Source organism: Henckelia pumila, chromosome 4 (assembly GCF_033568475.1).
Source record: "Henckelia pumila isolate YLH828 chromosome 4, ASM3356847v2, whole genome shotgun sequence".
Taxonomy (NCBI): Eukaryota; Viridiplantae; Streptophyta; class Magnoliopsida; order Lamiales; family Gesneriaceae; genus Henckelia; species Henckelia pumila.
The window spans coordinates 79,523,413-79,594,273 of record NC_133123.1 but is presented as its reverse complement, the minus strand read 5'-3'; the positions used below and the strand labels follow the sequence as shown (position 1 = coordinate 79,594,273).

The 70,861-nt window shown below is 36.2% G+C and overlaps 7 protein-coding genes across 14 annotated transcripts; 2 read left to right on the top strand and 5 right to left on the bottom strand.

Annotated features, from left to right (window-relative positions):
• Positions 1–11,318: 11,318 nt before the first annotated feature.
• LOC140861320 (uncharacterized) lies at positions 11,319–11,753 on the bottom strand. The gene has a single exon (XM_073264330.1). It carries the CDS (start codon positions 11,751–11,753, stop codon positions 11,319–11,321), a length of 435 nt encoding a protein of 144 aa, XP_073120431.1.
• Positions 11,754–15,402: 3,649 nt separating this feature from the next.
• Positions 15,403–16,449, bottom strand: LOC140861319 (uncharacterized). Its single transcript, XM_073264328.1, has one exon. The coding sequence runs from the start codon at positions 16,447–16,449 to the stop codon at positions 15,403–15,405; it is 1,047 nt and encodes a 348-aa protein (XP_073120429.1).
• A 3,107-nt stretch (positions 16,450–19,556) lies between these two features.
• Positions 19,557–21,031, top strand: LOC140860196 (histidine-containing phosphotransfer protein 4-like). The gene is made up of 6 exons (XM_073263056.1): positions 19,557–19,647; positions 19,764–19,894; positions 19,976–20,044; positions 20,122–20,193; positions 20,615–20,687; positions 20,825–21,031. Exons 1-6 carry the CDS (start codon positions 19,588–19,590, stop codon positions 20,843–20,845), a joined length of 426 nt encoding a protein of 141 aa, XP_073119157.1. The 5' UTR covers positions 19,557–19,587; the 3' UTR covers positions 20,846–21,031.
• Positions 21,032–21,215: 184 nt separating this feature from the next.
• Positions 21,216–25,020, bottom strand: LOC140860195 (pentatricopeptide repeat-containing protein At2g34400-like). 4 transcript variants are annotated; one of them, XR_012143619.1, is made up of 4 exons: positions 23,999–25,020; positions 22,897–23,877; positions 21,702–22,127; positions 21,216–21,621 (listed from the first exon to the last, which is right to left on the bottom strand). XR_012143619.1 is itself a non-coding variant. In XM_073263054.1 (3 exons), exons 1-2 carry the CDS (start codon positions 24,874–24,876, stop codon positions 22,899–22,901), a joined length of 1,857 nt encoding a protein of 618 aa, XP_073119155.1. In that variant the 5' UTR covers positions 24,877–25,020; the 3' UTR covers positions 21,216–22,127; positions 22,897–22,898. The 4 variants fall into 4 exon arrangements, 1 of the variants encoding a protein (XP_073119155.1); XR_012143620.1 differs by having other exon boundaries at positions 21,216–21,420; XR_012143621.1 differs by having other exon boundaries at positions 21,216–21,828; positions 22,003–22,127.
• A 5,590-nt stretch (positions 25,021–30,610) lies between these two features.
• LOC140863242 (uncharacterized) lies at positions 30,611–44,199 on the bottom strand. Of its 3 annotated transcripts, none has more exons than XM_073266528.1 (22): positions 43,357–44,199; positions 43,174–43,289; positions 42,128–42,333; positions 41,873–41,992; positions 41,557–41,685; positions 41,352–41,477; positions 39,226–39,284; positions 39,039–39,138; positions 38,789–38,906; positions 38,364–38,570; positions 37,125–37,458; positions 35,158–35,251; positions 34,632–34,740; positions 34,114–34,385; positions 33,838–33,965; positions 33,449–33,683; positions 32,727–32,915; positions 32,310–32,596; positions 31,789–31,978; positions 31,249–31,491; positions 31,047–31,123; positions 30,611–30,966 (listed from the first exon to the last, which is right to left on the bottom strand). In XM_073266528.1, the coding sequence occupies exons 1-22, from the start codon at positions 44,106–44,108 to the stop codon at positions 30,819–30,821; spliced, it is 4,239 nt and encodes a 1,412-aa protein (XP_073122629.1). In that variant the 5' UTR covers positions 44,109–44,199; the 3' UTR covers positions 30,611–30,818. The 3 variants fall into 3 exon arrangements, 2 of the variants coding, with proteins under 2 accessions (XP_073122629.1, XP_073122630.1); XR_012143865.1 differs by having other exon boundaries at positions 30,905–30,966; positions 31,249–31,364; XM_073266529.1 differs by lacking the exons at positions 30,611–30,966; positions 31,047–31,123; positions 31,249–31,491; positions 31,789–31,978 and having other exon boundaries at positions 32,348–32,528.
• Positions 44,200–57,753: 13,554 nt separating this feature from the next.
• Positions 57,754–61,097, bottom strand: LOC140864952 (RNA polymerase sigma factor sigC-like). Of its 2 annotated transcripts, none has more exons than XM_073269401.1 (7): positions 60,940–61,097; positions 60,406–60,545; positions 59,798–60,283; positions 59,481–59,711; positions 58,883–59,023; positions 58,574–58,774; positions 57,754–58,232 (listed from the first exon to the last, which is right to left on the bottom strand). In XM_073269401.1, exons 1-7 carry the CDS (start codon positions 61,004–61,006, stop codon positions 57,948–57,950), a joined length of 1,551 nt encoding a protein of 516 aa, XP_073125502.1. In that variant the 5' UTR covers positions 61,007–61,097; the 3' UTR covers positions 57,754–57,947. The 2 variants fall into 2 exon arrangements, with proteins under 2 accessions (XP_073125502.1, XP_073125503.1); XM_073269402.1 differs by having other exon boundaries at positions 60,406–60,523.
• Positions 61,098–62,491: 1,394 nt separating this feature from the next.
• Positions 62,492–66,884, top strand: LOC140863261 (clathrin interactor EPSIN 1). 2 transcript variants are annotated; one of them, XM_073266562.1, is made up of 12 exons: positions 62,492–62,629; positions 62,712–62,760; positions 62,849–62,900; positions 63,739–63,818; positions 63,926–64,004; positions 64,180–64,263; positions 64,390–64,535; positions 64,609–64,821; positions 65,063–65,229; positions 65,368–65,561; positions 65,903–66,281; positions 66,450–66,884. In XM_073266562.1, exons 2-12 carry the CDS (start codon positions 62,720–62,722, stop codon positions 66,671–66,673), a joined length of 1,659 nt encoding a protein of 552 aa, XP_073122663.1. In that variant the 5' UTR covers positions 62,492–62,629; positions 62,712–62,719; the 3' UTR covers positions 66,674–66,884. The 2 variants fall into 2 exon arrangements, with proteins under 2 accessions (XP_073122663.1, XP_073122664.1); XM_073266563.1 differs by lacking the exons at positions 62,492–62,629; positions 62,712–62,760 and having other exon boundaries at positions 64,196–64,263.
• The last annotated feature ends 3,977 nt before the right edge of the window (positions 66,885–70,861 follow it).

The following is a 70,861-nucleotide window of genomic DNA, read 5'->3' as shown; positions in this document are numbered from 1 at the left end:
ATATAACTTAAAATTAAAAGACGTTTCAATGAATTATGTCGATAAACCGGTAACAACAAATAAAAAGAAAAACGATAGTCAAAACCCGGCAAATCTTTGGCATGCTAGGCTAGGTCATATTTCCTCAAGGAGGATGAACAAGCTAGTGGGAGAGGGCATGTTTGATATGTCTGATATTAACTCTCTACCTACTTGTGAATCCTGCCTGAAAGGAAAAATGACTAAATCTCCATTCAAGGGGAAACCTGAGCGTAGTCAAAATCTGTTGGATTTGATCCATAAAGATGTTTGTGGTCCATTTAGAATTGGTACTCAATTTGGCCACACCTACTTCATTACCTTTACTGATGATTATTCAAGGTATGGGTATTTATATTTAATGAAATATAAGTCTGAAGCATTTGAAAAGTTCAAAGAATTCAAGGCTGAAGTAGAAAACAAACTAGGCAAAAGTATTAAGGCACTTCGATCGGATCGTGGTGGAGAATACTTAAGTGTCGAGTTTTTGGACTATCTAAAAGAGAATGGGATTCTCTCTCAGTGGACTCCTCCTATGACACCACAGCTGAATGGTGTTTCGGAGCGTCGTAATAGAACCTTGTTGGACATGGTTCGATCCATGATGAGCTTTACTGAGCTCCCACCATCGTTTTGGGGCTACGCGCTTGAAACGGCGGTTTTGTTGTTGAACAACGTTCACAATAAAGCAGTAGATAAAACACCATACGAGTTATGGAATGGCAAAGCTCCTAAGTATTCGTACTTGAGGATTTGGGGATGTCCTGCTTACGTGAAGCAGACAGTGGGAGATAAGTTGGATAGTCGATCCATCTTATGTTATTTTGTGGGGTATCCGAAGAATTCAATCGGATATTATTTCTATCATCCTGCTGAAACAAAGGTGTTTGTTTCAAGGAATGCCACCTTCTTGGAGAAGGAATTCTTATTGGATAAGAAAGGCAAGATGATGGAACTCGAAAAAATTCGAGAAAAACCCGAAATACAAATTAACGATCCTACACCTCAAGAATCATCACAAGACACGCCTATTGCTAGAATATCCGAGAGGACTTCTAGGCCTCCTGTTAGATATGGTCTTCTTCTTGAAGGGGATCAAAGTGAACCCGATATTGGATGTGATCCAAGAAACTTCAAGGAAGCAATTTCTGATGCGGATTCTAATTTATGGCTTAAAGCAATGCAGTCGGAAATAGACTCGATGCATTCAAACCAAGTTTGGTCTTTAGTAGATCCTCCTGATGGAATTGTTCCAATAGGATGTAAATGGATTTACAAAAGAAAACTTGGGCCTGATGGCAAGGTGTTGACCTATAAGCACTATTGGTTGCAAAAGGTTATACTCAAAGACAAAGAGTTGACTATGATGAAACTTTTCACCAGTCGCAATGTTCAAGTCCATAAGAATCCTAATTGCCATAGCAGCATGGTATGACTATGAGATATGGCAAATGTATGTGAAGACTGCATTTCTTAATGGAAACATTAAGGAAGAAATCTATATGATACAGCCTGAAGGATTCACCTCCATGGGAAGCGAGCATAAGGTATGCAAGCTTCAGAGATCAATTTATGGTCTAAAACAAGCATCAAGAAGTTGGAACCAGAAATTTGATGAAACAATAAAGGATTTTGGTTTCATCAAGAACCCGGAGGAACCATGCGTGTACAAGAAAGTAGTTAAGGATGCGGTGACATTCTTAATACTTTATGTTGATGACATCCTACTCATTGGGAATGACGTAGGGATGTTGCAGTCAACAAAGATATGGTTATCAGGTAGATTTTCGATGAAGGATTTGGGTGAGGCATCCTATATTCTAGGGATACAGATCTATAGAGATAGATCTAAGAGAATGATAGGACTCACTCAAGCAACCTACATCGATACTATATTGAAAAGGTTTTCAATGGATGAGCCAAGAGAGGACATCTACCTATGTGTCATGGAGTTTCTCTATCCAAGTCTATGTGTCCCAAGACTGACGAAGAGATAGAGAAAATGACACATATACCATATGCGTCAGCCATAGGTAGTATCATGTATGGGATGATATCTACTAGACCGGATGTGGCCTATGCTCTGAGCGTCACGAGCAGATATCAAGCCAATCCAGGTCAAATGCATTGAAAAGCCGTGAAGGATATTCTTAAGTACTTGAGAAGAACTAAGAATATATTCATGGTTTATGGTGGAAGAGAATTGAAGTTGGAAGGCTACACCGACTCTATCTTCCAAAGTGACGTGGATGACTCGAAATCAACCTCTGGATTTGTATTCGTGCTCAATGGCGGTGCTGTCTCTTGGAAGAGTTCCAAGCAAGACACCACAGCGGATTCCACCACTGAGGCAGAATACATTGCAGCATCAGCTGCTGCTAAAGAGGCGGTTTGGATGAGAAAATTAATCCAAGAGTTGGGTGTGATTCCAGAATCTGTTGGTCCAGTCCCGGTGTACTGCGACAACACTGGTGCCGTTGCTCAGGCAAAGGAACCAAGGTCTCATCAAAGATCCAAACACATACTGAGGAAATACCACATCATCCGGGAGATCGTGGAAAGAGGAGACATTACAGTCGAGAGAGTGGCCTCTGCAGACAATATCGCTGATCCGCTTACGAATCCCTTGCCAGGACCATTGTTTGACAAACATCGCGAAGCAATGGGATTACGTAATATGACTAGTTGGCTTTAGGGCAAGTGGGAGATTGAAAGAGTGGGTGCCCAAATAGCCAACTTGTGGCTAAGGGCTTTTATGACTCTTTGTGTAAACAATCTTTGTTTAATATAATTTACATTTTATTAATGGCAATGACTTTATCTTTCTTCATATTGTTATATTGTGATATATTATTGTTGTTTTTGATAAAGACCTTGAATATACCATAGTGTATGTAAGATGTGGTAGTACATGGGGATGACTATCATGAAACACATTTTATAGTCACTGTATATTCTAAACAGTTCCTAGTCGATTGAGCCGTCCGAAAATAAGGATAAGGATCGCTCGAGTTTGAGACTAGCATTTGCGATGCAGAGTACCACGTTTCATTGGTAGGGAACATAGAGATGTTCGAAGCATGCAAATGGATATTCATATGATGAATGATCGAACTACCCTATTCGGACTTTCCAAGTGGTTATCACTTATCGAGTGGATAAAGTCCGCGTTTTTGGTTGTACACCATTAGTCCTTATTACTTGAAACATCATTGAGACTTTATATGCTAGTACTGTGCTTTGACTCGTTTACCGACTCTATGGGGGTCATCAGGTGTCGGGATTGGGTACAGTTACGACGCATATAGGAGTCAATGCTTTGTTGTCAAGGATTCATCACATACTTGCGAGTGTGGATATCCTATGCGATCTGAGGAGATATTAGTGTGACGAATCTCTGGCCAGAGTACATGATGTGTTTTAGGTTAATGGTTATCCTAGTAACACATGCGATGTCACTAATAGATCTCCAAGATGTTGTGCATAGTTATTGAATCTCGAACGACTCTCGATGCACCAATGGTTGTTGATTCGATCGGGATATATGGTTGAAGGGACCGTACTGTACGCTAACCAAAATCTACTGGTTCTTGCAGGCACTATCAGTAATACCTAGGGAATCATGGGGCGATGTTGCTAGACGCTCTTACCATGATTCGTTGGGTAAGTCGGAAATTATTGTTCCGAGTCACAAGGAGTTGTGAGCCCACGGCTAGCTGTATTCCTGAACCATTGAGGATTACACAAGTAATGGATTACTAAAACCCCGTAGAGATAGTTAAATTTAAAGAGTTAAATTTAATGAAAGAGAAATTGGATTTCTCAACTAAAGGGAGTGGAATTTCCTAAAATGACATAGTGATGGGCATTTTTGGAAATCACTGAATTCGGATTCAGAAAAATTATCTTGACTCTAAAAGATGCAGAAATGGTTTCTGTGCACATTGGTGAAATCAGTTTATCAATCGGAGTCACGATGAATTTTATATTAATTTCTATAACAACGGGCTTGGCTTGTTGGGCTTAAGTTATGGATTGTGGGCTTTAAGGAGTTAGAGTTCTGATACAATTATAACTAGAAATTATCTATAAATAGAGGTGTTGGGTTCGAAAATCAAACACTTTGTGTCTTATAATTTTCGAAATTACACTCTAAATATTCTAAGGGTTTTTCGAAATCCTTGTCCTCCCGGAGAAAATTCAGACTTGTGATTTTTGTGAAAAATTACAATTCTGAATTAACAGATCATATCTGTTTATTCTCTACGCAAAACTTCTGATTGATTTCTAGTGCAGTCAATCAGAGGGTTTCTATTTTCTATTCGTGGACCTTATTCCGGTGATTGATCGTGACGCCATCGGTTCCCGGGATATACAAGAAGAGCAGATTAAATTCTGTTGGTGTCCATAATCTCGCTTCGAGATTGGAGGTAAAATATTTAATTAATTATTATTTATTTTACTTGTGTGATTTAATCGTTAAACATTTTGATACCCATGATATGAAATTGTTTCATATCAAAGAAAAATAAATTTTAAACTTCCGCTGCATCGGGTATCGATTCAATTGATCTGAACACGGTTTTCCAACAGCAGGTCCCGCTGAAGTCCCTCCCCATCTTCCTGCGACATCTGATCTTGTTCCACCCATTTCCAATGATCCAGTGCCCCTCCGCAGAAGCTCTAGACCTCACAAACCTCCTGATTGGTATGGTTTTTCCAACCCTGTTGCTATGACTACTAATTTGTCAGCTATTTCTATTCCTCGTTGCTATAGACAGGCTATAGAACATGAGTGTTGGCAGCAAGCAATGGCAGCAGAGCTTCAAGCACTTGAGGATAATCATACTTGGGACATTGTTTCTTGTCCTCCAAATGTTACGCCCATTGGTAGTAAGTGAATCTATACTGTGAAACTCAAGTCTGATGGCTCCTTGGATAGATACAAAGCTCGATTGGTTTCTCTTGGCAACAAACAGGAATATGGTCTCAATTATGACGAAACATTTGCACCAGTTGCTAAGATGACCACTGTGAGAACCATTCTTGCTATTGCCTCTTCTAATCTTGGCCTTTACATCAGCTAGATGTCAAAAATGCCTTCTTGCATGGGGACCTTAAAGAAGAGATTTACATGAAACTTCCAACCGGTATGTCAATCACAGCTCCTCATGAAGTTTGCAAGCTAAGACGTTCTTTGTACGGGTTGAAGCAGGCCCCTCGAGCCTGGTTTGAGAAGTTTCGCAGCACTCTTCTCCACTTCTCTTTCACACAGAGTCAATATGATATGTCTCTCTTCTTTCATCAGACAAAAAACAGTATGGTCTTTCTCTTGGTCTATGTCGATGATATTATCATCACTGGTAATGACAATGGGCTGATTACTAAGCTCCAAAATATGTTGCATAGTACTTTTCAAATGAAAGATCTTGGACATCTCACATATTTTCTCGGCCTCGAAGTTCACTCTCGGGCTCATGGTTTGTTCTTAAATTAGCATAAATATATTCAAGATCTCATTGAGTTAGCTGGTTTAAAGGATGCTACTGCTGTTGATACCCCAATGGAGGTGAATGTTAAATATCGAAAAGACGAAGGCAAGCTTTTATATGATCCTTTTTTATATAGGCAACTTGTTGGTAGTCTCATATACCTAACTATTACAAGGCCTGATATCTCTTATGTTGTCCATATTGTTAGCAAATTTATGCAGTCGCCTCGACATCTTCATATGGTTGCTGTTCGTCGCATTATTCGATACTTAAGTGGATCACCTACTCGTGGGTTGAGTTTTCCTACTGGCTCAGCTGTTCATTTGACTGCGTACACTGATACTGATTGGGCTGGATGCCCGGATACCAGGAAATCTACCACAGGCTGGTGCATTTTCCTTGGCGATGCCTTGATTTCTTGGAAGAGCAAGAAGCAAGATAGTGTTTCTAAATCTTCCACAGAGGCTGAATATAGAGCCATGTCTGCAGCTTGTTCTGAAATTGTGTGGTTACGTGGTCTTCTTTCCGAACTTGGATTTCCTCAACAAGCTCCTACTCCACTTCATGGTGATAATACCAGTGCTATTCAGATAGCTGCAAATCCAGTCTACCACGAACGCACCAAGCACATAGAGGTGGACTATCATTATATCAGGGAGGCCTTCACGCACGGTGTTATCGCTCTTCCTCATATCACTACCGATCTTCAGATAGCTGATGTCTTCACCAAAGCTTTGATGCGCCAACGACACAAGTTTCTCAGTGGCAAATTGATGCTGACAGATTTACCCGCATCAATTTGAGGGGGGATGTCAATATATTCTGTCAATATATTATTTCCTTACTATATTGTTGTATATATTCTTACTGTAATTATGTTATATTTCTTTCTAAAATAGGGGATTTGATTATTCTAGGATCAAGGGATTTGATTATTCTTTATGTCTATATATTGCAATTCCTTTTGTCAATAAAGCACACAGTTTTCCCAGAAATCTCTTGTTTAAATTGTCACATACTACCTTTATTTAAATTTTTGCCAATATATTTATTTATTGTATTTCTACTTGTTCAGACGACAGGATCAGATCTTCCACCATGCCTGCTAACTTCAGAGCTGCTTTGAAGAATTTAAAACGGAAGAAATCTGAAGATGTAGAGGCCAGCTCTCATCCCGAACCAGATACCACTGCTCCCTCCAAAAATAAATCTTCTAAATCCAAGGAGCAAGGGCATACTGTGGCTCCCGAGCTACGTCGCAGCCTTCCACTTTACCCATCCGAGCTCATGAAAAGGCTCGGTAGAGGAGTCTGAACCTCTATCGGACCCCGTGCCTCGGGGTATGGCTTTCCAGCCCAGGACTCCCGAGATGTCCTTCTTTTCACAGCCCGACCCTCAAAGGAGCCTGGGCATACTGCAAAACCTGATCTCCCGGTCTGACGTAAAAATCCTACAAGCTGTGCCCCATCTGGAAGCCGAACAGAACTTTGCTCTGGCTTTCCTGCAGGTATATTACTTTGTAACTTCATAACTTGTACACCGAGCTGGTATTTATCCTTGTATATTATCACAGGCTTTAGCTTGGGGAGGGGAGATCACTAGCCGAGCTTTCAAAACCCGAGAGGAGCATGCCATGAACCAGGAGGCTTTTGTGGCTCGGATCTCTGAACTCACGCGAAAGACCCGTGAGATGAAAAAAGAATATGAAGAAGAACAGGTCGGGATGAAGGCTGAGATTGAGTCATGTCGTATTGCCCTGGAAGCTGCCAATACTAAAATTGCCGAGCTGGAGGTGGAAAAAATCGAGTCAGAGAGCCAAGTGCGGGTCCTGTCCAAAGAACTGGAGGTTGCCAAAGAGGTCGGGAAAAAAGAGTTCCTGAATTCCGCGGACTTTGCTAACTCGGTGGCAGAGAAGGAGGCTACCTTCTTTGATGAGGGTTTTAAAGGGTGCCTAGCCCAGTTCAGGGCTAATGGATATTTCGAGGCCGAGCACCCCGCCACTTTCCTGGTAACGCCCCACTGTATCAAGACGGGTCTTTTCAGCGTGCTTATATCCTCACTCACACGTACCCTGGAAAACTTTCCAGGGGGTCACCCATTCTATAATTGCCCCAAGTCAAGCACGCTTAACTTTGGAGTTCTTATGTGATGAGTTTCCGAAAAGAAGATGCACCTTCTTGATATGAGCAGTACATATTGAATCTTTTAAGCCCTCCTCAACTATGTAGTCTCATACCTACACAGTCTCAGAATCCCCTCTCATTTCGGCACGGGATCGGTTCATTCATGTCTCCCTCCGCCTAGAAGCCTACCAGGAGCCGCTCATTGTCCGTGCAACCTCTTGGCACCGACGATCACTCCCTGCCTCTTCAGCCCCGGGCGTCACATGCCCACCAGCTTCCGCTTGGTTCGTCCCTGAACCATACCGTACTAAGAAAGGTCGGCTCTGATACCATTTGTAACGCCCCACTGTATCAAGACGGGTCTTTTCAGCGTGCTTATATTCTCACTCACACGTACCCTGGAAAACTTTCCAGGGGGTCACCCATCCTATAATTGCCCCAAGTCAAGCACGCTTAACTTTGGAGTTCTTATGTGATGAGCTTCCGAAAAGAAGATGCACCTTCTTGATATGAGCAGTACATATTAAATCTTTTAAGCCCTCCTCAACTATGTAGTCCCATACCTACACAGTCTCAGAATCCCTTCTTATTCCGGCACGGGATCGGTTCATTCATGTCTCCCTCCGCCTAGAAGCCTACTAGGAGCCGCTCATTGTCCGTGCAACCTCTTGGCACCGGCGATCACTCCCTGCCTCTTCAGCCCCGGGCGTCACATGCCCACCAGCTTCCGCTTGGTTCGTCCCCGAACCATACCGTACTAAGAAAGGTCGGCTCTGATACCATTTGTAACGCCCCACTGTATCAAGACGGGTCTTTTCAGCGTGCTTATGTCCTCACTCACACGTACCCTGGAAAACTTTCCAGGGGGTCACCCATCCTATAATTGCCCCAAGTCAAGCACGCTTAACTTTGGAGTTCTTATGTGATGAGCTTCCGAAAAGAAGATGCACCTTCTTGATATGAGCAGTACATATTAAATCTTTTAAGCCCTCCTCAACTATGTAGTCCCATACCTACACAGTCTCAGAATCCCCTCTTATTCCGGCACGGGATCGGTTCATTCATGTCTCCCTCCGCCTAGAAGCCTACCAGGAGCCGCTCATTGTCCGTGCAACCTCTTGGCACCGGCGATCACTCCCTGCCTCTTCAGTCCCGGGCGTCACACCTGGACTGTACCAAGGCTCTTGATGACATGCCTGATAAAGATTCGGAAGAGGCCGAGCCAGAGAAACCAGCAAATCCCGACCAGAGCTCAAAGCCACAAGATGCCTCCGCCCCTTGATTACTTTTGTATGAATACTGTTTGAAAACATGATCTAAATGGTAGACCCTGCGCGGTCATTCATTTTGGTTGTTGCCCAGGTCGGGTTGATACATTGTTTATTATTTTTCGTGCATGAATGTTTTTGCCCAGTTCGGGCTTCTTCAATGATTCTTATACTCTAACATGGTTTTACCATTATAAATGTGAATGAAAGTCAAGCCACAAAATTTATCAAGTACAAATCATTTAAGGGCCCGACCTATATGTACCTGGACTGGCTGAATTCTCGAATATTTATCGTGTAAGAATTTAAGGGCCCGACCTATACGTGCCCGGTCTGGCAAACTAATAAAAAGCCATAAAATTTATTGTAAATTTGTACGGGTCCCAACCTAGATGCACCCGGACTGGCCGAATAACAAAAGGCCATAAAATTTATTGTAAATTTGTAAGGGTCCCGACCTAGATGCACCCGGACTGGCCGAATAACAAAAGACCAAAAAATTTATTGTAAATTTGTAAGGGTCCCGACCTAGATGCACCCGGACTGGCCGAATAACAAAAGGCCATAAAATTTATTGTAAATTTGTAAGGGTCCGAGTGCAGTCCTGGAGATCGAACCCCCTTTGGATTTTTTACCACCCGAGGGTTGTATAACCAGTCCTGCCTGGTCATTTAATAAGACTGATGAATTTGAACAGACCTGCTTGGTCTTTGAATTCTACTGATGTGGGCCACTGAGGTGGACTTTGTGTGACAGCCCTACCTGGACTTTGAATTTCACTGATGTGGGCCACTGAGGTGGGCTTTGAGTACCAGACCTGCCTGGATTTTGAATTCCACTGATGTGGACAACTAAGGTGGGCTTTGAGTACCAGACCTGCCTGAATTTTGAATTCCACTGATGTGGGCCACTGAGGTGGGCTTTGAGTGCCAGACCTGCCTGGACTTTGAATTCCACTGATGTGGGACACTGAGGTGGACTTTGAGTGTCAGACCTGCCTGGACTTTGAATTCCACTTATGTGGGCCACTGAGGTGGGATTTTGAGTACCAGACCTGCCTGGATTTTGAATTCCACTGATGTGGCCATTGAGATGGACTTTGAGTGACAGCCCTGCCTGGACTTTGAATTCCACTGATGTGGGCTTTGAGTACCAGACCTGCCTGAATTTTGAATTCCACTGATGTGGGCCACTGAGGTGGGCTTTGAGTGCCAGACCTGCCTGGACTTTGAATTCCACTGATGTGGGCCACTGAGGTGGGCTTTGAGTATCAGACCTGCCTGGACTTTGAATTCCACTGATGTGGGCCACTGAGGTGGACTTTGAGTGCCAGACCTGCCTGGACTTTGAATTCCACTGATGTGGGCCACTGAGGTGGGCTTTTGAGTACCAGACCTGCCTGCATTTTGAATTCCACTGATATGGACCACTGAGGTGGGCTTTGAGTGCCAGACCTGCCTGGACTTTGAATTCCACTGATGTGGGCCACTGAGGTGGGCTTTGAGTGCCAGACATGCCTGGACTTTGAATTTTACTGATGTGATCCACTGAGGTGGACTTTGAGTGTCAGACCTGCCTGCACTTTGAATTCCACTGATGTGGGCCACTGAGGTGGGATTTTGAGTACCATACCTGCCTGAATTTTGAATTCCACTGATGTGAGCCACTGAGGTGGACTTTGAGTGCCAAACCTGCCTGGACTTTGAATTCCACTGATGTGGGCCACTGAGGTGGGCTTTGAGTACCAGACCTGCCTGGAATTTGAATTCCACTAATGTGGGCCACTGAGGTGGGCTTTGAGTGCCAGACCTGTCTGGACTTTGAATTCCACTGATGTGGGCCACTGAGATGGACTTTGAGTGCCAGATCTGCCTGGACTTTGAATTCCACTGATGTGGGCCATTGAGGTGGGCTTTTGAGTACCAGACCTGCCTGGATTTTGAATTCCACTGAGGTGGACTTTGAGTGCCAGACCTGCCTGGACTTTGAATTCCACTGATGTGGGCCAGTGAGATGGACTTTGAGTGCCAGACCTGCCTGGACTTTGAATTCCACTGATGTGGGCCACTGAGGTGGACTTTGAGTACCAGACCTGCCTGGGCTTTGAATTCCACTGATGTGGGCCAATAAGGTGGACTTTGAATGCCAGACCTACCTGAACTTTGAATTCCACTGATGTGGGCCACTGAGGTGGACTTTGAGTGCCAGACATGCCTGAGCTTTGAATTCCACTGATGTGGGCCACTGAGGTGGGCTTTGTAGGGTAAGTTCCATAAAACAAAATTGACTTTTCATTTAAATTGTTCCAAAAATCGACGCTAAACAGGACTGATCCTAAAGTAAACAAACCAGGACTGACCTTTGCAAAACATTGAGAAATAAATAGCGCAAAAAGAATGACGAACTGGTTGACCAGCTTAGTGGGCTATAACATGACCAGGCCCGAGCTGAGCTACTAGGGATAGTATTTTTTTCAAGTGCTGGGCATTCCATGACCTTTTACCCTTCTTGCCTTGGGCATCTTCTAAGTAATATGCAGCTATTCCAGCTTTTCCTATCACTTTGAATGGGCCCTCATACTTGGCCTCTAGCTTTCCTCTTTTCTCGGGATGTTGTATCTTTCGCATAACCAGGTCTCCCTCCTGGAAAACCTTAGGGTATACTCTCTTGTTGTAGGCCTGGGTCATTCGTTTGCGATAGGCTGCGAGCCTAATTGCAGCTTGGGACCTGTGCTCCTCAAGTAAGTCCAAATCCATTGCTCGCAGTTCTTGATTGTTTGCCCCATATGCCATTATCCTAGCACTTTCTTGTCCAATTTCTGCTGGGAGAACATCTTCGGTCCCATACACCATGCTGAAAGGAGTTTCACCTGTTCCGGATCGAGTTGTAGTTCGATAGGACCATAAGACAGAAGGGAGTTCGTCTGCCTACTTCCCCTTAGCTGCGTCCAGTCGTGTTTTAAGAGCTTGAACAATCGTCCTGTTGGTAAGTTCGACCTGTCCATCCCCTTGCGGGTATGCAACAGAGGTAAAAACTTGTTCGATCTTCATTTCTTGACATCATGCTCGAACTTTGGATCCACAGAACTGTCTCCCATTGTCTGATGCCAACCTGCGAGGGATCCCGAAGTGGCACACTATATTTTTTCACAGAAAATTGAGCACCTCATTCTCTGTAATTTTAGCTAAGGGCTCAGCTTCCACCCATTTGGAAAAATAATCGACCGCGACTAGCAAAAATTTTCTCTGCCCCGTGCTAACAGGAAAGGGTCCTACAATATCCATCCCCCACTGATCAAAAGGACAAGCGGCCACCAATGCCTTCATGTATTCTGCAGGTCTCCACTGTAGGTTAGCATGTCTCTGGCAATTATAACATGAATTAACCAGAGCTGATGAGTCTTTCCGCATGGTAGGCCAGAAGAATCCCGCCAGAAGTGCTTTTCGAGCTAGGGCAAGACTGCCCAGGTAACTGTTACAAGATCCCTCGTGAATTTCTCGTAACACATAATTGGCCTCATCATGACCCAAACATTTTAACAAAGGCTGAGAAAAGGATCGTTTGAACAGAATTTGATTGATCATAACAAAGCGGAGAGCCCTTCTTTTTACCTCCTTAGCTTTCTTATTATCTATTGGTAATTCTTTCTTGGTCAGATACTGATATATATCATATCTCCAATCTCTTTCTGGTACCTGGGCTATAATATCATCAAGAGTTTTCAGCTGAGAAACAAGTTCCCGACCTGGAACAATGGGATCAGGTTGGTTGCTGAGGGCACTGGCTAGGCGGGCTAAGTGGTCTGCTTTAATGTTTTCAGTTCGGGGTATGAGCTCCAAATTCAACTCGGTGAAACCTTCTTTGGCCTTGTCTAGTGCTTTGACATACCTCAGCATCTTCCCATCTTTACATTCAAATTTCCCGTTGCTCTATTGGATTGCTAATTGGGAATCGGAATACAGAATAGCTCGGGAGATACCCAAATTTCGTGCTGCTTTGAGCCCAAGTAATAATGCCTCACATTCTGCTTCATTGTTTGAGGCTTTGAAGTCTAACCTGATTGAAATATTAGTTTCTTCACCCCAAGGTGAGATGATCACAATTCCAGCTCCGCTCCCGGACTGACATGATGACCCATCTACGAAAATCTTCTATAGATCTTCTTGTTGTAGTTGTATTGTCTCTGCCAAGAAATCAGCTAGGGCTTGAGCTTTTATGGCTGTCCGAGGCTCAAATTTGATGTCATATTCACTTAGCTCTGTAATCCATCTGATAAGTCTCCCCGATGCGTCTGGATTGGTTGCAATTTTTCCTAGAACACTGTTGGTGAGCACGGTGATGGGATGTGACAAAAAGTAAGGACGCAATTTTCTTGTAGTGATGACTAAAGCTAAGGCAAGCTTTTCCTGGGTTAAGTAATTGAGTTCGGCTCCCTTCAAGGCATGACTCACAAAATAAACGGGCTGATGATTTGTGCCGTCCCTCCTGACCAGGACCGAACTGGCTGCTCGGGGTGTGACCGCCAAATATAAGAACAGTGCTTCCCCTTGGTAGGCTTATTCAGCACAGGCAATTGCTTTAAGTAAGCCTTCAAGTCCTGGAAGGCTTTCTCACTTTCTTCATTCCATTCAAAATTTATCGTCTTTCGTAGTACCTTGAAGAAAGGGAGGCTTTTATCTGCTGATCGGCTTATAAACCGGGCCAGTGCCATGATTCTTCCCGTTAATCTCTGTACTTCCTGTATATTCTTGGGAGAGCTCATAGAAATGATGGTTTGGACCTTCTCGGGATTAGCTTCGATTCCCCTTCTTGTAACCATGTAACCGAGAAACTTTCCAGCCCGGACTCCGAAAGTACACTTGCTGGGGTTTAACTTAAGCTGATAGTGCTTCAAAGTCTGAAAAGTTTGAGTTAGGTCGATAATGAACTGGTCCGCAGTTCGGGTCTTGACCAGGATATCATCTACATAAACCTCGATATTTTTGCCAATTTGCTGCTTGAATACTCTGTCCATAAACCTTTGGTATGTAGCCCCAGCATTTTTGAGCCCAAACGGCATGACCACATAGCAATAAGTTCCTGTTGATATGACAAAACTCACCTTGTTTTTGTCCTCTTTTGCTAAGGAAATTTGGTGATATCCCTGGTAAGCATCCAAAAAGCTGAGCAATTCATGCCCTGCGGTTGAATCAACAAGCTAATCGATTCTAGGTAAGGGGTAGCAATCTTTAGGGCATGCTTTATTTAAATCTCGAAAATCTACTCACATAAGCCATTTTCCCGTAGACTTTGGAACCAGGACTATATTAGACAACCAGGTCGGGAAATATATTTCCTCAATGTGTCCAGCCTTGAGTAACTCGTCCACTTGCTCCTTTATTACCGCATCTTTTTCGGGACCGAAGTGGCGTTTCTTTTGAATAACAGGGCGAAAATCCCTTGTTATATTGAGTTTATGCTCTGCTACCTCCCGACACACTCCTACCAAGTCTGAAACTGACCATGCAAAGACATCCTTATTTTCTTTCAGGTATTCTAGTAGTGATTGTTTCAACTGTGCTTCAAGGGTGCGAGCGATTTTTACCATCCCTGAAGGAGAGGAGATCATGATTTCCTCAATTTCTTCTTCAGCGGTGACAGATGTGTCTTCTATCAGGTTGACCTTTTCCATGCTAGAAAGTCCAGGTCTGTCAACTCTATCAGTCCTGGTCACCTTTTGCTCTATTCTGACCTCCTCCACATAGCATTTGCGAGCAATAACTTGATCATCTTGTACTTCACCGACCTCATTACCAAATGAGAACTTTATTTTCTGATGCAGAGCTGATGCGACAGCCATGAAAGTGGTCATGGCAGGTCTAGCCAGTATGGCGTTATAGGCAGACGGAGCGTCTACTATAATAAAGCTCACAATTCTGGTTTTGCGATAGTTGTTTCTTCCCAGAGTTAAGGGTAGGTGCACTAACCCAACAGGTCGGATGGCATGACCCGTGAAACCAAAGAGTGATGTCACAACGGGCTCCATCTTGTACTGTCCTAAGTCCATTTGATTTATTGTTTCCTGGAATAGAACGTTGATAGAACTGCCTGAATCCATAAATATCCGAGCTACATCATAGTTTGCGACCGTGGCCCTTATTACCAGTGCATCATTATGGTTGCTAGAGACCCCTTTAAATCTTCTGGCCCGAAAGAGAGGGTCGGGCCAGTGTGGACAGTCTGATTATCAATCCCCATATTTATTAATTTTCGGCTGCTAGTTTTCCTAGCTCGATTGGAATCTCCATCGGTAGGGCCTCCAGAGATCATGTTGATAATTCCTCGGGTAGGAGGAGCCGGTCTCTGATGAGCTCGGTCCTCTCTGGGCTGGTCCTGATTTGGGTGATTGAAATATTCTTGGGGGGGAGCAGTTCGGGATCTCTGTCTCGATCTTTCTCGTTGTCTCCTGTTCGAGCGATACCCCTCTTGACGGATCAATATATTTTTTATTTCAGAATGTTGTTATATTATCCTTTCAATCTCTTGGTCTAGTTGACGACAGTCTTCCGTAGTGTGCCCGTACTCATTATGAAAGTGACAATATTTATCTGATTCCCTATTCCGAGGTCCCTTCTCGGTCCATGGAGGCCTTTGTGTGAGTTTTTGATCGTCACAAATTTGAAGAGCTTGGACTTTGCTCATGCGCAAAGGAGTGAAAGAGGTGAATTCTCCCAATAGTGCGGGTCGGAATGGCTGTCCCATCCCGGAATTACTGCTCGAAACTCTATTGCTCTTTGGACTTTTTGGTCGTTCCCTCTTCACAGCAGCTCGCGAGACCTGTATTTCTTCCATGTTGACATATTTTTCAGCTCGGGCGAGTAACTCCTCGTATGTCTCCGGCGGCCTTTTTATTAAAGATTCGAGAAAATCTTTTGTGTCCAGCCCTTGCATGAAGGCACTGATAAACAGGTCTGGAGTCGCCATGGGTACCTCGAGAGCCAAGGCACTAAACCTGCGGATATAGGCTCTCAGATTTTCATGTTCCCGTTGCTTGATTGCAAAAAGGCAAAAAGTAGTGGTGGGATGCTTTTTGCTGCTAGCAAAGTGGTGCAAAAAGGATTTGCTAAAATCCTTGAATTCCTTGATCTCCCCAGGGCGTAGCATATTGAACCATTGCTGGGCTGGTCCTATGAGAGTAGTAAGGAAAGCCCTACACTTGATCTGATCAGAATATTTATGCAACAGAGCTGCATTCTCGAAGCGTGCTAAATGGTCTTCAGTACCTCCCTTGCCATTATACTCCCCGACATGAGGCAATTTGAATTGTTTGGGGAGGTCGGCGTCCAATATCTCCTGAGTAAAAGGAATGTTTCTTGTTGTGGTAGCTAGATACCCAGCCTGCTTTTTCCTTAGCTGCTCCATCTCTTCCTTCAACTTTTTGATCTCATCGAGGTGGGCATTATGATCGGGGTGCAGAGGATTGGCCTCACCCCTTTCTGCAAAAGCCCTCTGAACAGCTTGAGTTACTAGTTCCTCTAAATTTGGGTGATCTCCATTCTGATTAGCCATCGAAACTCTTTTTCTTCAAATTCCCACAGACGACGCCAATTGATAATGTCAGAATTTTACCTCGGGTTCGGTCTGGTAAAATGGATCCTCCAAATCCTCTATGAAGCAGGTCGGGTCGGGTACCACCAAGCTCTGCACAAACAACAACTAGGTCAGGGGGGCGCCGAATGTGTTTTCGGCGTGACCCCTCCGATGCCTAAGTCAGTGTCTTGAAGGCAGAGGGTATGATTAATGCGAAAACTGAGAGATGAATGTGTGATGAATAATGAGTGATGAATAATGAATAATTAATTAACACAACCATAACAGTACCTGTATTTATAGGGAAAAATAGAGTAAGTTTCCTAGTCGAATTATAACATGTCTTGGAGTAGGACTCTTCTCTCATTGGACCACCATCAAGTTTATCCCTACCTTGTTAATATCTAGAGATGGTCAAACTTATCCTTAATGCATATAAATCCCAGACTTTAGAAAAGCCTGTCCAGCCCATTGGGCCCCAGCTCGGGTAGGCCCATGAACACCAGCCCAGGTCAAGACAGGCCCTAAGAAGTAGAAAACTGGGCTGGACCTTTCATAATAATAATAATCCAATAATTGGGTCGACCCTCATAACCCCTAATGAACGGGATTGGGTTAAAATAATTTCATGGGGTATCATATTATATACTATGTTTTTAACATATTTTTTGTGCACTTATTTAAAATATTTTGCCTTATGATATATTGAGCCTATTATGTAACTTAATACATTAAATTCGTGGTGATGAATATTTATATAATAAAAATTTATATTTTCTATCTAGTTTGACGCACCCTAATACAAATTCTTGGCTTCGTTCCTGAATCCATTCCATATCAAGTTATATAATTTTAACAATAAATATTGTGAATTTTTCAATTAAACCCGGAACGAGTGTCGTTTCAAATACATCCATAATCAAGTATTTCACTCCAAATTAAAAATACATCAATCAAAGGTTTCACATCTATAATAAATTTATTAGTTTGTTCGGTAAAAATCCACTTAAGAATTGAATTAAAATCTCAATTAGTTATCTTTTGAATAATTTCGGTGGATTTCAAATAATTTCAAATACTTTATCAAATCTGAATCTTTTAATTCAAATGTAATATATATATCTCCCAATATATAAAAAAATCTCCCTTTAAACACCATCTTTTCATTTGCCGAAATTGCCCTTATATTACACATGCGTTGCGTGTGTGCGATTATGCTAATATATATATAAAAAAAAACATACATCTTAGACACCATCTTTTGTTTGCCAAAATTGCTCTTACTTGTTTTTTTGTTTTTTGAAATTTTGATATTTTGAATTATAGATTAGCCCTAGATAATTTTTATAACCATAATATTAATTTTATTTAAATATATACAAACACGCAACGTGTGCACAATATACTAATATATATAATATGTTCATTAGAGAAAAGAGGACACTATTTTTCCCCTAAATTACTTTTATATGTTATAGATATTATAATTTTCTACTTTCTTTTGTTTTTGTCTTTTGTCTTTTGCTTTTTTAAAAAATTATTTTTTTGACATTTCAAATAAGTATATTGATAATTTTTATAATTATGATATTACTATTATTTGAATATAAATCAAATTAATTAAAAAAGATTGTACAAGCATACAACACTTATGCCCATACACTATTATACTATAAAAAGTGAGGTATATGTATAAAGTTGGATTAAGAAAAAGAGAGAGATAAAGATGTTGATTTTGAGATTTTGTGGGATGGAAAACATTTAGGTGTAAGGAACCCAAATACAGCTAGCTCAAGATACGTAATAAATAAATAAATAAATAAATAATAAAAAAAAATTTGGGAGGGAATTTTTGGTTGAAGGGTAGTGATGCAAAGGAACATTTACCATGCCAAGTATTGGATCGACTTGTCTAAGTTGTCTCATCCTCCGTGGATTTCTTATCAACAACAGATACTTTTTTTTTTTAATAAAACAGAAAACGACCCCAATATGATTCTATTTCTTACACATAGATGTTTGGATACCCATGTTTTATATACTTGAAAGTTGAAAAAACATTCAAACGTTATTGCAAAGAATCCACTAATTTGACTAAAATTCCTATTAATTAAGCTGGTTAATGGAGATCCTACAATACTCAAATCATAAATCCAATGGTTTGTGTCTCTACATATAGGCGTGAATAATGATACATTGTTGACATGACAAATCATATGACATTATATCTATCATTGTGATAATACCCATACCAAACACTACCTAATTAACCTTCAAATTTCTTTAATAATATAAAGATTTTAAATCAATATACTTGGATTAGACAATGGTGAATGACACTAATCCTTGAAAGAACTTGAGTCAAACATTAGACAGAAAAAATGATTAATCAATCAATTTGTTATCCTTCGTACCAAACACTACCTAATTAACCTTCAAATTTCTTTTGGATTAGGCCTCACGTGTAAATACTGAACTAGCAGTACGTAAATATAATAATATATATACAGCTGTGGAGTGGAGTGGAGTGGAGTGGAGTGGAGCAAGGAATAAAGGTTGTCAATTTTGTTTGAAAAAAAGGGAATCACTTCGCTTGTATTGCTTAACTGGATGACAAGGTTGGTTGCTGTATGCTTATCTAAAAGGTGACAAATTACGCTTTCAATCGTCTGCGGTCTATTCATTCGACACCTTCGATTCTAGCTTTATTCTCTCTACGGTAACATTTTGGAATTTGCGGGGATTCCGATGATTGGCTTGGTGCCAACAAATATATTCTAGGACTCCTGTCTCTGTAAATTGATGTGCCTTCGACCGTATCATGCATCTTTCTAACTATTTGTGCACTTAAAAGACATCATAAACATTCACAAACAATCTAAAAATTACCACGACACCAACTGATATGGATACCAATGATTTTGTGGAGGGAAAAAATAAAATACAAAAGTAAAACTTTAACCGAAAAGGAAATATGGAACAATCTTTTGCCTCAATTATACATGGTTTCCTTCACTCACTCACTCACTCCTATAAATACCACACATATTTAGGACATCTATCTATATCTATATATTTTAAAAATTTTCTTTTTTTTACTATTTATTTATTTACACAATGGAGAGAAATCAACGGCAACGTCAAGCTGCCTACATGAGAAAAGCCCTATTTGATCAGGTCGAACCCACCCACCCAACCCCAGTCCCACCACATTAAAAACAAAACAAAACCATATTTTTTTAGTCACATTTGGAATAGGATAGAGATTTTCTTATGATTAATATTTTATTTAGGGATATCTGGATGACCAGTTCATTCAACTGGAAGATTTGCAAGATGAAGCAAATCCTACTTTTGTAGAGGAGGTGGTAAACCTATTCTACTCCGATTCGGCTCGATTTATAAAAAACATTGAACTGACAATGTGAGCACATCTCCAATGTGATTCTCAAATTCACATTATCGACAAGAATTAACGATACAATTTTGAAATATTTTTTGACAGGCATAATGGCCCATTTGACTTTGAAAAACTAGATAACATTATGCATCAATTCAAAGGTAGCAGCTCCAGGTAATTATGCATTAATCACATTCAGGAAAATGGGCAAAAAATTTTCTTGTTAGCATAATTATTCTTGTTTCTTGCAGCATAGGAGCAAAGAAGGTTAAAAAAGAATGCACACAATTTCAAGAATGCTGCAAGGCTGGAAACTTTGAAGGGTATGGTATTTTCTGTCAGCTTCATTACAATATTTCATCTAATTAAGTCTTACCTCAATCAGGTGAAACAAATCATATTTAGTAAAAACATTGGATATTTTGTTGTATGCATGTCACTTGACTATCAATTAAAACCCATACATATTAACTGTGATCTTGTGTTATACATATGGGATTTTGTGGAGCATATATTCCACCACTTCATCTATTTAAGATCATGGTTGTCTTTCAACACACACTAAAAACTCAACTTATATTTCAGATGGGGTTTTAGATTTGAAATGATGCTCAACATCATTTCACATATGATTCACAGTGGCTTGATGCTAATGTGACATCTTAAATTTTTTTTTTTTATAAAAATAATAATAATAACTGAAAAGCTTTTATGTTGGGCATGCAATTCATGTAACTACTGCAGGTGCATGAAGGCATTCCAAGAAGTAAAGCAGGAGCATGCGGCCCTCAGAAGAAAGCTCGAGAGCTATCTCCAGGTCTTTCAAATATACAAATTTTTCATGCATTAACATCACATACCAACACAATATAAGCTACCCGTCCATTAAAAATCCTGAGTCTGCCTTTATAGGACATTTTGGCAATCTAATATTTGTTTTTGTCACAATTTCAGATTGCAAGAGAAGCAAGTTAATTCGACCCAGCTTTGTACACAGATCATGATGCCAAAGAATGAATGTCATTCCAGAAAATCAAAGGCCATCGATTCAATGAAGAACGATTATCTAAGAACTGGAAATTATATGTTCGTTAATGCTGCATGTATGAATATCTTTAATTTTGTTCAATCATCAATCAAAAATCCAAATCTCAGACAAATATACAGCTTCAGTCTCCATTAAAAGTAATTATTAAATAAATAATGAAAAAGTGGAAAATGAACCCAAATTTTTTTTAGAACAAGGTCAAATTCTAAGAGTCCTAAAAAATTATCAAACATGATGTGAAGAAAAAGCTGAGAAGTGCTTCCTAGAAGCTCTCTCAAACACTACCTAGTATATGGAGAATCGAACGTCCCTTAATAAAGATAATACTAATACTAATGAAGAGAAATTAACTGAAGCTTGTAAGTTGTAAACATCCAGAAAAAGGAAAGAAAAAGAATAGCTAAGAAATTAAAAAAGATGTGCTGCTTATCAGGTACAAAGCTAGCTAGGCAGCATGTCAATGTGAGACATGACAACCAAAGGCGTACATCATGGATCGCACCTGTGAATCCTTTAGGTAGAAATATATAAGAGTAGATCTACGGATGCCGAAATAAATTCTTTTTGTCGTTTTACTTGCATTGATTCTATAAATAACGCTAAAACAAGACGATGCTTCAATGCAACGTCCTGGTCCAGATAAATTTAATAAACCTACGCCATGAACTCCCCGGTTCACATTTGAATGGATAAGGGATAAATTCTAAACAAGGAAAAAAGACAAGTGATTACCAACACACAAGAAAGTTTTCATATTTAGGTTACGAATAGCTGGTAGCTTACCTTGAGGACTATGAGATTGCTAGCCTCACGTCTCAACATTTTCATCTCCACCACCATTTATTATCATTCTAGAGTTCCACATCAGGAATATTTTCACAGTCACAGACATGCAAAGGGCCCTGAAAACCTAGAGGAAAACATGGAAACAAGAAAATCATGTGTTTCAACAGAATGTTAGTACAAGCAGAAGTACAAAGTTGGATACTATTGCATAAATCATAGACTGGTTAGTGTAAGTTGTAACAGAGCTCAGCAGCGCAAAAAACATGGCTTATTTTGTAGTTTAAAACTCAATTCTCACAGGTCGGGCCAGATGTCACTCTCTCTTGTTACAGAATCATTCATTAACAGCTCTTTTCAAACTCCGACAATGTGCAAGCCAAAGCTCAATACTCCACCAGATACAAGCCTTATTTCTCGCTGAACCTTTATGATGCATAGAAAAGGCTTGATTAGATTCCTACAGGCTACAACCGTGTATTAACAGTATAAAATGTGCCAACTAAGTTCAAAGGTTTAGAAAGATAATTGAACATGCAACCAACTGTAAAATCAATTCTAATGCCGAAGAAACTTAAGGCTGGAATATTATGCAGAATTGCATATGATTAAAGGCAACTTTTAAGTCTTTGCCATTGATTATTTTTAAGAGTTCCAGAAACCCATCATGGATCATCTAAGATCCAACCAATGGTAGAGGATTTTATAATTGAGGAGAGAGGAGGAGACACCTAGATATGTTTTTTCAAACCTCCATAAATCCTTTGTTCTTTACACTTGCATTTACTTTTATTTTCGCAACCATTTACTTGTTTATTTTGCTTGTTTGATAAGTCAAACGACCGTAATAATATTGTGTAAACTCAAAAACTTAGCAAAAACTATTTTCAAAAAAAAGCTAAAAAAGTCGTAGAACCTAAATCACCCCCTTTTAGCTTATAACACCACAATTAGCCTACATCAAAACTTGTAGCTAATAACACCGCGATTAGCTTACATTAAAACTGTGGTCACACAAATAAAGATTGTGATTAATCCAAACAGGCTAGTTAAATTTGAAGGAGATGAAATCAATACTTTGTAACTTAATACAGTGCTTAATGATACTACTTAATACTAAAGCTGGTTGGTCTATGGTTGTAGCCTTTAGAGCCATCTTACAAGCACCAAAACCGGCGTTAAATGCTTTTGATACCTTCAGAATGTATTTATGAGATTAGTATATTCAATTTGGAGTTCAGCATCCGCAGTATCAATTTCCATAAGCAGGTCCGCATATAGAATATTAAGAACTTGGTGAATTTTTTGTGCATCTTCAATTAACAAGTCACCAGCATGAAACTCGCGAAGATGACCATCCATCTCAGTCCAGCTACATCCTGGTGTTTTAGTAACACCCTTCTGTTTCATCAAAAATCTCATCCTGGCAGAATCGTCCCACCTCTTCATATCAGCATATATTTTCGATGAGATTAAATAATTACCAGAGTTTGACGGCTCTATCTCTAAAAGAAGCTGCATGACCTTCTCCCCAATATCAACGTTTTTGACCTTCTGGCATGCACCAAGTAATGCACCTAATAAAATCTCGTCTCGTTTCTGTGGCATTTTCTGTATAAAGTCCCAGGCCTCATAAACCCGTCCAGCACGAGATAGAAGGTCAACTATGCATGAGTAATGCTCAACTTTTGGAGTCAGACCAAATTTTGAGCTCATAAAATCAAATAATCGGTACCCTTCATCCACCATCTTAGAATGAACGCAAGCAGAAAGTACCCCCACAAATGTGATGTCATCTGGAACAGTTTTTCCCTCTTCCAACATGCGATGAAATAGCGAGAGGGCATCTTTCGCTCTTCCATGAAAAGCATGCGCAGAGATCATAGCATTCCAAGAGACCTCGTTTTTCTTGGGCATGCTTTCAAAAACTCGAGATGCATTGTCCAAATTCCCGCATTTTGCATACATGTCAACTAAAGCTGTGGCAACATAAATGCTACGCTGATATCCATTCTTTGACGCATATTCATCGACCTGTTTTCCAATTTCCAAAGCACCAATAGAAGCACAAGCAGTGAGAACGGCAATTAGAGTGATTTCATTAGGTTCTATTCCTGTCTCCTTCATCACAGTAAATAACAAAAGAGTGGCATCCGACAATCCATTTTGAGCATATCTGTTTTAAACCACAAGTAAAAAAGGAAAAGGAAAAGGAACAAAAAGACCATCAAGCTCGCAGCAATAGAGAAATGCTCATACGATAACAAAAACAAAAGGAAATAAGTTTGTAGACCGACCCAGTAAGCATCGCATTCCAAATGACCACTTCTTTCCTTTTTATGGAATCAAAAATCCTTCTGGCTGAACCCAAATCCCCACACTTCCCGTAGAAGTTAACTAAAGCAGACCCAATGAAGGAGTTGAGTTCCATTCTCCTACCCATAACGTATTCCTCAATCCACCTTCCCAAACTCAAGTTCCCCAAGTCTCCACAGGCCCCAAGAACACTCACTATAGTCATCTCATCAGGCTCGAATCCTCCCTTCCTCATTTCCTCAAACATCTCCATTGCCTCCGCAGCAAATCCTAACCTGGAGTACCCGGAGATAATGGAATTCCATGACACCAAATCCCTTTCTTCCATTTCATCAAACACAATCCGAGCGTAGCTCAGCTCACTACACCGCGAGTACATGGTGATCAAAGAATGAGCGACGTGGAAATCTGAAACCAGCCCACTTTTCACAACCTCGCAGTGGGCTGCTCGGCCCATTTTCAAGGCAAAAAGATTGCCACAAGAGATGAGCACAAATGGATACGTGAAATTGTCAGGCTTTATGCCGGAACATCTCATCCTGTCAAAAAATTCCAAGGCAAGATCGAATTTTTGCCACGTTGTGGTGAGGCCCCTGATCATGATGTTGAAAGCATACGAGTTGGGGACTGGGATTCGAGGAAAGAAAAGGGTTGAGTAGTCGAAATGTTTGAGGTCGATGATTTTAGACAGTAAAAAATTGGGCATGGGCATAGGAATGGAGTTAACAAGCACTTGGGAGTGTATTTGCTCCACTAATCTGATAGTTTTGCAGTTTTTAAGGAGGAATAAGAGTTGATGGATGAGACTTCTTCTGGCTGTACCAGGAAGAGAAAGAGAATGGCGGGTGGGACATATCATCCACGCTCTAGGGGCTGTCTTGTATGGGGATAATTCTTTTTTCAAGAATGAATCCCAATACTTTCATTCTAGCACTACTAATACTATACCGGAACTGGCTTCAACGAGATTCAAACATAATTTGGAATCTAAATGAATCCAACTGTTCATCTGCTTGCTATCCGTGACTTGGTTGGTTAAAAAAATTCGTTTAAGTTCGTTGGATATGCTTATTGAATCAAGTGCGGGCTTGATTTCAAGATGCAAAATTTTATCGACCTAAAGTAAAGCTTAAAGATATTCGGATTCAAACTCGTAATTGTACTGCAATTTATTTAATAATGAATTTCATACCTGTTTTATATTTATTTATTTTTACTATAAAAGTATGAATGGTGGACAAAATTTTTTATTATGAATTTATAACTTTGCCTCCAAATTGTGTAGGAATCAAAAAATATTTATGGGCAATTATGGAAAAATGAGATAAAAAACAAGGGCTGGAAGGGATTAAAAATTTAGTCAAACATTAAGATGTGATTTATTGCATAGTAATGAATATAGATTTAAATTTTTATTTATATCGAATTATTACCTCAAAATTAATTATTGATAAACTATGTATACTATATAATATAAAATTTCACACACAATATTTGGCTAATATTTTTATAATGTAAAATATTTTACTTTTGGAAGGTGAAAAAAATCCAAATATTTATTGACTATTAAATGACACAAACCGGATTTCTAACTATTACACACCATAAAAAAAATTGAGCAGCAATATTGTTAAAATTTAAATATAAATTATTTTTATTTAAATTAATAATGAGATTAATTAAGAGTTTTTTTTAATTAATTTGTTCATTAGCCTATTTTATTTTAATTTTTCCATTTTTAAATTTGTTTATTAGCTTATACCTTTCACTTTACTTCTTTTCTACTATTAATTGTGTCAAATTGTCAAAAAATTTGTTATATATAAATTGCATATGTTATTATATGAATTTTTTTCACTTCATCCATATATATTTTCAATATTTCAATATAAAAGTTTGTAATAATATTCGATCGAGGAATAAATTATTGTAACCGAAAATTATATTAAAAAGTCTTGCAAAATAAATAAATATTTATGGTAAAAATTATATAGCATTTTGAAGAATTCTGATAAAATATTTTAAATAAATATGAAAAAATTCAAAAATCCAATTTTGTTTCAAATAGTATATTAATAAAAAAATCTTGCAAAAATAAATTTTATAACTTTCACTTTACTTCTTTTCTACTATTAATTGTGTCAAATTGTCAAAAAATTTGTTATATATAAATTGCATATGTTATTATATGAATTTTTTTCACTTCATCCATATATATTTTCAATATTTCAATATAAAAGTTTGTAATAATATTCGATCGAGGAATAAATTATTGTAACCGAAAATTATATTAAAAAGTCTTGCAAAATAAATAAATATTTATGGTAAAAATTATATAGCATTTTGAAGAATTCTGATAAAATATTTTAAATAAATATGAAAAAATTCAAAAATCCAATTTTGTTTCAAATAGTATATTAATAAAAAAATCTTGCAAAATTAATAAATGATTATAGTAAAAATTATATAGTATTTTCAAAAAATTTATTTTACTATAAAAATATGAATGTAGGAGTAAGTTTTTTCATTGTCTATATACATATTTACATTTTTTTTCTATATAAATTAGATAATAATGAGTAAAGTGGAAGTTATAGGCTAATGAACAAATTTAAAATATGAAAAAAAAATTTAAAAGAAAATAGGCTAATGAAAAAATTAATTAAAAAACACTTAATTAATCTTAATATTAATTTAAATAAAAATAATTTATATTTAATTTTTAACAATATTGCTGCTCAAATTTTTTATGGTCTGTAACAGTTAGACTAAAATATTTTAAATAAATAAAAAAAATTCAAAAATCCAAATTTGTTTCAAATAGTATATTAATAAAAAGTCTTGCAAAATAAATAAATGATTATAGTAAAAATTATACAGTATTTTCAAAAAAATTATTTTACTATAAAAGTATGATTGTATGAGTAAAGTTTTTTTTATTGTATATATAAATGTTTACCCTTTTGTTCTATATAAATAAGAGAATAATGAGGGTTATAAAAGTAAAATGACAAAAAAAAAAGACAAAGATGGAAAAATACACAAAATAATTAGGTGTACTAATTTCTCACATATAATTTCCATTTAAATGAAGTCTATTTAATTCTATAATTTTTACTTTACTCTCTTTCTACTATTAATTGTGTCAAATTGTCAAAAAATTGTTATACATACATTTCATATGTTATTATATAAATTCGAGCAGCAATGCTGTTAAAAATTAAATATAAATTATTTTTATTTAAATTAATAATGAGATTAACTAAGAGTTTTTTTAAATTAATTTGTTCATTAGCCTATTTTCTTTTAATTTTTTTTTCATATTTTAAATTTATTCATTAGCATATAACTTCCTCTTTACTCTCTTTCTATTATTAATTGTGTCAAATTGTCACAAATTTGTTATAAATAAATTTCATATGTTATTATATGATTTTTTTTCATTTTATCTATGTATTTTCAATATTTTAATATAAAATTAATAATATTCGATCAAAAAATAGATTATTTTAACCGACAAATTATATTAAAAAGTCTTGCAAAATAAATAAATATTTATGGTAAAAATTATATTTACAAATTCTGATAAAATATTTTAAATAAATAGAAAAAAATCAAAAATCTAAATTTGTTTCAAATAGTATATTAATAAAAAATCTTGCAAAATAAATAAATGATTATAGTAAAAATTATATAGTATTTTCAAAAAATTTATTTATTTTACTATAAAAGTATGAATGTAAGAGTATAGTTTTTTCATTGTCTATATATATGTTTACCCTTTTGCTCTATATAAATTAGATAAATCATGTGACAAGAAAAAGAGACAAAGATGGAAAAATACACAAAACAATTAGGTGTAATAATTTTCTCATATATAACCTCCATTTAAATGAAGTCTATTTAATTCTATAATTTTTACTTTACTCTATTTCTGCTATTAATTGGGTCAAATTGTCAAAAAATTGTTAAAATATATTTCATATGTTATTATATGTTTTTTTTTTTCATTTCATCCATGTATTTTCAATATTCCAATATAAAATTTTGTAATAATATTCGATCAAATAATAGATTATTGTACAAAAAAATTATCTACCGAAAAAAGTATGAATGTGGGGGTAAAATTTTTCATTGTATATATATTTGTTTACCCTTTTGTTCTATATAAATGAGGGTTTAGTTCAACCTACCTTATGGGTATTATCCTAATATGATATCTAACAACATATGATTTGTCATGTCAACCCTATAATATTAATTATGCATATGTGTTGAAATGTGGATCCATGAATGAATGATTCGGGTATTTTCCATATAATAGGATATCATTAACCATGAATGAGATAATAATTAGGGTTATATAAGTAAAATTTTTACAAAAAAAAAAAAGAGACAAAGATGGAAAAATACACAAAACAATTACGTGTAATGATTTCTCATAACTTTCATTTAAATTGAATCTATATATTTAATTCTATAACTTCTACTTTATTCCCTTCCTACTATTGATTGTGTCAAATTGTCACAACATTTGTTATACATAAAATTTCATATGTTATTATATGATTTTTTTTAAAATTTCATCCATGTATTTTCATTATTTCAACATAAAATTTTGTAATAATATTCTATCAAGAAATAGATTATTATAATTGACAACTTATATAAAAAATCTTATAAAATAAATAAATACTTATGGTAAAAATTATATAGTATTTTGACAAATTCTCATAAAATATTTAAAATTAAATAGGAAAAAAGTTAAAAAAATCCAATATTTGTTTCAAATAATATATTAATAAAAAATATTGCAAAATAAATAAATGATTATAGTAAAAATTATATAGTATTTTCAAAAAAATTCAAAATATTTAAAGTAAATAGACAGAAATTAAAAAAAAAATCAAGATTTATTTCAATAATTTACATATATCAAAGTATTATTTGGTAAATAAGCGAATTTTACTCAAAATGTTTACTAAATATTATTTAATGATAATTAATAGTTTTATTTTCTACCATTTAAATTCTTTTACGCCGAGTAAATAAATATTTTTTTTATATTTTCTTCTAATATATCCACATATACTATATGCAAGTGATATGAGAATAAGAAATTGATCGGTATATTTGAATATAATGACATAATAATTAATATATTGTATTGAAATTAATTACTATTAAAATAAAAAATTTGTAGTGACGTAAATTAACATGCCATTAAGTTCCAAAAATATTAAAAATAAATGTTTATACAATAAAAATAAATGTAAAAATTTAAATTAATCATCAATATAAATAGTTCGAAGATAATTATTAAAAAGTAAAGTTTAAAATGTAATCTACATTTATAGAAAGAAACTGAAGTTCCAAAAATATAAGATATGTAGCTACTATTGGAAAAACAATACATCTCAAACAAATAAAATAAATAAATGATTTGATTGTTGCTTAGTTTATTTCATTTATAAATATGATTAAATTTAAAGTCATTTTAAATTTATATTATATTTAATATAAACTATTCCATGAGTTAGTTTGATGAAATTGATATCTTGCCTGATCTAACTCATAACAAATATGACTTTTTATGCCATTTTTTTTTTCAATCTACATAAGGATTAGATCGACTCATCTTACGAATAAATCTAATAGGAGACCTACACAAAATTTAAAAAGTCGAAATAAAAAACTAAAGTAATAAATAATGATAATAAAACTTAGTAGATTTAATATTTTTTTATTAATTTATTACCTTATCATGAAAGTCTTTTATTTCTTTTACATACAAGAACAACAACAACAATAATAATAATAATAGTGAGTTTAGTGATATTTGATATTATGTCATTACTTTTTTATCAAAAGTTCTTGTAGAAAAAAAAAGAACATTGTTTGTTATCATAGATTCATATATAGAGTCAATGTTTTAGAGTATCTTTTTTCACTTTTTTTTATACTTTCATCTATACATCATTTTGTGCACAAGATGTTAAATATTTTTCTAAAATATCTAATTTTTTGGCTTATGATATATTCATGTTCCTAAATTATACATAGACTAAAGTCAATAGTTTTTTTTTTAATTATTAAACAGTGAAATAGATGAATATTAAAAATACATAACATGTTTTACAATATATATATATATATATATATATATATATATATATATATATAATACATGTCACTATATATTTCAATAATAGTATCAAATTTAACACTATATATTTCAATATTGGTATCAAATTTAACTTAATCATATAACTAACTGATTTGTCACTATATATTTCAATATTAGTATCAAATTTAACTCAATCATATAACTAACTGATTATAAAATAAATGATCTTACTTTGCACGTGCTTTTTACTAATTTGATATTTGAAAGTTGGATGTAATATTTTAAGATGTTCAATAATATATTGATTATATGTTTTGTTATGTAACAAAACCCAAAAAAAAAATAAAAATCAACTTTATTTTTAAAAATAAAAAAGTTATGAAATTACAAACAAGGGCTAGGAAAGCTAATTGTGATGGCGGGAGTATCCCATTTGATGTATATACAAATTGCAATAACACGATGGTTCTAATAACCCCTTTTCCACTTTCTTTTTCACTGTAACATAAATTTAATTATTTTCCGCTAAATGACTACCTAAAATGTTCATATTATTTGACATTAAGGAATGAATCTATCTTTTTCCTAAATATATATATTCACATTGAACAAGAAACCTATAAGAGAAACTTGACGGGCTATGGAGTGGAAAACATTTGGTCTAATAAAATATACTACGACTGCCAAAACAAGTCGAAGTCGTCACTGTACAACGAAGTATCCTTGATCTCCAGATTAGCTACATGCCAATTTACGAACCGAGATTGGATGCATTTACACAAAACAAGCGCAATGGGAAAGACCCACCATTCGCTTTCATCCCTGTTCCAACAAAGGAAGATCAATAGTCAAAAGAAATACACTACTAATGATGTTTGAAAATCTGGAGATTTGGCTCTCACATGTTCCATGGTTGAAATGGAAGTCTTTCACTTGATTTTGTACGATAGTGTACATAGAAACAAATTAATGCAACTCCCTGGAGACAAACCATATATTAATTAGTCTTTTCCAGAATAAGGCCAAGCCTCAATGTTCAACTGAAGTTATACAACACCACGATATATTAGACCACATTGTTCGATAATGGATAAAGCAACTTACAACATTTATCAAAGATGTGATGTTCCACAATGCGTATGCACGCGCAAGACCTGATGATCGCCGTGGTCCATGACAGAATAAAGCATTAATTCCGGTAGGGAGCGGAAGCAAGATCCCTAATGGTAAAATAAACAAGACAAAAAAGACGTCTGCGAGCGAAAATGAATACAGCTGGAGCAGAGTCAGCAGCACCAAACTAAAATCTCCTAGAAGAAGGATAGAAATGACCAAACCAACAAGATCCTGCACCACAAGATATAAAGTGTTTATGGGGAAAATGACATTAAATAAATGCATTAGATAGTCACCAGTCAGGTTGCATATTTCGGGTTCAGGTGGTTTGTGTCAGATGCACAAACTTCAGTTACTACAATTCACTACTTGAGAGTTGGGACACACACTGTCCATAAGATACCTATTCAGGTTTTCGAAGTTGGTTCAAAGCCAGAGTCGAACCCAATTTGTTATCATCTTAATCATATAAAACTCAACCCAGACACACTTCCACACACAATGCACAGGAGACAAAATAATAGATACCTGGTGGCCAACTGGTTTAGTATTTTGAATCAAAAAAGAAAGAAGAAAAAATATATCTCTTCTTTCCTCAAGCAACTTCAAGCTTCTAATATCTAAAATCCCGCCACATATCTTCCACCTTGGATCACCTTCAGTGCTCATCTGAGTTTGACCTGAATACGCCCCATTCTTTGAATAGATACTGATGGAACTGCATGACAATGAGACAACAGGAAAGTTGGTTTGATAAAAGAAGAGAGAATTGGATGTACTTCTTTCAAGTTCTATTTCGTTAACTACAGTAGGTGGTCAATAAATCTATAAAATCATCCAAAACCATCTTCGTGTGTATGAACTCGAGAAAAAATGGTGACTGAATGGATGAAAAATGGTTACTGAAATGGACTCAACATCAGCAAAACATTATCAAAATCTAACAAAAATAATTTTAAGCGAGAGTGTCAAATTTTGTTCATGACCACACACAAAAGGAAGCCTTCTTAATGATACAATATTTGTGTAAGTCCATCATCACATCTTACCGTGAATGCTGTTGGTTTCCCAGTCCATCATCACATCTTAATGATACAATCTTTGAGTCTTCTTCAATAGCATAAACTAAAAGCCCATAATGACAATAGCCATCAGTTGTTGATTGAAACCAGGCAAGATCAACATGCACCCCATAGTTTCTTAATGCAGGATTTGCAAATAATTCCAACCATCTAAGGATTGGACGAAACTCTGATCTCAGAAAACCCCTGTGTACCAAACGCAATTGCGCATTTAAACCAGTCACAAAGCGATACCACACGGTAGGCGGCACAGACTGACAGAAAAGGTACAAATCAGTAGAAATTTTACATTTTGTAGAAGAGTGCAAGATAAATGGCTTTTTTGAAGTATATGCTTCTTCCATGCATGTATGGACCTTAATTCCATGGCATTATATGACACACCTGACTCATGAGATTGGAGATGATGTTGTCATTCTGAAGTGAAAAAGGAGTCATGTAACTTCCATCACCTCCAAAGAGTAGAGACATCGGATATCTTTGTTGGAGACTAGGAGGAAGATCACTTCTCCTTTCATCACCACCAAGGAAAAAGTCAATATATGCTAGCAATAAATCTGGAGTTGCAGCCACCTACAGTTGCAAACATGAAGAATTACTGAACAGAATCAGGTCATAGCGACATCTTTCTAATGTTAACATGAAACTCATCCATTGGCATGGAGCTTCCCTGTACATGTTCAAATTTCACATGATTTTCACCTTATGTCGCTCTCTCCGAAAAAAAATTCAACCACCACACTGATGATGTAAAGCAAATCATCTATCTTCCTTAAATTGGTTAGAGTGCATGTGCAACAGTTCTGGTAAAATAATACAATTATAACTTGTATCCACAAAACATAAAAAAAAAAAAAAAAAAACCTTCACAAAAAATCAAGAATTGGATGGCTATTGTTGGTCATTACATGGATCAAAGATTCTTTAAACGCTCCATTGGGAAAAAAAATCTTGGAGCAGGTGAAATGGTAGCATCACACATATAAAGAAGGATTAATACTACTCGGGAGCATGATAAAGGAATGCTCAAATCTAAAGGATATCTATTTCAGAGCATGAAAAATGCATGCATGATTCAAACAAATAAGGATCCTTAAGAAAATAACCTTGAGGCCTTCATACAGTGCGCGTGAACGACAAGAACGTAAGCAAGCATGATCATATTCAGAACGCACAAATTCTCGCAGTCGCTGTAACTTCATTCTCCGTCGCCATTGTTGCCACGACCATGCAAGAGGATATGCAAGAATACAGAGAATATTATGTATTGACCCTTCCCACCATTGATAAGCAGCTAGAGCATTCATCTCATCCACAAATGTTATAAATGCACCCTCATATCTACCATTTCAATAAGAAAAAGTTTAGATAATTAATTAAGTGTAAAAAACCGATCATAAAAGCTAATGCTCGGTGATAACAAGTAATCAATGCATATCAATGATGAATCTCCAGAACAATAAGCTGGCAACGAAAAATGCGAAAAATAACTTACACTATTCCTTTAACTTGTTCAGGAGGTGTATGAGGAAGATGCCAAGGTTCACTGAATGTGTTTGGACCCGAAAAATACAATCTGTGCACGTGACTCTGGGACTCCTCAACTCTGTTATTTTCCAAAACCTGATTGGGAAACAAAAAGTCAAAGTTCCAATTCCTTATTACCATAAAAATTCTAGGCTTGCTATAAAATTGCAATCTATAGTTCCTCCATAATCTTATAACTAATAAATTTAGCAAAACTAAATGTGCTAGGTTCTCCAGAAAATACTTCATTTAGCGACTCTAGGAAAGGGACTGAGTTATCTGTTTGAGAACCCGGCTTTGCAGGAATAGTGCCTGGTGACTCATCAACCACAATGAACTTTGTCCGTGCAACACTGAGCACCAACGCAAGCAAAATGAGTAGGCTCAATAGCAGCAGACCAAACAACCAGGGTCCTCCAAATTTATAGATCAACTGTTCAAGAGCTGTATAACAGTGAGGCATGTGATATCTCCCAGAAACACATTTGTAAGGGCAAGGTGTTTTGGTAGCACCACCTGCTTGGGGCAAACAGTAACCTCAGTTAAAAATAAGCTTTGCATTACATGTAAAATGAAGGCGAACCAACGCGACTGTAACTTATGTCTATGACAAAACACGCTTAATAATTCATCTGAATCCCATTGATACCAGCGTAACTCAGAAGTTTTCTTGTTTTCACGAAATATACACTTTTATGAAAATGAAAGTTGCACCAATATTTCAAGAAAAATAAACTTCCCACAGAAAACAGTATATTATACCTCGGACAGGAATATAAACACCACGATTAGGAAGCTGACTCCCTGGACACGAAAAACAAAGGGATTTATCTGATCCAGTAATGTTTTTATAAGTGCCAGTTGGACACTCCTGCATAATTAAGAGAAACATTATCAGAGAGCTTCTCTTCTATCACATTTCACCATATAGTTTCTGGAATGTCGAAAACTCCTATGTTTCATCAGATAAATGGGATAACAAACATCGTATTTATCAAGTGAAATCTAGAAAAAGAAGTTGGCGGTTTCCAGTTTATCACAACAAATAAAAAATATAATCACAACAGGTTAGTGAATGAATGCAGGCAACAAAATTTCTTCAAGCTGAACATTCAATAATACTACAGTAATCTATTAAATTATCAAAATGTTGTAGTTTAGCTTTTGAGTTTAAACATATCAAATCCCAATTTGGTAATTACGAATAACTCTTTTAACAAAGCTTAGAAGTTTTGGAAGAAGAAGGAAATGTTTAGAAACTGCTTCCAAGCAAATAATAATGAGCTACCTCGCAGAAAGTTCCATAGAGCCCCCTTGGGCAAGCTTTTCCGCTGAGAGTTCCATTTTCACCTGGAAGACTTTGGTTGCCACCTAATCCGCCCCTGTGGTACAAACAGAGAATTTAGTATAACTGACAAAATGCAATTTACTCAACAGTAGTAGATAGAAAAATCACGAATATCCATTCATGTCAACAGAACTACACACACCCAAAACATTCCAACCACAGATGCCATTTAAATGACTAGTTATGAATGCCTGAAGGTGAAATATTATGAAAAGCTCACAATAAGACTTCCAACTATAGTGATTGTCCATAACTTGTGCATAAGATGTTCAGAAGCATTAATAAGTCAGCTGGCCCAAAGCCTTGCAAATTGATGGCCGGATAAATTTACATAACCAGCTAGTCAGGAACAAATAAAAGCTACTGTTGGACAGCTTCTTCAACAAGAAACCATATAAGCAGTTGCTTACTCTGGTTTTTCTTATTTCTGGGGTGGGACCTATTGCCTTCCAACCTTCATTTTCTAGAAAACCAAGATAGTTACAGTTGGTGTGTTAGTTGTGTCTCACATCGGTCGGGTAAATATCCTGGAAGTTCAATATATATTCAAAGACAATCATCTCCCTCGAGCTAGTTTTGAGTTGAGTTAGGTCCAAGTTTAATTTCTTAACATAGTATCAGAGCTCAGCTTTCACCGTTATGTGTTGGACTGCCCATAGTTGAGTCACCAGTCCTATAGTTTGGTCATCCGTTAACATCTCAACACTCCAGTCGTTTCATTCTTGGGCGTAAGCGGGGTGTGTTGGTGTGATGGACTTGCCCATAATTGGGTCACTCATAGTTGGGCCACCGGTTATTCTCATAGTTGGGTCAGTCGTTAATCTCTCCACGCTCCAGTCGTTTTATTCCTGGACGTGAGAGGTTGTATCCCACATCGGTTGGGTAAATATCCTGAGAGTTTAATAAATAGGCAAAGACACTCCTCCCCTCGAGCTAAATTTTGGGGTTGAGTTAAGTCCAAGCCTAATTTCTTAAAAGTTACTTCACACTCGAAATTATCAGTTATTATTACATGTACTTGAATGTGGACCTCGCCCATCATTAACCGGAATTCTGCAGCTATGAAACTTGAAGTATAAAGAAATGAAATAAAGGTTTCCAATAGAGCTTTCAAAATTTTATTTGAAACATGGAAATAGTTGCCAAAGAAAGTTTTAAGCAATTTGATTTGTTTCCCATCTCAAATTTATATTCGTGGCTTACTTTCATAGTCCAATTATTATTTCAAAATGAATTGATCCTGATATGATCAGTTTCAAGAAATGATAAGGGCAAAAAAAATTTATTTTCTTTAATGCTCCTGGTAAAACTGGATAAACTAAAAGTGATTAGACCCTGGGAAGGTGAAAAAAAATATCAAGAAAAGCGATTTGTAAAATCTGAAATTGGCAGAGTAAAAGATAAGAGATGAATGAAACAATAGTACACTGCATTTGAGATTGTAAAAAACCACAAAAAATAAAAAGCAAAGTACAACAAATTTGTTATTTTACAATTCATTTCAATGATTTTAAGTACTTGATGCAAAGAAAAGTTTGTCTACATTTGACACAGGGAAGCATTCCCGTACAAGATTAAAGAAAACAATTTCACTAACATAGAGCTCATGAGAGGTGGCTCAAATTACAGTTCGATACTTCAATAAATAAATTAGGCCAAATGGCATTTACTTCATCAAGTTAGCCCCACAAACTCCTTTTTTTTTGTTCTAATTGAGTACCCAGAGCCTTGCCATATAAACTAACTTAACAGACATGCCATGTGCAGGATATGATTGCAATTTTTCTCGTATAAATCCTTCGACAGCAAGGCCACACACATTTTGTTCTTTATACACATAACTAGCACTACCACATGATAAAGCGTAGGGATAAATCAGCATCTGTAGGTTAAGTATCTGCACTAACCTTGTATGAATGCTTCCATTCACTTCAGCCAATGGCCAATATAATTCTTCTGCGGGGAAGTCTGACCAGTGAAAATGAATCCTACCACCACCACCACCTCCACCACCAAGTAGGCTGCCATGACCTCCAAGACTTGACAAACTTCCAGATTCACTCAGGGCCAGAGAATGCAAAAACATCAAGATAGTTCCACCAGATCCACCCCCAGGCCCTATATTTGCAGCATTACTGAATGCATTCTCCTGTTGGAGGTTCTCTCCGGGGCTGTCGCCATCAGCTGTAACAGAACCTTCGACGAACAAACTCATCAAAGGATGCTCCAGCGAACCCATCACTGCAAGGACGAGGGGGAAATGAAGATCAAAACAAGAAAAGCAAATCATTAGATTTTTAAGAATGGAGAGAAATAAATTCGGCAATAAATATATGTTGCATAATATCCTTCTCTCTCTCTATGCTTGGAAAGTTATTCTGAGATGACAATGTGGGTTCATGTCTTCAAAAATTGCTTGCTCAATCAATACAGGTAAATGGTCCAAAAACCATTGTTTTCAGAAGCGCAAAATGCACCAAGGCTCTGGCCTTGGCGCAAGGTGAGATGCACGCTTTATTGGAGTGCAACTGCCAAAATAATAGTATGCCAGAAATTGAATCTAAATATCGATGAAAATTTTATGACATATAATACAAAGTGTACTTTGCAAATTACTAAAGAATAAAGAAACATAATTCATCAGATATAAGTCAGAAATTAATGTTCAATATCTCCCGGCCCATTTCGTCGCTGATTTCCACATCAAATGCACACCTAAAAGTGGCCCTTGAGACTTTGAAACATACCAAGACTGAGGCTTTTGGTTAATGAGCAGGCTTCATTAAAGGATTGCACCTTACCTTGTGACTAGGCCCAAAGGCAGAGGCCTCAATGAAACCTTGAGCCTAGGCACATGCTTTACGTACTTCTAATAACTATGCCCAAAATATATGATAAGAGAGCTTAAGAAAGAACAGAACTATAAATTTATCCAGATGCCAAATTCAAAATGTCAATACTTGAAAGCTCTCATAATGATTCCCACTCTAGAACCCACCACAACAATAGTGTCAACTTAATTCTTGGACATAGGAAATTTTAATTTTTAAATAAAAAAGGATACCAAGTGAATCTAGATCAGCTACAACAATTAAAAAAGAGAAGGAAGTAGAAAACATAACAAATCAGCTGAAACTTGAGCTCACCCAAAATGCCAGCACCAGCAGAGACAGCCAAGCTGTCATTTCCACTTCCACTGCCCAATTCACAGGGTAAATTTACGTCTCCATATGATATGCCGCCCTCAATGCAGCTGTCATTGTAACAGCCCTTTCCACCTCTACCCCCATGTCCACCACCACTGCCAAGACCATTGCTCAATAAACTTCCTCGGCCAACACCGCCAAGACAACCTGCATAAATAGTAGATACTGAATTGTCAAACACACGAAATGTGATTCAATTACATGGATACCACTCTGTCTTAATTAGAGAATGATTCACTAGTTCAAGAAAAAGGTAATAGAAAAGTTTTCCCATTCATCGATGATTCTTAAGATGGTGAAGTTGGGAAAGATGTCATGCAGAAAGATATCAAGTGATGCAGCGTGAAGGAAATACATGATCATACCCATTCCAGATGAGCTTATGATTCCAGAAGAGTGGACATAGATGGTTTTTGCTCTATGAAAATGAACGATAGAACCTTCGACAAGACCTTTAACGACGATATCCTCCACTCGACAAATCTACATAAGAAACAGCAGTTAATATTTAACGAACATACCCAGAGAGAGAAATAACAAACAGTTATATCATTTTGAATCACACTGAAATGAAAACATGCAAGTCACATTATTTCTACACTGCAAAATCCGCACCTGTAGAGTGAAGGACAAAGAAGAATTTACATTACAATCTTCAGGTGGTTGAACCAGTTCAGCTGGACAATCTTGTGATTCACAATACAGCCTAGGCATTCTGACAAGTAGCGAAAATCAATAAAGAGTGAGAAAGGATATCACATTTCTCGTGCTATTTAAACGGAGACTCAAAACTATAGCTTACATGTATTCATTAGAGACACTTTTTTTTAAAGGACCACGGAGAATAGACCCAGGCCCTGTCTTCATTATGGCATGAGAAAGAAGGCACAGAACAGCCCCATTAGTTATATACACATAAATAAAAAAATCGATGTCTCCACTACCTAAAACTGTTGAAAACACAATCTACCATACAACATTACTTGGTTAAAGACAATCGTGTCCAGGAGCACAGGCACATAAAAACAAGTACCTACATTAGCAAGTTTTGCTTGGTTGAATATAAAACACACTGTTAAAAATCTTCATATGCAATCATAAATAGTAACAAGTCTGAATATTTAAAATGTCATTTTACACCACCCAACGAAGGCTCTCAACGTTTATTTTCTTTTGAATGGAAGTGGTGGGTGAAAAAGTCATGTATAATTCTAAATACAGCAAAAAATATCCACCAATACATTAAAACATTAAAGAACAACGTAGTTGAGTGGCTGAGGCACATAGCTACCACAGGGGTACCAATTACACCAACAAGAGCAAGACGGAAATCATAAATGCCAAAAAAGTCGACACAATAATATAGATATTTCTATTTCTGCTGACTTTCCCAGTAGAAAACTAACTCAAGTGAAAAAAAATTATTATTATAGTAACATAAAATTTGTGATGCAATAGTAATGGCAATGGCAGAACATCAAACATTTGGAAGCTCGCGGCTGTGGTGTTCAAAATGGTAGCACATTGAGCCAAATTCAAAAGGTTAAGAAGCATTTTCTTGGAATGGAAGTAGTAAGGTCTACGAAAGCAATTATGGCGTCCCAGCAAAAGAATATGCTGAACCTTCTGAAAGAAACTGGGATGAGTGTACGCAAACCCTCAGACACTACAATAGAGACGAATGGGAAATTAGAGGAAATTAAGCTTGGCGTCCCGGTTGATAAAAGAAGGTATCGAAGACTAACTGGAAAATTGATCTCCTTGTCTCCCACTCTTACCATATGAGGAACACTTAGAAGCAGTGTATCGAATTCTTAGATATCTGAAGGGTGTAACCAAGCAAAGGATGGTTCTTTGAGAAGAGCGAGAAAAGAGAGAAGTATATACAAATTTGGACTAGGTAAGTTCAATTACTGACAGAAGATCAGCATCAGGATATTGCACTTTTTTATGGGGGAATCTAGTAACTTGGAGAAGCAAAGAAAAAACAGCGTAGTTACTCAAAATAGTGCAGAGGCTGAATTCAGATCTATGGCTCAAGGTGTTTACGAGGTTCGTTTAGCTAAAAAGAGTTATGGATGATTTGAAAGAACATTAAAACTTTCAAAGAAGTTATACTATGACAAAAGGTTTCTATCAGCTCTGTTCGTTATCTCGTTCTACGTAAAATAACCATGCATATTGAAATCGACGAGCAATTTTTAAAAGAAGCTCGAGGAAGGAGTGATTTGCATCCATTTGTTCCAAGCACATTACAAGTTGCAGACGTCTCAACTAAGGGGCTCTCAAGACAAATCTTTGCAGACCAAGTCAGCAAGTTGGGCATGATCGATATTTTCACACCAACTCGAGGGGAGCGTCGATAAGTTTGGTTTATTTTAAATAAAAAACGAGATAAAATTTTGTAGTGTAGTGCACGCTCAGCATTTTCGTTATTTGACATACAGACGATATTTTTCCTTTTCAAGGATAACAAAGAATAACAAAATAAAACAGATCTAATTGGATTCAAGGATACTTCAGTAATTTATCATGCAAAATGTAAGATTTGAGTGTAGTGCACGCTTAGCATTTTCGTTATCTAATATTTGCTTTCGGAAATTCATCAGATGACTCAATGGGACATACGAAGAATCCATCGTCCCTTAACAAAGAGAATACTTAAGATTAGATGAACAAAAACTAACTGAAGCCCAAAAAATCCAGACAGAGTAAAAAAAATAACAAATAAGAAATAAAAGATGTGCTGCTTTCAGATACAAATCTAGAACGACAAAGCTAGGCAGCTTGTTAGGGTGACTGCGTTAGTGAGAAATGACAATCAAAGGCATACACAATTCCATGGCCCAACCTCAGAATAAGCCTATTGGTTGGAAATATGTAAGAGATGTAAAAACCCAAAAAAAATATTTTTATTGTCTTACTTACATTGATTCGATAAAATAATGATAAAAAAAGTCGCTGAGCTTCAATGCAATCTCCTGGTCCAGATAAATTTAATAAACCTTGCCCATGAACTCCCAAGTTTGCATTTGAATGGATAAGGGATGAATTCTAAACAAAGAAAATAAACAAGTAATTACCAAAACACGAGAAAGTTTTCAAATTCCGTAACAAGTAGCTGGTAGTTTACCTTTAGGACCATGAGATTACTAGCCTCAAGCAATGAGGTCTCAACATTTTCATCTCCACCAGCATCTATTATCATTCTAGAGTTCCACATGAGAAACATTTTGACAGACACGCGGAGGGCCCCAAAAACCTAGGGGAAAAAAATGGAAACAAGAAAAATCACATGTTTAACCATGACGTTGTTACAGGCATAAGAAGAAAGTTGAAAACTATTACGTAAACCATAGATTGGTGAGTGTAACAGTCGTCAGCAAAACAAACAAAAAAGACCATTTTGTAGTGTACAAGTCAATTTTCACAGGCCAGATGTCACTCACTCTTATGAAGGAATCACTCATTAATAGCTGTTCTGCCAACATTTCAAACCCCGACATTGAATAATGTGCAAGCCCAAAGCTCAATACAGCTCCAGAAACAAGCCTGATTTGTCCTTGAACCTTCATAATCCATGAAAAAGGTTTGATTAGATCCCTACAACCGTTTATTGTAAGTGTAAAAGGTGCCAACTACAATCGAAGATGTAAACCAAAAAAAAAAAAAAGTCTTCTCTTAACAATCTGAAGTACACTAACCTGAACACGACTCCAGAGCAAGGGAATAGCAGCCTTTGCCTGATCTTTTATGATAATATTTGTCAAAAATGGTTGAGGAAAATCCATAAGAAGCGTGTCTGTATACGTTGATTTGTGATGATTACTGACAGTAAGGCTGAGGGGAACAGTATCATAAAATGTGCCTGCGGCGCCAGCATTTTCAGGGCAGCCATGACTACTTCCGCCTGCATGGAAAGCTCAAAACTGTCACATTGAAAGACATTTTAACTGCCTCAATGACTACGGTGCATGAATTTTCAGAACCCCGATACGGAATCAACCAGTAATGCATGACCAAGCGGGTTATGTGAGCTAAAGAGAGGCAACAAACATAAATTACAAAATAGCAACTACATACTACCAAGATGATCAACGAGCAGAGAAGGATTGGGGGAATCGATCTTAATCTGTCAGTTAATTTACTGGATATTCCAATTAAATTCTTTCTATCAACCTTCAACTACATTGACAGCTTTGGCAAAATCAAATAACCTGAAGTGACAATTTAACATTTATTGTAACTCATTTCATAACCCCTAGCTTTTTTGTTTTGTATCACCAAGTGATGACAAGGTTTCAGCTATAAAAAACTTATATCATTCTAGGACACAGTTAGAACACAGAAAATGTAGAATGTCTACCCTGGATTGTAACAACAACCATGTCTAACCAACCCATACAATATGAGGTTTCAACAACCGTAAACATAAAAAGCACGCCGTGCATATGAATGATCATCAGACAATGGTAAGCACGAGGTCCTTTGGGCCACTATACGTTCCCCCCCAGCCCCTTTTCCAAACAACGTGAAATAGCTGTTAGAAAGGCAGAGTACTAAATCTGCAAATCTTGGATTGCCCATCGCAAAAACCTCGCCTAGCTCTTTCACTACACTAATTATAGAAAGCATTTTTTCATGATACAAAAATTACAGCGAAAGGTAGTAAAGGCGGTAGAAGAAGAAGAGGAAACAAGAATTAATTAGCTAGCATGGCTAAAAAGAACAAGGAATGTTGAAATAATACCATGTACAGTTATGAGTGGTTCATTGCGCCTGTTAAAAACATCAACAGACACCCTACCACCGCCACCTCCAGCAAAACCACTGCCACCACAGGCACTTATTCTACCAATTCCAATCCTGCACTTTTACAAGAAATTAGCCACGATATTAATTTCAACATTTTTATAAGAAAAGACAGACGTACATTTGATATGCCTTGATGTAGATACTTCCTCCAGAGCCACCTCCACCCCTGTTGTCCACATCTCCTCCATCAGCCAAAACACTGCCATTGATCTCCAAGAAAGTAGCCACAACAATGGCCACTCTCCCACCTCCACCGCCCCCATAGTCAACTTCCCTGCTGGTGGTCCCACCCCTACTCCCATAACTCATTGGTTTCACAAAGCTCGACCAAGAATAAGCATCGCCACCCCAAACGTCTTCCGCAAGCTGCTTGCTCGTACAGGCGGCACCTCTGCCTCCATGCCCTCCTCCCGCTCCATCCGTTCCCTTTGGAGTGCCGCTTGTTTGAGGCGGCGGCGTACCTGCCAAACCCGTGGTGTTCACACAAGACCCATTCCCAAAACTCGCATTGCCTGCGATTAAATCAAAGGCCCCACATAGTATGGCTGAATTTTCTCCCAGAGTGAAGTTCCCTGTGACGTTTATCGCGAGCTCGCAGCCCAACAAGGACGAACAAGAGACGGAAACATTAGGCGCAATCACGAGATTACCCGTCCCTCCTATGTACACATGATTAATCTTGCTCAAATTCAAATCGGATACTATCTGGCAGGTGGTGTCCAGAGTACCAACACCCCCGAGATCAGACTGACACGACAGCGACGGAGGAGAAGGAGGCGCCGGCGGATTATAGTCTGAATCATGAGAAGATGAATGGAAGATTAATGTAGAAAGTAGCAAAGCAGACAGCAGCCTAGAAATGGAAGCCATGGACTGTACGTAGTGAAAATGGTCATGACCGTACCCAACGGAGCTGCTGCATCTCGCCAAAGCCAAAGCCAAAAAAAACAAAAAACAAAAAACAAAGAGGCAAAAGAAAAATTATTAGCAAATGAAAAAATGGGAGGAAAATGCAAGAGAGAAGAAGCTAGCAATTGACTAAAAACACATTATATAGTGGGACCTACACATGAACATGCATGCATGCCACGTACGTCCTACTTTCCAATTTTTTTTTTTAACTATTAAAATATATATATGTTTTTCAATGAATGAATGAGGGGAGATAGACTTGGGAACTTGGAAGAAACACGTGTATTATGAATCGCCACATCCAACTAATTAATTATATATTAAATTCAAGGATATATATTAATATCCATCATTATTAATGAGATTAAGATATTCCAACAATCATTGAACAAAAGTGTACAACGCAGCATTTTAATTTATAAGACTCGACATGTCATTTGCTAATTGGAAGAAGACCTACAAACAACACGTACAAAAATTCTTAAACCTGACGGAATGTTTGATATAGTACTGGGCATGCTGGCACGTGTACCTTGTACGAATATTGGAAAACCAAGTGTACGTGTATATAGACATACATATATATCCTTGTTCTAATTTTCAATCTCACTTCGTACAGCTAGCTGGTCCCAGTTTATATATTTTATGGGTAATAAATAATTCTAAAGGCCATAATTACATGATTTTTAATGTGTTACTTGATCGAATGTACTAGATAGTATGAATGTCTGATTATTCTACCTAGCTAATTAAAATTGAACCGCGAGAGTTTCGGTGTTGCAATAATTAATGTATGATATCGTGGGTGCAAGTGTCTTGAATGTTGTGTGCCAAAACATTAATAAATTGATTAAGTTGGAGCGTGGAAATATTAACGAGTGGTTAATAATGGAATAGGTGAGGCTAATTAACTATGAGTCGTTCAATACATAATGGTGAAACTCGGGCTCTGAAATCATGTTAAAAAATGAACTTGGACTTAACTCACTCCAAAAACTAATTGATAAGCACGAATCTTATAACTTATTTGGCGCTTTATTTTGTCGTATTCATGCTTATCTGATTTTTTTATTTCGATTTTTGTGCCTAAATCATCATATTTTTATCTGTTTGTAGGTTTGACTAAAATTTGAAAAGATTTAATTAATATTGAAGAAAAATTCAAATCTTGCGATGCCACGTCGAAACTTGGCCGAAAGACACTGAAAAATGATAAGACTTGAAGAGGATTGAAGAGAATTTAGTACACGGACATTGTGCATGTTCTGGAGAAGGGTCCGTGTATCTCGAAGGGAAGGAAAAAAATTCATCCCAGTTTAATGCAAGGACCCTGTGCATATATATTTTGGAAGAGGGTCCGTGCACTTTCGAAGGAACAAAATTTTGGAACAGAGTAATACACGGACCCTGTGCAGTTTCTTGATAAAGGTCTGTGCACATTCGAAAATGGTCTTTGCGAGCAGTTTAATACACGGACCTAGGCACAGACCTATGTCCGGGGTCCGTGCATGTCGCAGATGTGGGAAAAAATAATTTGTACTGAATTTGGAAATTTTGGAACTCTTTTTATTTTGGGCAATATTGGACACATATTTTGGACGAAAAATAAGGTTTTTTGAGAGAGATATAAAAGAGAATCAAGCCCTAAATTGAGGAGACTTTTGACTTTTGAATTTTTGTCAGATTTAAAAACTGACGACTAGAGTTTGGATAAGAAGACAAAGAAGCGCACAACACAATCAAATTCGGCATCATCGCTGAGATTTTCTTTATTCTTCTTATTCTAATTTATTTATTATGAATTCAAACATGAGAATTTTGTCTCTTTTTAATATTATGGGGTAGTCGTCTTTTGACCGGGGCCACGATAGGGCCAGACTATTGATTTTTGTTCATGAAATGTATTGATCGATGTTTTGATTTAATTTATGTTTATTGATTAATATTTATGCATATTTCTTGCATTTAATCTGGCCAATTAATTGCATGTCTGTTGTTCGATCTGGACTTGAAAAAGAAAAGATTGAAATTAGCTTCAAAAATATTAATCAACACATGATTAAACTGACTAAAAATAGTATTTGGTTTCAGTGTGCGATTTTAGACGAAAGCTGAAATTCCATAGTTGCAAATGCGCTTTTGTTTAATTAAATTCAATTAGAAATAATTGGACTGTTAAATGAAAATAGGATTGTTAATTCTAGAAATAGATTAATAATTATTCTAGGGTATCATCGTGAATATGAATAGTTTTTGCTTGATTAAATCCAATACATAGCAATCATTGATGTCTGGTACCGTTGTGTATTTTTGGTCATTTTTTTGAAATTTGAATCCATCTTGAACTTATTTTGCTCTTTTAATTTAATTAAAATATTTGTTTTAGAATAATTTATTTAATTTTAATTAGTAGTTAATTTATAAAAATCCCTCATTTTATTTAGCCTAGATTAAATTGAATAATTTATATATTAGTATTTAAACAATAGTCTTTGTGGGATCGAATTGGACTCTATCCATTTATATTATAACTTGACCTAGTTCACTTGCTAGAATTTTCCAACCGAAATCGTCGGTCAAGTATTTGGCGCCGTTGCCCTGGACTATTTGTTTACTATTAGGATCGATTATTTATTTGACACCAGGTTTTTATTTTATTTTGTTTAATTTTTAATCTATTGGTTGATTTGTGCGCTTTATTTTTTATTTCAGAAGTATATCTCATGTTATATGAGCCGTGCTCGAGACATTAAGAACCTCATACCACTTGATTTGGAGATTGAAAGAACTCTTCGTCGCATACGTAGAGCTTAGAGGCAGAATAACTTGGCTCTTGATTTTGAATCTGAAGAGGAATTTGAAGATATGGCCGAAGATGAGAATAACCGCACTTTGATGGACCTTCATCGACCATTGGTTGGAGAATATGGATCCAGCATCGTTTGCCCTGCGGTTCAGGCGAACACTTTTGAGCTTAAACCATCTATCATCCAGATGATTAAAATGCAAGTCATATTTGGAGGGGCGCCTTCTGAGGATCCGAATGCTCATCTGGAGCAATTCTTGTCAATCTGTGACACCTTCAAATTTCATGAAGTGACTAGTGATGTTATTCGATCGGCTGAGGCTATTTCCATTTTCTATACAAGGCAAAGCGATAAAGTGGCTTCGAGATTTTCCAGAAGGATCGATTACTACATGTGATGGTATGGTTGAAGTCTTCATGCACGGGTATTTTCCACCAACCAAAGTTACACAATTGAGGAATGAAATCATGTATTTTAGGCAAAAGCATGGGAAATCATTGAATGCCGCATGGAAAAGATTTAAAAAGATGTTGAGAGTGTGTCATTGACATGGGTTATCAATGGGCCAACAAGTAGAGACTTTCTAATATGGAGTGGATTCATCTGTGCGTTCTATGCTTGATGCAGCTGCCAAAGGCAGCCTCTATAGAAAGACTCTTACAGTAGCACTCGAAATCATATCAAATATGGCTGAAAGAAATGTTGGTTGGCAAGACAACATGAGAGAAAAGAAAGTCGTATTTCTTGAAATGGATGCTCTGACAGCAATTACAGCAAAACTTGATGGACTGACCCATCAAGTATCTTAACTGCAAGCTAATAAATCGGCATCAGTAAAACAAGTGAATCAAGTCCAAGGAAGCACTGAGGCAGTTGAAGGATCAGCGAGTGGAATTCCATTCATGCAAGATTCATTTTTTGAGGGGATGCCAATTTTTGAAGAAGATTCGGTGAATTATATGGGAAACCAAGAACGACAACAATATAATTCATTCAATTTCTCATATAATCCGAGTTGGAGAAGTCACTCAAATTTTGGGTGGAAACAAGCTGAAAATTCGATTGAGCCACAATATTTCAATCCTCCTCAACAACCTACATAGCAAAGGCCGCCTCAACAAATATTTAGACCTCAACAAGGTGCTGGACCGTCTATGCCACAGGGTTTTAAACCATCTGAGAATAAGTCAAGTCTGAAAGACATGCTTGCAAAGTACATAGCTGAAAACGAGATGAGATGGCAGAATCATGATGTCATGATGCAAAGAGTGAAAACCCAATTGGGTTAGTTGGCAAACCAGTTTGCTACACGGGCGCCAGGCTCACTTCCTAGTGACATAGAAAAAAATCCTAAGGGCGTCAATGCAGTCGTAGTAGCTGAACAGGTGAAGAAGGAGGATGCTGAGGTTGAAAAAAGCTATCAAGAAGAAGGAATCAAACAAGCAGAGAGGTGAGGATTCGAGGGAAAAAGGTAAGTCTCTAAACTTAAATGTTTATATTGATATAAATTCTCTCCCTTTTCCCCAAAGAGCAAAGTAACTGCAACTCGATACTCAATTTTCAAAGTTTTTGGAGATTTTTAAGAAGTTGCATATTAATATCCTATTTTCAGAAGCTTTGGCTCAAATGCCCTCATATGCTAAATTTTTGAAAAAAATTTTATCAAACAAGAGAAAACTGGTAGACTTTGAAACAATTAAGCTTTCGGAGGAATGTTCTGAAATTTTACAAAATAAATTACCTCCGAAACTTAAGGATCCTGGTAGCTTCTCTATTCCTTGCACCATAGGAAATTCATTTTTTAGCAAAGCTTTGTGTGATCTTGGTGCAATCATTAATCTGATGTCATTTTCATGCTTTGAGAAGTTAGGAATTGGTGAGGTAAAACAAACTACAATTTTCCTAAGTTGGCTGATAGATCAATTAAATATCCTAGGGGAATTGTAGATGAAACGCCTAGTACTATTAAATGCGGAAATTTTTTTTTTTTTTTTTTTTATACTATACTATATACATATACGCCCATACATATATGTATAAACTTTAAAAATAATATTACAAATAATAACTCGCTTAATAAAATAATAAACCTTTATTTGATAAAATCTTGAGTCATGCAATAGATAAAATAATGTCTATAATGAAAATTTATAACTTATGTCTACTAAAATCATGAAAAATCAATAAGTAATCATAACCACTGAAAACATAAAATATCCTGAATAAATAACTCATGCATAAATAAAACTCTAGCGAGACGGTCACGGGGCCACTGCCATGCTCGCTCATACGTCCTCGCCACCGGTAGGAGCTACATCATACTCACCTGCACCATATAAGCGTAGTGAGCCTAGAGGCTCAACATGTCTAATCCTTTATAACAAGCTTAAAAATAATGCATCACGTAAATACTAATACATATACATGTACATGAGCATGAGTGGAAACATTTTTCATAACATAAATGCTTAATCATAAATCTTATACATAACATAACTTTCTTCATCATACATAACATAATTGAGCATGTCATAAACATAAAAAACTGTGTACGGTCATATCCATGAATGTGACTAATAACTGTGCCGACTGATCAGTCTAAAGAACCATCGTACGTGGCGGTGGATAAATCCACCTCTATGCTGGTAGTAAACTACCTCTGTGCCAGTGGTAAAACCCACTTCTATGCCGGTAGTAGAACTACCTCTGTGTCAGTGGTAAAACCCACTTCTATGCTGTCACATCACTTCAATTTCCATAAAAATATTTTTCATGCTCAATTCTTAATCATAAACACATCATAAAATATTTCATGTATGCATGCACTTAAAATATGTCCGTAATATATATTTAATTAATTTTAATAATAAATATACTTTTACTTAAAATAGACTTCATGCATAAAAATAATTAAATATATATTCCGGACTTAGTTTATTTTCATGGGTTGGTCCAGACTGCTGGTCTCTCTACTAAACCCCTTAACTGACTTAAAGCCTGTTAACTAACTTAAAGCCCATAATTAAATAACTAATTTAAAAAAAATATAATTTTTTTACTAAAATAAAATACTTAAATGTTATTGGGCTTAAACAAAAATATTTAGGCCCAATAACTAATTAATTCATAAAAATTCCTAGACTGGCCCAATAAAATCACTGACTAGCCCAAAAATTCCGATGGGCCCACGGGCCCATAAAATTATTGGGTTAACTTAAAATAAATTTAAAAAGCCCAAATAAAATTATTTGGAAGCCCAAATAATTTTATTTCTAATTAAATGGCCCAAAAATCCAATTAAAGCATTAAACATTTTAAAATTAAAATACTCGAGCCCGGCCCACCTAGCCCGGACCCGAACCTACCTGACCCGACCCTAGACCCTACTGACCCGACCCACTACCCTGACCCGACCCGGAACCACCCAGAACCCCCCCTTACCCGACGCCCCCTCTCCTTGCCCTCGGCTGCGCGAGCAGCAGCCCTTTAGGGGCTGCTGCCGCCTCGCTCCGGCCGCCCTGGCCGGAGCGCCGCCGGCAGGACCTTCCCAGGGTCCTGCCGGTTCGAACCCAGCCTTGGCTCGGCTGGGTCATGACCTAGCATGACCAGCCGAGCCCCCCTTCCACTAAACCCTAAACTGCCGCCTCCCATGACCAAACCTTGCACCAGCTTGTACCCTGCCGTGAACCAGCCTGAACCCCTGGACCCAGCTCGACCCTAGGCACCCTAGGACACCCCTCGAACCTGACCCAGCAGACCATGCTTGTCCCATGCCAAGAAAACGTGAGCATATGCCATCCAAACATGAAAAACGTGAGCTGTTCAATATTCAATTCAAGATCTTGCATGCACTCAATGAAAATCAGAATAAAACATAAAAGATCTGCCATAAAAACGTGTATGTAGCTTATATGGTGTTAAAGAAAGGAGTTAAACATGCCTTGATAATTATTTGACAACGAACGATGCGTTTACGGGACTCCGGGACGACGAACGGACCAAAAACCTTCAAAGGTGGAGCTTGGTTGGATCGGCTATGGAGTTTTCTGCCAAGAGGGATGATGGAGGCGTGAAGGAGGGTGGAAGAAAAGAGTTATCGGCTAATGAGATAGTGGTAGGGTAGGTTTAGGTTTTAAATAGATTAAATAGAATTAAAATGGAATATTAATTAATATAATATAGTTAGGTAGATAATATGACATAAAATATAAATTTTTTAAACTAATAAAATTAATAATAAATCTGATATTAAACCAAAATCCCGAAATAATAACTTTGGGAATTTTTAAATATTAATAAAAGTCAATAAAATGACTTATTTTGACTAAAAATCAACTATTAAATAAATATATAACTAAATACTAAAATTTTCTTGACAAAATACCTTAAAATATTATTTTAAGGCTCATAAAACTCATAAAATATTTTTGGCTAAATATTTTGGTATCTCGTCCGTCCACGGTCCCGTCTACGCGATCAAAACCAATTAATTTCCATAAATCACAAAAATCACTAATTTTGGGTTAAATGCTAAAATAACTTAAATCATGCATATAATTCATATAAATGTCATTTAACCCAAATATAAATTTTTAAATAATTAATTTCCCTAATTATGCATGCGAATTCACGTATTAAAATTTTCGGGTGTTACAGTAGAGGATGTCTTGGTTAAGGTTGATAAATTTATTTTCCTAGTGGACTTTGTTTTTTTGGATATGGAAGAGGATCGTGAGATTCCTCTTATTTTGGGTAGACTATTTTTAGCCACTGGTAAAGCTTTGATTGATGTCCAGAAGGGTGAATTAGTGCTAAGGTTGAATGATAAGAGTGTGATATATAATGTGTTTCATTCTATGAAATATCCTTCCAATGTTTTCTAATTGTTTTTGAATTGATGCTACTGATGAGTTTGTTGAGTGTGATGTACAGAAATTTATTTGTGAAGATCCCTTGGAGATTTGTTTGACCTATTCATCTCCAAGCGAGTTGGATAATGAGGAGATCGAAGAATATGTGCAGTACTTGGATGCCGTCAAAATATTCTCAAGGACGGTAAACTCAAGGATTGGGAAGATTGGACATGTTCCAAGAGCATTAAACTCATCAGTTGAAGAAGCCTCAATCCTTGAGATGAAACCTCTCCCTTCGCATCTAAAATATTTGTTTTTGCTTGATAATGATAAACTGCCTATAATTATTTCTTTTACTTTGACAGGGGACGAGGAACAAAAATTGACTCGCGTGTTGAGGGATAATATCAAAGCCATTGGGCGGAGCATAACAGATATAAAGGAGATCAGCTCTTTTATGTGTATGCACAAAATTCTTATGGAAGCCGATCACAAAACATCAACCCAATCTCAAAGGTGGCTCAATCCCGCCATGCAAGAAGTGATAAAGAAGGAGGTAATCAAGCTTTTTTTTTGGATGCAGGTATTATCTATCTCATCTCTGATAGTAAATGGGTAAGTATTTTTCAGATTGTTCCGAACAAGGGTGAGATCACTTTTGTTAAAAATGAAAATAATGAATTGATTCCTACTAAAATTGTTACAGGTTGACGTGTTTGTATTGACTATAGAAAACTTAATGATGTCACCCGTAAAGATCACTTTCCCCTACCCTTCATTGATCAAATGTTGGAAAGACTAGTCGGACATTCTTTTTATTGTTTCTTGGATGGCTATTCGGGTTATATGCAAATTCCCATTGATCCTGAGGATCAAGAGAATATTCTGATAGCTTCAAGTCTTACTACTGGAGCGAATGACTCATCGAAGTCCATACCTTCTTCTTGTTTGAAGCCTTGAGCAACCAATCTGGCTTTGTTTCTAATCACTATACCATGTTCATTCAGTTTGTTACGGAACACCTATCTGGTGCCTATAATGTTTTGATTATGCGTTCGAGGAACTATATTCCAAACTTTGTTTCTAATGAACTGATTTATTTCCTCCTGCATTACCTTAATCCAGCTAGAATCTTGTAGGGCTTCATCGATGTGCTTAGGTTCTAGCTGAGAAATAAATGTTGCATGTAATAATTCATTAATCATTGGTTTCTGGTACGCAAAGGGGCAATAGGATTACCAATGATCAGCCCAGGTGGATGATCTTTGCTCCACCGGAGACATGGTTCAAGGGGATTCGTATCCTGATTTCTTGGAGTATCAACTTTATTTCTGATTTTGTTATTTGGTTCAATGATTTCTTCCTCAATCCTCTGTTCTTCATAATCTTGACCTATATGTTATTCGGTAGGTTGAGTGATCACTGAGTCTGGTTCAATTTTTCTGATGGGAAGCTCATCGTTATCACTTTCATCATTTAGTACGGTTGTTTCCAGCCTATTTGTTAAATCTTTAATATTTTCTTGAGATTGATATGCACATACAGTACCTTCATCAAAAATAACATGAATGTTTGTCCTCTATTGTCAGTGACTTATTGTTGAACACTCTGTAAGCTTGACTGACTGAGGAGTATCCAATAAATATGTCTTCATCTGCCTTTACATCAAAGGCTGTTAAATGACGTTTACCATTGTCATGGTTGAAACACTTGCAGCCAAATACTTTAAAATATAAAACATCGGGTTTTGTGTCATTCCAGATCTTGTATGGTGTCTTGTTATGTTTTTTGTTAATCATAGATCTGTTTTGAGTATAACATGCTATGTTAATTGCATATGCCCAAAGTATTTGAGAGACATTAGAATCAACAATCATAGTTCTGGCTGCTTCTTTTAGAGTGTGATTTATTCTTTCAACAATCCCATTTTGATGTGGTGTCCGAGCAGCAGATAACTCATATTTGATTTCCTGGTCATCTAGATAGAATCCAAGGGTTTTGTTTATAAATTCAGTACCTCTATCACTCCTGATCCGATCTATCCCATTACATTTCTCATTTTGTAAACGTTTTAAAATTTTTATCAAGTGAGTGGTTGTTTGACCTTTGGAAGACAAAAAGATTACCCAAGTGAAACGGGAGTAATCGACTATAATAACTAAAGTATATCTCATTCCCCCTAAGATTCCGACAGGTATAGGACCGAATAGATCCATGTGCAACAAGTCTAAGCATTTAGAAGAAGACATACACCTTTTTGTTTTAAAAGTAGATCTCACTTGTTTGCCATGCTGACATGCCGAACATACTTTATTCTTTTTTTAAATCTCCTTTGGGCAAGCCAAGAACCAAATCATGTTTGCTCAGATGTCTAATGTACTTGAAATTTAAATGATACAGCTGCTCATGCAATAACCGTTGCTTATCACCTTGAGCAACAAAACAAGTAGGTGATGTCGGTTGATCACATTGCCAATTTATCTTGTTTGTGTTTTGTTCTCTTAGCCTGGTTAGCATAACTTCACCTTTACTAGATTTGATTGTGCATGAGTGCTTGTGAAATTCAACAGTGTGACCATTATCACACAGTTGACTAATGCTGATAAGGTTATAACATAGATTATCAACAAGTAATACATCGTTAATGACAATGTTACCATGAGTAATCTTACCCTTACATACGGTCTTACCCTTTGAGTTATCACCAAAAATTATTTTAGGTCCTTTGTAATATATGATTTTCAATAACAATTCTTTATTTCATGTCATGTGCCTGGAGCATCCACTGTCAAGATACCAAGTTGTCTTTTCTATCACATTGTTTTTCTCGACTAACTTTACTGAAAGTACCTGCAAAAAGAAAATATAACTATGATACCCTTATCTATTTGGGTCCGAATTGGATTAGTCCTTTCGGGACCCACACCTGAATTACCCTTGACGGGTTTACCCATATGTGTATCCAAAAATCGAATCAGTCGAGGTGCTTGATATGTGCTTGTGTGTGGTCTAGATACTGTTGTGTGTTGTTTGAACTTTTGATCTTTGTTGTTCAGTCTGTATCATTTTTAAACAGGCATGCAATTGAAGTATCAGTTCTGCTTCACCTGAGGATTCTTGTACTTGGATTGACTTGATTCAAACCTTGACTGTTTAAACTTAGATTGGTTTCCCTTTCTTTGTTCATTCAGTCTAGATTTGTTCCATGTTTATTCTTTTCTTGGATTCTGAGGTTCCACATATCCCAGTCCTTTATGTTTTGCCTTGCTCTTATAACGAATTGATTGTCCATCATTGATCTTGGGTTCATCGTGTTCATATATCGTACTAGATCGAACAAATCTTATCGCATTAGGATTGTTCTTACTAGAATACGATTGAGTACCTTCCTCAGTACGGATACATTCATTTGAGCCGTATCCAAGGTCGGTCTTATCGCCTGCTTGTTTCTGGTTCTCATGTATCTTACCCAACGAGGTAGAAGCATTATTCCAAGAGTTGATTATTTTAAGCAACTTTTGATTTTCACTCAAAGTATCTTGGAATACTCGTTTCATTTCATCATTCTCAGCTGCCAACAGATTTATCTTAGTCTTTAGAATGTCAAGTTCTTTTTGCTGTAAACAGCTAGATTTTCTTGACTTATCAATAAGACTTGATTTTTCTGCTTTCACTTCCTCGAATGATACAGAAAGATTCTGATGCTCAGTGACCATGTCATTAAATGCCTGAATAAGGTCTTCTCGTGTAGATTCAGAAGAGTTAAAGTCAAGTACCTCAGTATCATCTTCTCCGTTTTGAGAGTTGGCTATGAGACATTGAACTTGCTCTTCTTCACTTTCTTCGGATGAAATTTCTGAATCGGAATAATCAGATTCAGTCTCTGCCCACTTGTTTTTTCCGTCGTCAGTAACTAGTACTCTTTGTTCTTTGTTCTTTCTGAATGTTCTCCTTCCTTCTTTTCCTTTCTTCTTCTCATAGTGCTGCTTCTTCTCATCGTTCTTAGGTTTAGTGAAATCTGCAATGAAGTGACATTTCTTGCCATAGTTAAAGGAAGTGCTCGCATAACCTTCAAAAGAATTTCACGATTAGTATATGTTTTACCAAGGGAGATAAGTTCACAAACAATGTTTTTTTTCTAGGAATTTAGGAAAAAACAATTTAAAATACGTGAGCATCAAAGTGGTTTTTTTTTGAAAAAATATATAATATAAAAACAAAATTTGGTTACGACATACTTATAAGAAAATTTTAAAACAATGATACGTTAAAATTGAATAAAAATGTGATAATAAAAATAAATTAGAGAAATAACATTTTATCGTACATAATTCTTAGGAAAATCTAAAACAATTAAAATAAAAATGATTATATGTTGGAAAAAAATATCTATTCATTAAAATTATTAAAGATAATAAATATTTATTTTATTATATTGTGTATTATTTCGATTAACATAAAAATGATTAGATGTTGAAAAATAAAAATATCTATTTATTAAAATTATTAAAGATAATAAATATTTATTTTATTAGATTGTGTATTATTTCAATCTAAAACAATTAACATAATAAATATTTTCACTCTTAATTTTCTATTTTATCCTTAGATTGTGTATTATTTCGAGCAATTGTATGGAGATTTTCTACATAATGCTTTAAAAATATAAAAATTGATATATAAAGTGAATATATATATATATATATATATATATATATGTTTGACAAATAAAAAATATTTTCACTAAAACTATTAAAATAAAATCATGTATATTTAATAACCTATTATCTTACCTATCTAAAAGTGTGAATAAAAGGATAAAATTTTACCATTGTAAAATAACAACTTTGTCATTTTATTTACATTATAAGTAAGGTCATATAAAAATATATAGAGATATAAAAGTAAAAACAACATTTTACTTAGCTCATAAAAGTAAATAAATATTTTTATTATATTATATGTAAATTTTAATATCCATAAATACATTATACACATTCATTAAATTGCAACTAATGCGTTCGTTAATGCAATTACATAATTCATTTTTAATTATTATTTTCTGAAAAAAATCATTTTTTTTCATTTTTCACAATTTATTTTTATTTATTTCACACCTTATGTAATGTTAGGCAATATAAAAACATATAAGAATAAGCTAAATTTTAGTTTGTGGTTTAATTGAGTTGCAGTTAATCAAATAGATAAATAAATTTTAAAAAGAATAAAAGAAAAAACTAAAAATTACGGTATTAATATAAAAAGTTAGAATTAAAAAAATATAAGAATATAAATTTTGAAAAGAACAAAACTAAAAACTAAATTTTACGGTAATAATATTAAAAGTTAGAGTTAAAAACATATATTTACGAAATTAATGTAGTAGTATAAATTAAATATATTACCTACCTAAAAATATGAATAAAAAAGGTAAAATTTTATCATTATGAAATCTATCTATCTATTATCTATTATCTATCGAAAAGTGTGAATAAAAAGTAAAATTTTATCATTGTGAAATAACAAATTTGTAATTTTATTTACAATATAAAAATATATAGGGATATAATACAGGTTAAATGACAAAAAATAAAAATAATATACAAGTTACATGACTATAAATGAAAATATATATAACACAACAGAACCAAAAAAAAACATGCGAGTTAAATGATCAAAATAAAAACAATATACAAGTAACATGATTAAAAATAAAAATGCATCGTAATATGATTAAAAATAAAAACATTCAAGTTACAGGATTGAAAATACAGATTCACCATTAACATGACTAAAAGTGAAAAAAAAATGATCATTATATTATTTCAGTTGATTTTCATAATTAATAATTAAAGTTTATATGATTTTTTATTATGAGACCGTGAAAATCTCAATAATTATAAAAAATAATAAATAGATATATTATATAAACAAAGTGTCACCACGTGCATCGCACGTGCTGTTTACTAGTATTGTAAGAGTGTGTATTCAGCCCCTCCTCCCCCTCTACACATGGTTTTCGATCCTAACACAAATGAAACACTTAAAGACATGGAAAATTGAGACTATTCACAATTCAAACTTACATACTGGGGATATTGCTCAAAATGGAAACCAAGCCTCTGAATTCCGATAACTTACTGCATACATGCATAATGACTCAAAATTTCGAGACAATCCTCGTTCCTCAATTTTGTCAAAGCTCCACTCTCTATTTTTCTTATCCACTCTTTGCTAACACCAAACAGCATCCCGATTTCCTCCAGCGACTTTCGTTGGCAATTTTTTAGCCCAAATCTTAGCATTAACACTTGAATCTCTCTTGGTTCCAACCCATTCACAAGAGTGTACAAATCCTTTACCATATGTTGCCTTATCACAGCCTCTTCTATATTTGCTATTGATGTATCCGGCGTAGCTTCCTGCGACAAAGTTCCAAAACGCAAAATAAATAAAGTTCCTACTATATTTCCACATAAGTGATACCGTGATCCAAACTCACATCAAGCATTTATGGCTAAACTCGCTTGTATATATTTATTTCTACAACTTAAATTCAATAGCTTCATAACAACAAAATTTGTATGCTTAATTAGAAGTGTCAAGATTTGTTCTTCGCATGCTTCGTGCCAAGAATTCCATGCACAAATAAACAACCAAAAGTGGTTAATGCATTCGGAAGTTGAGGCCAAGTGGAATTTGACAACGACGAGTTGTTGTGATGATATAAACGGTTAACTAGAAATCTAAAGCAGCATCTCACCAGATATTTGATACTGATTCCGTCTCTGACTTTCTGATCGATGGATCCCACAACCCTGAGACATTCACTAGCAGACTTAATTTTAGCTAAAGATAGGCCTGTGAACTTGGCGATTTCTTGATCATCAGGATGATTCCCATTGCTGATGCTAAGGTATTTTCGTGCCTTTTGTATTTGATTTATCCCTTTGCTTAATGAGCACTGCAGATAACAAGCAAGAACAGGGGTAATTTTCTTCTTTTGTTTGAAAATTTAAATATAAAATGGAATTGAAAATCGTCCATATATAACAGAAAAGAACGGGCATACAGGAATTCTGATCCCTCTAGCGTGTCTTGCTATCAATGTAGAGATAGATTTCCTTATCCAGTACTGGACATACGTTGAAAATTTGTACCCTCTTGATTGGTCGAACCTTTCAGCACCTTGCAAGACACCTAAATTTCCTGCCTGCAGAAATCGCGACAGGCAAGTTAATAGTTAGACAAGAAAATGAAGATGATTAGCATGAAAATTTACTCCTCAATGTCCCCATCATGTGCCTCACCAAATCTCTCGATTTGTCGTCACGTGTATATAATATGCAAGTAAATAAAGAATTGCATTCACTGCTAGTCAATAAGAACAACTTCCTTGAAAGACAGACACAAAGCAGAAGTCAAAATTCTGCACAAAAATACTCTTTGAGGTGAAGCTAACTCATCCAATAGCAGGGCACACATTTTCTCATTATGTAAGAACATATCATGGAACTCAGGGTCTTAATTTGTAGGTGTGCTATATAAGTATATAAACATAGAATTTCGTTTTCTCGAACAAACCAACAGAAGGCCTGAAAATACAGTAAGAACAATACTTCCTTTTGGAGGAAAAAAACATGCAATATAATATCATTCAGTTGACAAACCTGAATCAGATCGACAAAGGATACTCCAAGTCCCCGATAGTTTCTTGCAATAAACAAAACCAAGGAACGTGTACTTCTTACAAGCTCGTCCATGCAATGCCAACCGTAATGCAAATGGTGCAGCAACTTTTTCTTTTCAACTCCAGTGGCTTCAGCCCAGCTACTCAAGGTAGCAACTTCGCCGGTTTCTTCCTCCAGTATCAACCTGATTTTTTCCAATTCTGCAACCAACTGTTGTGTTACAATAACAACAGTAAAGATGGGCTTTTTTATTTGGCAAAGATAAGTAAGTTATTACGGCAAAACTGAAAAACAACCTTAACGCTACTAGATAATTCTGCCTCACTCCTAATGACCTTCTGTCTTTTATTTCTTGACCTTGATTGTCTTATTAGTTTAGGGGGCTTAATATTACTTGAAACAGTATCCAAGCCAAATTCTTGCATGGAACTGCCATTTTCCTTTTCCGATATTCGTTTCCTCCTTAATTTTCTCAGTTCTTTTCTTCCAGATGAAAAAATCAGTTTGCTTGAATGGCCAGTCACGGGATGATCATTTACACTAGGTTCTTCAACAAGCTTGACAGGTACGGACTGGAGAGTCCCGGATAGACAAGCATGGAAATATCTTAGAGCACCGAGCCTTTCTAACTGCTTTAGAATATCTCCTTCCAACCTAACCACATCAGTGTCAGCAAATATGCCCTCCAACATATCAAGATTTTTCATCAATAACTTGAACTGAGATGTTTGGGTGGCTTGAAGGCTCGTGAGATATGCTGGTTCACCCTCTTTGTCGAATTTCTGGACATGATCACAATGAAAACGATATAAATCAGACCCCCCTTACAATTGCCATCCGAATAACGGGGAATTCAAGGAAGCCAAAAGAGGATAGAGGATATAATCAGAGCATACAAAAGTACCTTTGTTGCAGAGTAAAAGCTGTCCAGAAGTTGTGAGGAAGAAGAAGAAGCTTGTGCCAGGGAATTATTATCAGCAAATGTCTCAGTTTCCCGAAATATGAGGGATGCAGTGGACAACCTAGCCAATAGATTGGAATTACCTAAATAATATGAACATAGATTCTAATTATAAATATCATGACATGAGATTGTGGTGGATCGCATGCTTGTGTTGTGTCAATAAGAATAAAATGGTATGGTCATATTGAAAATCAAGTTCACACATATAAGAATAAGACAATCATCCATGAGAGTAGCTGGAATCAAATTCACCCGACCATCCATCCACACAGCAAGTAAAAGCTTAAAAGATTACTGTTTCAAAGCTACAAATACAATATGTATGCACGATGATCAGTAAAGCCACTAGCAAAGCTAAGCATCTGCACATTAAACTCGCCTAGTAATTTCTGGGAATCAACTGAATGATAAAGATGAAAGAAACCCATAAATCCCAAATACTAATAATAAACAATAAGAAAAGTGAAAGCTCACATGGATGTGGATATGAAGACAGAGGGGATGCAGCTGCACCCCATTTGAGGTTGAGCCTAAAACCCATTGACGAATTAGAAATGGATATTGCAGCCTATGAAGAAGATACATATATATATTATATATTCATGAGATCAAAAGAGTGGTGGAGTATATTTGCCATCTCTCGTCCACCACTTTCACATCCCCTTCCCCCTTTTTCATCTCTCAATTTAGATATTCTTTATTCTCATAAATAAAAATAATAAGATATTTATCGATTTTTTTTTCCGGTTTCTCTTATTTTAATAACTGTAAAGTAAATTGATTATGAATTTTTCTTAACAAATTTGTTAAAAGAAAAAAAGTTTTTTTTGTCATATGGTAATTTGCATATGTTATTTTTCAGTGCGCATTGAGTAAATCCTGAATTAACGCAATAGCTTTCATAATAGGCTAGCTAGTTAAACCCTACTATATAAGTCTTGTGCGATGAGTTAGTCTAGTCCAAAAAAGTGTTAGTAAATAGAATTGAAATTCTCACTTTTGATCAAATATTCGCATATTTCACCAACTTGGACAAGGGGTAATATATTATTATTATTATTTGCAAGGATTTAATGAACACCAAAGCATATAATATTTTAAGTTAAAATAATCAAGTTCATAACTAAACCGAGATCTTGTTGATCATGTTTTGACATCTACACATAATGACACAAGGATTTCCGCATCTTCTGTGTTACAATTTTAAAAAATATAATCAAAACCTATTGTAAACAACAATTATATTCAACATTTGTATAAATTTGATTTCACGAATTTTATTATACTTCATAAACTCTAATCAACAATTGCATGAATTCCATAATTAAGTCAAGGGGGAAAACTATGAAGAGATTTCATATAATCTAATCAAAATACCTATATACGAAATGAACAATTCTAATCAAATCAAAATACCTATCCGAAAGCAACAATTCATAAACTTTTTTTTAGAATACAATACAATCATGATCCAAATTACAAACAAAAACTTCCTTCAAGAATTGCACCAATTCAAAAAAAAACCAATAAAACTAATAAAAAATTTCATATGCTATAATAAAAAAATACCTATATGAAAATAAATAATTAAAAAATATATATATCCGAAAGCAACACGAATCAAAATATCTAACGAGACCAACTCCAATCAAAATACCTAAATACTATCCAAACACAACAATTCTACTCAATTACTCCCATCAAAATATCTAATCTAAAGCAACTTAGGTAACAATTATACTCCACAGAAATCTCAGAATACATAATTATTTAGAAAGATAAGTCATTATCGGAACCACGTGTCAGTTTTATGAGAGATATATATTTTACACGAATAAAACTTATTATTTTTTCATTGCTTTAGTTCAAATCTGGATTTTAAAAATATAAAACTGTTAAAAAGTTGCGATAGAAATTTTAATTTAACTTTAAGATTTAAGAATGCGTATAGACAATTGTAAAATTTGACCCATTGTTTATTAATTATTAAAAAAAAAATTCAGCTTATTATGAAATGTTAAATGAAAAATAAATGATTAATGGAAACAAATTACTTGTCATAAAATTAATTGTGAGGAAAATACAGAAAAACTTTGGAGTCAGAGGTTCAGATCAGTTCGATACTTGGATCCACCAACACAAGCTTCATCAACCCAGAGATTTCGTAACCTATTTTTGTTTGAATCATTGAATTGATTTTCAGATCTATCTGGATTATTCATGTTTTTTCTCTGTCAATTTCACAGATCCAGCCATGGATTTTATGAAGGTTTTCGATCAAACTGTCCGTGAAATGTATGATTCTTTGTTCCCCTATTCTCGGATTCAATTAACGATCTCATTTACTAGCTATCCAATGTGATATATTCGTGCGGTGATGCAGAAAGAGGGAGGTGAATTTGAAGGTGTTGAAGGTACCGGAGATCGAACAAAAGGTAATAGCTTAAATTTTGTTATGTTGTCTCCTTATTTGCAAGGAACTTGGTTGTTGAATTCGTGTATGTCCGTTGATATTTAATGTTTCTAGCTCCTTTTTTTTTTTTTTTTTTTGGTTTATTGTTTATTGTTTTTCTTTTGCATTCTTAGTATAATCTGTCGTAGTAAGCTAATAATAGGGTGGAAATTTCAAAATTATCGCCTTAAAGTTCCATAGTTGCTGTAATCTTTATATGTGTTGCAGGAAATCCAATTATTGTATCACGTAAACATGATAAAATGCTGAGGAGTTTTAACTATAAAATTTAGCTCCAGGGTTGATACTAATTCTTTTGTATCTTTGTTTCTTTTCTGAAAAGATGCAAAGTCCTCACCCACTGAGGGTCTCTGGCCTGTTTGTTTTTCCCTGCTTTTCCAAACCTTTCGCAGGAAATATGGATTTTGGCACAGATGCTTTAGAAAACAAAAATTTTTTATCTACATCTTAGATATTCTCCATGGTCTTTGCTTTGTGCATTTTGGCTATGTTACTAGCAAACACTCTGAAATTTAAAGTAACCACAACATAAAGCTTGCAATGTATCAGAGGATCAAATTTCTATAGTTAGGGATCGCCTCTGGGTTAATGCTGTTATACTTGCATATACACTAGAACATAGTCAATAAAGGTACTAGAGTAGTTTCTCTTGTGGCCTGCATTCTAGGTGCTAGGTGCGAGGTGCGAGGTGCAAGGTGATATATGCCTATAACTGAAGCAAGACACATCAAACACAATATCGTCATATAAATCTAGAAATAGTGAAAGATGATATATTTCCGTCTGTGTAATTACATCAGGTTTTGGATGCGACAGAAGATGAACCCTGGGGTCCTCATGGTACTGCATTGACAGAGATAGCACAAGCCACTAAGAAATTGTACTTCTATATTCTCTTTCACGTGCTTAAATTGTTAATCTTATTCCTAGCCGGTTTCTCTTAAAGTGGCTGCTTTGCCGTAAAAATATCTTTGGGATATCATGCAGCACCGAATGCCAAATGGTTATGAATGTTCTTTGGACGCGATTGACAGAGACTGGGAAGAATTGGCGCTTTGTTTACAAGGTAGTTACCTTTCCCAAGAACCATATGATGAATTTACCCCACTTTCCATATTTGAATGATTAAATTTCAATCTCTTCAATTCGTTCTTATCTGTTACTTCTTTTGTCATCAAGTCTAACATGTTTGTAATCTTTGAAAATATTGGCAACCAAATTTTAATGATTCTCCAATCTAGGCCTTGTCTGTTATAGAGTATTTGGTGGCCCATGGATCTGATCGTGCTGTTGATGACATAGTAGAACATACTTTTCAAATATCTGTACGTATTTTCTCTTCTGCCTAACTTCTATGTAATCATTATTGTGTCATCTAATTCGAAATTAACATACCAATTCTTTTTATTAGATTCCAACTGAGTTCAATCTCACTCTTTTACTTTCTCTAGTCTCTAGCAAGTTTTGAGTATGTTGAGCCAAGTGGGAAGGATATGGGGATTAATGTGAGGAAAAAGGCAGAAACTATTGTGGCTCTTTTAAACAACAAAGACAAAATACAAGAAGCGAGGAACAAAGCTGCTGAAAATCGTGATAAGTAAGATCGTATTTCGAGGTTGTATATAGATGTTTCAATAATGGTGTACTTACGACCTTTTAATCAATTGTAGGTATGTTGGACTTTCATCATCTGGAATAACGTACAAGTCAAGCATGTCCTCAGTTAGTGGTGGGGGCTTTAGTAACAGCGGCAAATATGGAGGTTTTGGTAATAGCAGTGATGGTGATAGAATCAAGGATAGTTATAAGAACAATGATCGATATGATGAAGATAAATATGAGAAGCCTACCAAATTAAAGAAAGAATTGTCTCTTAATTCTAGGTCTGCACTGTTGCCGCGAAGAGCTGTTCTTTGTTCTCCTCTATTTCTGCACAATTCTATGCTGCGATTTGTTTGCTGATCGACTAGATGATTTGAAATTGCAGTGTGTTTCATGTTTTTGGTGCATGGCATGGTTTTTACACGAATAATTTGAAAGATGCTTTATTTATTTATTTATTTATTTATTTTTTGCGTATGTAATCTGTGGTTTGCTTCCTCTAAATATCAAGAAAAATTTCAGCAAGGGTCAGGGCTCGACAGCTAGTAGAAGTGGTGCATCAACTACAACAAAAACGAGCTTGCCAGATAAGTCTGCATCAGTTACCTCACAAAGCTCAAATGTGCAGACAGATAAGTTTGTTGATGATGATTTTGAGGATTTTGATCCACGGGGGACTTCAAGTGCAAGTAAGTAATCTTGCTGTTAAGCTTCGTTTTGATGATGAGTATCTGCATGAGCTATTATACCTTTACTGTTTTTCTGAGGGTTCCACCTGCCTCATTGATTTGGAACTTTTATTTGTTTAATATATCCGCTATTGACAGAACCTTCTGCTGGAAGTAATCAAGTGGATCTTTTTGGGCAAAATTTTGTTGGTGATCTCTTGGATGCACCAATATCCAGTTCGACAGATAAGTTTACTTCTGAAAATGATCCATCAGAGGTCGATTTGTTTGCTGATGCTGCTTTTGTATCCGCAACACCCCAGCCACAAGTAGAGAAACTTCCCAGGCCCCAGGTAAGCTTAAGTGGACAATGTCTTGTGTGCAATTGCATGTGCAGTTGTACTTCTTGATAAAATTGGGAGAAGGTGCCTTCATATTTTTCTCTAAAAATATAAAGAAATATTACCTGAGTCATTCGAGTTTAAATTTCATGTCTTACTCTGTTGAATCTTATTTCTCGTCGTCTCTCTTATTTGGAAAGTTCACTTTTATTTTGCCTTCTGTGGAAGGGGTTTTGTAGGTTAGCATTAATTTAATTCAATAGAAACGCTCCTTTTCTCTCAAGCCAATCATATGTAGTAGCTTCATTTTGTCTCACTGTTCTAAATTGGCTTGCATTTTCTGTGTCTTGCAGACAAATGTTGATTTATTTGCTTCTCAGCCTGCTCCTGCTGTTTCTTCACCGATGGATTTCTTTGCTACACCTGAACCAGCTCCACAACATGATAGCAATGCTTCAAAATCTGATGCAGCTAACGACACATTTGATCCATTTGCTGCGATTCCACTGAACAACTTTGATGGATTTGCGTCTATTAGCTCAATCAATTCTCACACATATCCTTCATCAACAGCATCCAACCAAAGTTCTTACAGTGAAGGAAGCCATGGGAACGCAAATGGATCTCCACTTGAAACCAAGTCTCCACCCAAGAAGGATGCATTTCAAGTAAAATCTGGAATATGGGCAGATTCTTTGAGCCGGGGACTCATTGACTTGAATATAACAGCTCGTAAGTATTTCTTTATCACCTCCATGTATTATAAGTAATTGGCGTTTCCTTCTTTCCGATTTATTCCTTTTCACGCTGAGAATTATTTCCAAGTTCCAACTCTAGCAGACAATGTTCCAAACACTACACTTTATGCTGATACTTTGGGCATATCTTGTATTCATGCAGCCAAGAAAGTTAACTTAGCAGATGTAGGTATTGTTGGCGGGCTGACTGATGGAACTGAAGAAAAAGAAAAAGGACCTTTGCCTTCATTTTACCAGGGTCGAGCTATGGGCATTGGTTCAGGACTTGGTAGATCGAGCGTGGCTTCAACGACATCAACCAATAATGATGATTTTTTCTCCGGTCTTAGCAGCCAACAATATGAATTCGGGAGCTTTCTGAAGTGAAATTTTTCTGAAGCGCTTCGCATTTTGGGGAATTTGATGAATAAGGTGTCGTGCATATCAAAATCTAAATCTACGTTGGTTGTTTTAACTGTTTCGTAGATGGGGTATTTGTTTTATGATTCGCACGGTTGCTTGCGTTTGTTCGTGTAAAATTACAGCTAAAATCTTGACTATCATTTTCATGGTAAACCAAGAGTTTGATATGCTATTATATCAAATTAAAGCCATTCAAAACATCAGCGTGTGTATGTTCCCATCATCTTGAGAATATCACGGGAGGAACGGCATGGCCGATCTTGTTCAGAGCAATTGGACCATTAAAACTATAATAACTCAAATATGAGAAAAATGCTAGCTTGTGAGTTGTGAGATCGTTTTCTTCTATATTAAAATAGCCTGTTTTATTTTGGAAAATAATGAAAATTTGTAACCTACCAAGTATAATGTCTATTTTTATCTTCGTTTTGGACTTCTATCACCGTGGTCTTAAATTATTTTAGGAATGAAAATTATCAAAAATAAATGTAACTAATTTAACGACATGATCGATTTTGAATATAAATTTTAAAATAAAATGTAAATAACATTTATCTAAAATAAATATCATCATTATGAATTTCTTTTGAATAAAATGAACTTTCAACATGCAAGTACCGTTTTTAGAAACAAAAGGTATAAGAATTTGAAAAGGGCAAGGCGCAAGACCACAAACACAAGATTTCCACCAATATCCCTCTTTTACGTTTGCATTTTTGCTCGGAAACTTGTTCAGTTTTCTTCTTCAGTTATGCATGCTCGTGGACAAATGTAGTTTATCCCTGAATTGTTTATGTAATTTTGTCAACAACGAAACCACGTATGTTCCAACACAACCATCCTATTAAATGCAGAAATTAAATTTTATTTAATCACGATTATTTTAAATTTATTTAAATGCAAACGTATTTTTATTTATATTTTAAAATTTTTAGATTAAATAGTTTATCTCTCATAATATAATTTTTTTAAAATCTCTGTTGCGTGTATATATATATGTGTGTGTGCATATATGCAAAACAACCACCCTATTAAAAACAAAAAAATAAATTTTGTTTGATCACGATAAAAGACTATTTTATTTTTTTTAAATATAATCATAATTTATCTATAAATTTTTTATATTAAATATTTTATCATTCATAATATCATTTTTAATCTCTACTATGTATATGCATATATGGATATGCAAAACAATCACCATATTAGAAGAAAAAATTAAAAACAATTATCACAAAAAATAAACTTTTTAAAATTTTTTCTTTGAATTCAATCTTATTTTTATTTTTATTTTAAAATTTTTAGATAATCTCAGTAGTAACCCAGATTCCATTTTAAGATAATAATATGGTAAACATGATTAAGGGTTGGTAATTAACCAATTCCGGGGCTTAATCGGACTTCAGAATCAAGAATTGGATTTTCATTTTCTGAGCAAGTTCGGACGATCCGAAGAGGACTTCGGACGGCCCGAACTCAGCAACTCGGGGGCTCCGAAGATGGCTTGTTGACTTCGGAGTTAAGGCAAGTTCGGACGATCCGAACTAAGGATCGGATGCCCGAACTTCACCTGTGCCAAGTAGGCAGGATTACTCAGCCATGGTTTTTGACAAGTGTCGAATTTAGGACACTTCGGATGACCCGAAGTGGTGATCGGACGGTCCAAACTCGACGTGTCTCGCATGCAGGCAGTGAGTTGGATCAGACGATCCGAACCCCAGTTCGGAGGGCCCGAACTCATCCAAAAATTTTCCTATAAATAGGGCTCTTCGGAGTCATAATTTGAATACGAATTCCCGAGTTTTCTTCTTCAGTTATATAGTGTGAGTTATACACTTGAGGACCCTATCGGTTATAATAGAGGTTCTGGAATAACCAAGGAGTGGTTATAACCATCCGGGACTAGCTGTTGGAGAACGCGGCGATCAGATCAATCAGGATTGATACCCGGTGCAGCGGAAGTTTAAAAATTTTATATGGAACGATTCCATAATGAGTATCAAAACTTTTTACGATTAAATTTTGTGTGTAAAAATTAAATAACAATTATAAATTTTTACCTCCAATCTCGAATCGAGATTATGGACACCAACAGATTGCTCTGCTCTTGTTGTATATCCCTGGAACTGATGGACGAACTGTTCTTCAATCAGGTCCACGAACAGAGATTTAATCCCTCTGATAGATTGCACTAGAAAATCTATCAGAAGTTTCTACGAAGAAAATTAACGAATTTGATCCGTTAAACCAGACTGTAATTCAAAATTCACAGACTGGATTTTCCGAGCAGGAGGGAAGGGGGGGGGGGGGGGCGGCCACTGTCAGAGAAAAATACTAGGGTTTTCGAAAATTTGTGACCTGTTGTGTGTAATTTTTGTACTGCAATAACTTATTTATAATGTAGGCCGCTAACAGCTTAGGGCCCATTAGTCATAAGTTCAAGCCCGACAAGCAAAGCCCGCATGTTCAGAAATTAATATAAAATTCATCATGACTCCGATTGATAAACCGATTTCACCAATGTGCACAGAAACCATTTCTGCACCTTTCAAAGTCAAGATAAATTTTTCTGAATCCGAATTCAGTGATTTCCAAAAATGCCCATCCCTATGTCATTTTAGGAAATCTTACTCCTCTACTCATAATTAAGAAGTCCAACTTCTTTGTTCATTAAATTTAACTCTTTAAATTTAACTATCTCAACGGGGATTAAAAATCCATTACTCTGTGTGACCCTCAATGGTTCAGGGATACAGCTAGCCGTGGGCTCACAACTCCTTGTGACTCGGAACAACAATTTCCGACTTGCCCATCGAATCATGGTAAGAGCGCCTAGAAACATCGCCCCATGATTCCCTAGGTATCACTGATAGTGCCTGCAAGAACCAATAGATTTTGGTTAGCGTACAGTACGGTCCCTTCATCCATATATCCCGATCGAATCAACAACCATTGGTAAATCGAGAGTCGTTCGAGATTCGATAACTATGCAATACATCTTGAAGATCAAATAGTGACATCGCATGTGCTACTAAGAAACCATTTCTTAAACCACATCATGTACTCTGGCCAGAGATTCGTCACACTAATATCTCCTCAGATCGCATAGGATATCCACACTCGCAAGTATGTGGTGAATCCTTGACAACAAAGCATCGACTCCTATATGTGTTGTAACTGTACCCAATCCCGATACCTGATGACCCCAATAGAGTCGGTAAACGAGTCAAAGCACAATACTAGCATATAGAGTCTCAATGATGTTTCAAGTAGTAAGGACTAATGGTGTACAACCAAAACCGCGGACTTTATCCACTCGATAAGTGATAACCACTTGGAAAGTCCGGATAGGGTAGTTCGATCATTCATCATATGAATATCCATTTGCATGCTTCGAACATCTCTATGTTCCCTACCAATGAAACGTGGTACTCTGCATCGCAAATGCTAGTCTCAAACTCGAGCGATCCTTATCCTTATTATCGGACGGCTCAATCGACTAGGAACAGTTTAGAATATACAGTGACTATAAGATGTGTTTCATGATAGACATCCCCATGTTCTACCACATCTTACATACACTATAGTATATTCAAGGTCTTTATCAAAACAACAATAGTATATCACAATATAACAATATGAAGAAAGATAAAGTCATTGCCATTAATAAAAGTGTAAATTATATTAAACAAAAGATTGTTTATACAAAGAGTCATCAAAGCCCTTAGCCACAAGTTGGCTCACCGGGCACCTACTCTTTCAATCTCCCACTTGCCCTAAAGCCAACTAGTCATACTACGTAGACCCATTGCTTCGTGATGTTTGTCAAATAATGGTCTTGGCAAGGGCTTAGTAAGTGGATCAGCGATATTGTCTGCAGAGGCCACTCTTTCGACAGTGATGTCTCCTCTTTCCACAATCTCCCGGATGATGTGGTATTTCCTCAGTACGTGTTTGGATCTTTGATGAGACCTTGGTTCCTTTGCCTGAGCAACGACACCCGTGTTGTCGCAGTACACCGGGACTGGACCAACAACTTCAGGAATAACGCCCAACTCTTGGACGAAATTCCTCATCCAAACGGCCTCTTTAGCAGCAGCTGATGCTGCAATGTATTCTGCCTCAGTGGTGGAATCCGCTGTGGTGTCCTGC

Bases quoted from the DNA above. Each gene is read 5' to 3' on its own strand.
- LOC140861320 (XM_073264330.1), bottom strand. From the start codon at position 11,753: ATGGTGTATGGGACCGAAGATGTTCTCCCAGCAGAAATTGGACAAGAA.
- LOC140860195 (XM_073263054.1), bottom strand. From the start codon at position 24,876: ATGATATGTCCCACCCGCCATTCTCTTTCTCTTCCTGGTACAGCCAGA. The intron at 23,878-23,998 runs GTCGGTCTACAA...GGTTTAAAACAG, and splicing joins TGGAATGCGATGCTTACTGG to ATATGCTCAAAATGGATTGT.
- LOC140861319 (XM_073264328.1), bottom strand. From the start codon at position 16,449: ATGGCTAATCAGAATGGAGATCACCCAAATTTAGAGGAACTAGTAACT.
- LOC140864952 (XM_073269401.1), bottom strand. From the start codon at position 61,006: ATGGGTTTTAGGCTCAACCTCAAATGGGGTGCAGCTGCATCCCCTCTG. The intron at 58,775-58,882 runs GTATGCCCGTTC...TGTTATCTGCAG, and splicing joins CTAGAGGGATCAGAATTCCT to TGCTCATTAAGCAAAGGGAT. The intron at 58,233-58,573 runs GTGAGATGCTGC...ACTTTGTCGCAG, and splicing joins GAATCAGTATCAAATATCTG to GAAGCTACGCCGGATACATC.
- LOC140863261 (XM_073266562.1), top strand. From the start codon at position 62,720: ATGGATTTTATGAAGGTTTTCGATCAAACTGTCCGTGAAAT. The intron at 62,901-63,738 runs GTAATAGCTTAA...TAATTACATCAG, and splicing joins TACCGGAGATCGAACAAAAG to GTTTTGGATGCGACAGAAGA. The intron at 64,822-65,062 runs GTCTGCACTGTT...GAAAAATTTCAG, and splicing joins GAATTGTCTCTTAATTCTAG to CAAGGGTCAGGGCTCGACAG.
- LOC140860196 (XM_073263056.1), top strand. From the start codon at position 19,588: ATGGAGAGAAATCAACGGCAACGTCAAGCTGCCTACATGAGAAAAGCC. The intron at 19,648-19,763 runs GTCGAACCCACC...TATTTTATTTAG, and splicing joins GAAAAGCCCTATTTGATCAG to GGATATCTGGATGACCAGTT. The intron at 20,688-20,824 runs GTCTTTCAAATA...TCACAATTTCAG, and splicing joins AGCTCGAGAGCTATCTCCAG to ATTGCAAGAGAAGCAAGTTA.
- LOC140863242 (XM_073266528.1), bottom strand. From the start codon at position 44,108: ATGGCTTCCATTTCTAGGCTGCTGTCTGCTTTGCTACTTTCTACATTA. The intron at 35,252-37,124 runs GTTAGTGCAGAT...TTTGTACCACAG, and splicing joins AATGGAAGCATTCATACAAG to GGGCGGATTAGGTGGCAACC. The intron at 30,967-31,046 runs GTGAGAGCCAAA...TTGTTGGAACAG, and splicing joins CCATTTCAACCATGGAACAT to GGATGAAAGCGAATGGTGGG.